Consider the following 66,052-nt stretch of genomic DNA (forward strand, 5'->3'; position numbering starts at 1 on the left):
TAAGATCTCCATTCTAGGACATATTATCACACCGCGGTGAATCTTTTCTACTTTAGGTGGACGACGAGAAGAGAAAGCACGCACGGATACAACATCCCATCATAAGCAAATGGAAGAATCGCAGGAAGGGTAATTATATCTTTATTAATTACTGATAACTTCAGGCTAGACTCTTGGTCTAGACCTGCATAGGTGTGAAAATATGTTCCTGGCATGTATATATTTTTTTCTTCACCTATTTTCCATGGACACTTAATATGTTAACACTGGACAGAGGGGGATAACAGGTTTACAGGTCTCAGTGGGGGCCGGGGGCTACAGGGTGACCAGTCTGCAGTTGGGAGGCAGGAGGATGCAGGGAAACCAATCTGGGGGTGGGGGCACAGGATTACATGGTGACCAGTCTGTGGTGTAAGTCGTGAGACACAGGGTGACCAGTTTAGGGTGGGGGCACTGGGATACAAGGTGACCAGTCTGGGCTTGGGTAAGGGGATAGAAGCAGACCTGTCTGGTGTTGGGTCAAAGGATATAGGGTTACCAGTCTTGGGTGGGAGCAGGGGGAAATATCTTCCATGAAACACTTTATATGGTTAACACTGACATTAGGGGGATACAGGGTGACCAGTCTCGGGTGGGGGCACCCCGTATTTTGCACAGCCGGGAGTGTACAGTGGAGCGGCTAATAAGGAGGAGGTGATGACGGGAATACGAGGCCTCATCCACACAGATGGCAGCAGCATCATCATCTCTGTAGTGTCACTCTATATGCGAAAGCTCTAGTCATCCTGGCTATATCCAGCCCGCACAACGCCTCACCATTAGTCTCCATGAGGTAGATTGTGGATTTTATTTCAATTTTTACATTGGTCCTGGTGCACAATGTAACAAGAAATCCACGTGAAATATAGTTAAGTGAACAATGAGAACAGGTTCCTCCTCGTTCGCTGATGTCAGACTATGGCCCTGTGCTCACCTACTTACAGTTGGTTTTACTTACTCTTCTCTTTATAATTCCTCCACAAGTATTGGATGTAGTGGAATTGCTGTTTTTTTGGGAGTTAGGGTGGGGGTGAGTTGAGTAAGGCGATGGGGGATGGGGGTTAAAGAAAAATGTACTGTTTGGTGTTTTTGTAAGTTACTTCCATTAAAAAAAAATCTCAAATCGTCCAGTACCTATCAGCTGCTGCATGTCCTGCAGGAATTGGTATATTCTTTCCAGTCTGAGACAGCGATTTCTCCTGCCACCTTTGTGCATGTGAGGAACTGTCCAGAGCAGTAGCAAATTCCCATAGAATAGCTCTCCTGCTCTGCACAATTCCTGACATGGACAGAGGTGGCAGCAGAGAGCACTGTCAGACTGGAAAGATACACCATGTCCTGCAGGACATACAGCAGCTGATAAGTACTGACAGACTTGAGATTTCAAATAGAAGTAAATTGGTCAACCACATTTTTTGTGTACTCTTAAAAAAAAACATTTGTTTTGATCCTTTTCTTTATTAGGAGGCTATGCATTTCTAACAAACTTTTTCCAAAGCATTTTCTTGTCTCAATTACTATGTCAGAGTAGAGTAGAAGTTGTTTACAGCTAGCAACCTAGAAAGGTGTTCTGTGATGTCATCAAAGCTGTGATGACATATATAACTGCTAGACAGGCAAGCGGTTTAGTTGCAACCAGGCAGCCAACTAGGTAGGAAAGCAGCTATCAAGGAAGGTGCAGGTAGGTATCGTTCCAAAGGTTATTGTGGATTTTTGGGGCGCCAGTTTATGCTTCTGCAAACCGCTAAAGTTGTAAGTTACTATACTTACTATAGTAATAGTTTTTTTTCAATACTTTCTATAATAGTTACTAATTTGTGATTTTTTTTTCTACTGTAGGGGGAACGATAAGAAAAAGAGACATGCACGGAGACGAACATTCCCATCAGGATCAATGGAAGAATCGCAGGAAGGTAATTAATATATTTATTAATTACTGATAACTATCAGGCTAGACTCTTGGTCTAGACCTGCATAGGTGTGATATGTTCCTGGGCCATGAGATATATGTTATTTATTGACCTATATCTACCATGGACACTTAATATGTTAACACTGACATTAGGGGGATACATGGTGACCAGTCTCAGGTGGGGGCCGGGGGATATAGGGGTGACCAGTCTGGAGTGGGAGCAGTAGGATACAGGGGAAACCGATCTGGGGGTGGGGGCACAGGATTACAGGGTGACCCGTCCTGTGGTGTGGGCCATGAGACACAGGTGACCAGTCTGGGCTGGGGTAGGGGGATAGAAGCAGACCAGTCTGGGGTTGGGGTCAAAGGAATATAGGGTGAGCAGTTTTTGGTGCGGAGCAGGGGGATACAGGGTGATCCGTACAGGTGTGGGGTAGGAGGATACAGGGTGACCAGTCTTGGGTGAAGGCAAAAGGAATTTAGGGAAACAAGTCTAGAATTGGGGCAGGGGAATATAGAATGACCAGTCTTGGGTGATTGCAAGGGGATATAGGTTGACTAGTCGGGGTGGGGCAGGAGCATAGGTGTGGTGATATGTTTTTGGGGCCATCTAAATATATTTTTTTTCTTGACCTATATCTCAATAGACTTTAATATGTTAACATTGACATTAGGGGCGTACAGGGTGACCAGTTTTGGGTGGGGGCAGGGGGATACAGGGTGGCCAGTCTGGAATGGGGGCAGGGAATACAGGGAAACCCAATTTGGGGGTGGCGGTACAGGATTACGGGTGACCAGTCTGTGGTGTGGGCCATGAGACACAGTGACGGTCTAGAGTGTGGGCACTGGGATACAAGGTGACAAGTCTGGGCTTCGGTAGGGGGATAGAAGCAGACCAGTCTGGGGTTGGGTCAAAGGGATATTGGGTGAGCAGTTTTTGGTGCTGGCAGGGGATACAGGGTGATCCGTACAGGTGTGGGGGTAGGAGGATACAGGTGACCAGTCTTGGGTGAAGGCAAGGAATTTAGGGAAACAGTCTAGAATTTGGGCAGGGGAAAATAGAATGACCAGTCTTGGGTGATTGCAGGGGAATACAGGTTGACTAGTCGGGGGTGGGGGCAGGAGCATAGTGTGGTGATATGTTTTTGGGCCATGTAGATATATTTTTTTCTTGACCTATATCTTCCATGGACACTTAATATGTTAACATTGACATTAGGGGCGTACAGGGTGAACCAGTTTTGGGTGGGGGCAGGGGGATACAGGGTGGCCAGTCTGGAATGGGGCAGGGGAATACAGGGACACCAATGTGGGGGGGGCGGTACAGGATTACAGGGTGACCAGTCTGTGGTGTGGGCCATGAGACACAGTGATGGGTCTAGGGATGTGGTCACTGGGGATACAAGGTGACCAAGTCTGAGCTTCGGTAGGGGGATAGAAGCAGACCAGTCTGGGGGTTGGGTCAAAGGGATATTGGGTGACTAGTCCAGGGTGTGTTGGGCAGGAGGATACAGGGTGACTTATCTAGGGTGAGGGCAGGAGCATACAGGATGACCCGTCTAGTTGAGGCTAGAGATATACAGGGTTACCAGTCAGGGGTGGCGGAAAGGCGATGAAGAGTGACCACTGCGGGTGTTGTTGGGGCGGGAGGATACAGGGTGACCAGTCTAGGGTGAAGGCACGAGGATACAGGGTGACCATTTTGGGTTTGGGGCAGAAGGATACAGGGTGACCAGTGGAGGCAAGGTGACTCACGGTGACAAGTCTAGGGTGGTGGCAGGGGGATACAGGTTGACCAGTTTTTGTTGGGGGCAGGAGGATACAGGGTGACCCTTCTAAGGTGGAGACCAGGGGGCTAGAGGGAGACCAGTCTGGGATGGGGGTAAGAGGATAAAGAGTGGCCACTCTGATGCAGGGTCAAAGGCATATAAGGTGACCGCGTCTAGGGTGAGGGCAGGGGAATAGAGAATGACCAGTCTGGGGTGGGGGGCAGGGGGATATAGGGTGTCCAGTCTTGGGTAAAGGTAGAGACAACAAGAGAGCAGGGTCATATGAGCAGTGTCCTTAGAGTATTACCTACATATTAAGATCTCCATTCTAGGAACATATTATCACCACCTATGATTTTTATTCTACTTTAGGTGGACGACGAAAAGAATAAACATGCAAAGGAGACGAACATTCCGATCAGAAGCAGAAATGGAAGAATCGCAGAACAGGTAATTAATATAATTATTAATTACTGATAACTATCAGGCTAGACTCTTGGTCTAGACCTGCATAGGTGTGATAATATGTACCTGGGCCATGTAGATAGATGTTTTTTATTGACCTATATCTTCCAGGGACACTTAATATGTTAACACTGACATTAGGGGGATATAGGGTGTCTAGTCTCGGGTGGGGGCAGGGGGGTACAGGGTGACCAGTCTGCAGTGGGGGCAGGGGGGTACAGGGTGACCAGTCTGCAGTGGGGGCAGGGGGTACAGGGTGACCAGTCTGCAGTGGGGAAAGGAGGATACAGGGTGACAAGTCTGAGGTGGGGGTACGAGATTACAAAAGTGACCAGTCTAAGTTATGGACGTTGGGAACACAGGGTGACCAGTCCGAGGGTGGGTGCAGAGGGATACAGGCAGGGGGATAGCTAATGTCTCCTATGCCCTACTGCAAGAGGTCACCTTGGCCCCCCCCCCATTCCTTTCACGACTAAGTGATGCTTTTGGTGTATGTATGTAGAGAAAATATTATCACCATACATATTACTGCCATACTGTTACTGACCAATCCTGTACACTGAGACCAATATTACCAGTAATACCAGTATATAGGAAGAAAATTTTACCGCCCACACCCCAACCACTACCATCTCTACCATATTGTTACTGACCAAATCCAGTATACCGAGACCAATAAAACACAATACCAGATAAAAGTAACAAATATTACCACCACATACTGACTAACACCGCCGCTGCTACTGAATACTCCACTGTACAAAGATCACTATCACCTCATACAGTCATATAGAGGTAGCCCTAGCTATACACTATATACATTACAGTGTAGTTACATCAAGTAACTTACAAGGGACATCTTCTCTGATCAGAGTCGTTTGCATTTTCTTCTCCATCTGCCATTATGAGAACTTCTCCGAGCCACAACTCCACAGAATCTGCCAGGCAAACATATTAGGCTCCTTACTCCTGGACCATCCTCATCTCTATACAAACTGCACATCTGTATTGGCCCCTTTATGCCACCATTTAGTGTGTAGGCTGACACGATGTGATCCCCCTATAGTATATGTCCCCTTCTATGTAGCCTCCTTATAGGCCCCCTCTCCCCCTATGTTGTCCCCTTATGGCCCCCTCTCCCCTATGTAGTCCCCCTCTCCCCCCTTACTTATACCCCATTATAGATGGCCCCCTCCCCCCTCCCTAATCGATGGCCCCTCCCCCTTCCTTATTGATGGCCCCTCCCTTATCGATTGCCCCCTCCCTTATCAATGGCCCCTTACCCCCCTCCCTTATCGATGCCCCCCCTTATCGATGGCCCCCTTCCCCCCTCCCTTATCGATGGCCCCCTCCCCCCCTTATCGATGGCCCCTCCCCCCTCCCTTATCAATGGCCCCCTTCCCCCTTCCTTATCGATGGCCCCCTCTCCCTTATCGTTGGCCCCCCTCCCCCCCTCCCTTATCGTTGACCCCCCTCCCCCCCTCCCTTGTCGATGGCCCCCTCCCCCCCTCCCTTGTCGATGGCCCCCTCCCTTGTTTATGGCCCCCTCCCCCTCCCTTATCGATGGCCCCCCTCCCTTATCGATGGCCCCCCCTCCCCCCTTCCTTATCGATGACTCCCTCCCTTATCGTTGGCCCCCCTCCCCTCCCTTATCGATGGCCCCACTCCCTTATCGATGGCCCCCCTCCCCCTCCCTTATCGATGGCCCCCCTCCCTTATTGATGGCCCCTCGCTTATTGATTGCCCCCTTCCCCCTCCCTTATCAATGGCCCCTTCCCCCTCCCTTATCGATGGCCCCCCCCTTATCGATGGCCTTCTCCCTCCCTTATCGATGGCCCCCTCCCTCCCTTATCGATGGCCCCCTCCCTCCCTTATCGATTGCCCCCTCCCCCCCCTTATTGATGGCCCCTCCCCCCTCCCTTATCGATGGCCCCCTTCCTCCCCCTTATCGATAGCCCCCTCCCTTGTTTATGGCCCCCTCCCTCTCCCTTATCGATGGCCCCCCTCCCTTATCGATGGCCCCCCGCCCTTTTAGATGACCCCCCTCATCCCGCTTATAGATGGCCCCCCCCCTCCCTTATAGGTGGCCCCCTCCCCCCCTCACTTATAGATGGCCCCCTCCCTTTTAGATGACCCACCTCCCCCCGCTTATAGATGGCCCCCTCTCCCCCATCGATGGCCCCCTCTCCCCCCTCCCTTATAGGTTGCCTCCCTATTCTCCCCCCCTCTCCTTATAGCTGGCCCCCTCTTCCCTCATTATAGCTGGCTCCCTCTTCCCTCATTATAGCTGGCCCCCTCTTCCCCCTTATTTCTGGCTCACTCTTCCCTCTTTCTCTCTTATATCTGGCCCCCTCTTCCCTCATTATATATGGTCCCCCTCCTCTCCCCCCTGTGCATAATAGATAACAAAAGAAAAAAAAACACAACTCACCTTCCATCTACTCCCCTGTCTCGCCTCTCACCTCCTGGTCTGTCCCTGGCTGATGTGCGGCTGCCGGGGGTGTCCCGTCCTATCCCCGGCAGCACACTCATCAGAGAGCTCAGGATATAGGGTGACAAATCTAGGGTGGGGGCAGGGGGGATACAGAATGACCAGTCTGGGGCAATGTCAAGGGGACATAGGGTGACTGGTCTAGGGTGAGGGCAGGGAAATAGAGAATGACCAGTCTGAGATGGGGCAGTGGGATATACGGTGACCAGTCTTGGGTAAGGGTAGGGACACAAGAGAGCAGGGTCATATGAGCAGTGTCCTTAGAGTATTACCTACATATTAAGATCTCCATTCTAGGAACATATTATCACACCTGTGAATATTTTTCTACTTTAGGTGGACGGCGAGAAGAAGAAGCACGCACAGAGACGAACATTCCCATCAGGATCAATGGAAGAATCGCAGGAAGGTAATTAATATATTTATTAATTACTGATAACTATCAGGCTACACTCTTGGTCTAGACCTGCATAGGTGTGATATGTTCCTGGGCCATGTAGATATATGTTATTTATTGACCTATATCTACCATGGACACTTAATATGTTAACACTGATATTAGGGGGATACATGGTGACCAGTCTCAGGTGGGGGCCGGGGGATATAGGGTGACCAGTCTGGAGTGGGAGCAGTAGGATACAGGGAAACCAATCTGGGGGTGGGGGCACAGGATTACAGGGTGACCAGTCTGTGGTGTGGGCCATGAGACACAGGGTGACCAGTCTGGGCTGGGGTAGGCGGATAGAAGCAGACCAGTCTGGGGTTGGGTCAAAGGAATATAGGGTGAGCAGTTTTTGGTGCGGGCAGGGGGATACAGGGTGATCCGTACAGGTGTGGGGTAGGAGGATACAGGGTGACCAGTCTTGGGTGAAGGCAAAGGAATTTAGGGAAACAAGTCTAGAATTGGGGCAGGGGAATATAGAATGACCAGTCTTGGGTGATTGCAGGGGGATATAGGTTGACTAGTCGGGGGGTGGGGGCAGGAGCATAGGTGTGGTGATATGTTTTTGGGCCATGTAGATACATTTTCTTTCTTGACCTATATCTTCCATGGACACTTAATATGTTAACATTGACATAAAGAGCGTACAGGGTGACCAGTTTTGGGTGGGGGCAGGGGGATACAGGGTGGCCAGTCTGGAATGGGGGCAGGGGGATACAGGGAAACCAATCTGGGGGTGGCGGTACAGGATTACAGGGTGACCGGTCTAGGGTGTGGGCACTGGGATACAAGGTGACAAGTCTGGGCTTCGGTAGGGGGATAGAAGCAGATCAGTCTGGGGTTGGGTTAAGGGATATTGGGTGATTAGTCCAGGGTGGGGGCAGGAGGATACAGGGTGTCTTATCTAGGGTGAGGGCAGGAGCATACAGGATGACCCGTCTTAGTTGAGGCTAGAGATATACAGGGTTACCAGTCAGGGGTGGCGGAAAGGCGATGCAGAGTGACCACTGCGGCGGGGGGGGGGGGGCTGGAGGATACAGGGTGACCAGTCTAGGGTGAAGGCACGAGGATACAGCGTGACCAGTTTGGGTTTGGGGCAGAAGGATACAGGGTGACCAGTGGAGGCAAGGTGACTCACGGTGACAAGTCTAGGGTGGTGGCAGGGGGATACAGGTTGACCAGTTTTTGTTGGGGGCAGGAGGATATAGGGTGTCCAGTCTTGGGTAAAGGTAGAGACACAAGAGAGCAGGGTCATATGAGCAGTGTCCTTAGAGTATTACCTACATATTAAGATCTCCATTCTAGGAACATATTATCACACCTATGATTTTTATTCTACTTTAGGTGGACGACGAAAAGAATAAACACGCAAGGAGACGAACATTCCGATCAGAAGCAGAAATGGAAGAATCGCAGAACAGGTAATTAATATAATTATTAATTACTGATAACTATCAGGCTAGACTTTTGGTCTAGACCTGCATAGGTGTGATAATATGTACCTGGGCCATGTAGATATACAGGTGGTCCTCGACTTACGACGTTGATCCGTTCTTGCGCGGCGTCGTAAACCGAATTTCGACGTAAGTCGGATCATACATTCATACAGTACTGTACCATAATAACAGTACTGTGCTGTAAACACTTAGCCTATCCTAACACCTACTGTATGCTAACACAGTACCTTACATAAGTATCAATAAACACATAGGTACAGTAAAATGTTGTGCAGTATGTTTAATAATGATAAACAGTATTAAAGAGTGTACAGTACTGTAATGAAAAAACAGTACATACGTACTGTACTGTAACAAAGAGAACAGTACTGTAAGTACTTTAACAGTAATAAACAGTGTACAGTACTGTACAGTAAGAAAAAAAAATTCTAAAGAGAAGAGGCTTATTAGGAGGAAGCTGCAGAAGGTGCAGGAGATACTGGGGCAGGTAAGTCAAGAGGGGCAGCTGAGGTAGAGGGTACAGGTACAGGATCTGTTGCAGGCCTCTCAGCCGTCTTGAAGTACTGCTGCAGGTTAGTCTGGAAGGAGACCATCTTCTTCTCCTCTAAGATCTCCTTGTAACATCTAAGGGAATCCATGACTCCTCTGGCAACACTACTGTACCTCTCCATGTTGGGATCCTCAGCCTCAAACTTAGACAACCCTTCTTTAATCAGGGCAAACCCTCTTGCCAAGCCCTGCCTTGTGAATCTCTTGGGTTCTGGGGTTGGCATGTCTTCCTCTTCCTCTATGATTTGCTTCTCCAGCTGTATAAGGTCCTCAGCAGATAACTCCTCTCCATGAGATGCCAGTAGCTCTGTGACATCCTCCTCCTCCACCTCCAGATTCATTGTCTTACTCATAGCAACAACGTTCTGTATGACACTAGTCACTGACTCTTGAACCTCTGTGACATCAGTCACAAACTGGGGACACAGTTTTTTCCACACACCATTCATACTGGTCTGCTTCACCTCATCCCAGGAATCAGCAATGTTCTGCACAGCATCAAGGATGTTGTATTTTTTCCAAAAGTCCTTTAGAGTTAAGTCCTTATTTTTTTCAGTTGCTTGTAAAGCATTGCCAATGACCCTTCGGAGGTAGTAGGCCTTGAATGTAGCAATGACTCCTTGGTCCATAGGCTGTATTAGAGCAGTGGTATTAGGTGGAAGGTAAACCACCTTGACATTAGGGTGAAAGTCATCCACATCAGCAGGGTGTCCAGGGGCATTGTCCAGAAGGAGCAACACCTTAAAGGGGATATCCTTGGAGGTACAGTAGCGCTCCACGCTTCCCACAAAATAGTTGTTGAACCAGTCCTCAAACACTGCAAGTGTCACCCATGCCTTCCTGTTAGACTTCCAGATGACTGGTAGTTGAGCCTTAGAAATGCCCTTGAGTGCCCTGGGATTCTCAGCCTGATACACCAGCATGGGCTTCAGTTTGTAGTCACCAGCAGCATTGCCTCCAAGAAGCAAAGTCAGTCTCTCCTTGCTGACTTTATGACCTGGTGCTGACTTCTCCTCCTTGGAGATGTACGTGCGGTTAGGCAAGCGTTTCCAGAACAAGCCTGTCTCATCCACATTAAACACTTGTTGGGCACAGTAATCCCCCTCCGCAATTATCTGAGCCAGTGCTTTAGGAAACTCTCTTGCGGCTTTGTCATCACCACTAGCAGCTTCACCTTGCACTTTAATGTTATGGAAATTGGCACACTCCTTAACCTCATAAACCAACCTCTACTCGCCACAAACTCCTCACTTTCACTTTCTTCTCCCCTTTCTCTTTTCAGCGCCTCAAACAATCGCCGAGCCTTCTCCTGAATGACCATAAGGCTCACAGGGATACGGCGTTGGTTTTGGTCTTCCAACCACAGCACCAGCAATCTTTCCATCTCAATGATAAGCCCACTGCGCTGCTTTGTTATCACTGTGGCTTTCATAGGAGCAGATCCTTTCACATGTTCAAGAATACGATCTTTATCCTTGATAATCGTAGCGACAGTCGAACGACTAAGTCCTAATGACCGACCAATGTCTGTCGCTGTTTCCCCCTTATCATATCTCTTTATGATATCTAATTTCACCTCCATGGTGATAGCCTTCCTTTTCTTTGATGCACTGGCATCAGCAGAGTCTGGCTTAGGTTTGGGAGCCATAATGCAGGGCGTTATAGCAGCCAGGAGACTCGTTTTTCTCAGTCTGGAACCTGTCACTGTATAGTATAGTACAGTACTGTACTGTATTCTTCCGCCACTGCACGTACTCGACTTACGACGGAACCGCGTAGGTCGGAACAAGGCGTCGGAACAAAGCGTCGTAACCACGAAACGTCGTAACTCGAGACCGTCGTAACTCGAGGACCACCTGTATGTTTTTTATTGACCTATATCTTCCATGGACACTTAATATGTTAACACTGACATTAGGGGGATATAGGGTGTCCAGTCTCGGGTGGGGGCAGGGGGGTACAGGGTGACCAGTCTGCAGTGGGGGCAGGGGGGTACAGAGTGACCAGTCTGCAGTGGGGACAGGAGGATACAGGGTGACAAGTCTGAGGTGGGGGTACGAGATTACAAAGTGACCAGTCTAAGTTATGGACGGTGGGACACAGGGTGACCAGTCGAGGGTGGGTGCAGAGGGATACAGGCAGGGGGATAGCTAATGTCTCCTATGCCCTGGTGCAAGAGCTCACCTTGCCTTCCCCCCATTCCTTTCACGACTATGTGATGCTTTGGTGTATGTATGTATATATATATATATATATATATATATATATATATATATATATATATATGAAGAGAAAATATTATCACCATACATATTACTGCCATACTGTTACTGACCAAATCCTGTACACTGAGACCAATATTACCAGTAATACCAGTATATAGGAAGAAAATTTTACCGCCACACCCCAACCACTACCATCTCCACCATATTGTACTGACCAAATCCAGTATACCGAGACCAATAAAACTCCAGATAAAAGTAACAAATATTACCACCACATACTGACTAACACCGCCGCTGCTACTGAATAATCCACTGTACAAAGATCACTATCACCTCATACAGTCATATAGAGGTAGCCCTAGCTCTACACAGGTTCTATACACTATATACATTACAGTGTAGTTACATCAAGTAACTTACAAGGGACATCTTCTCTGATCAGAGTCGTTTGCATTTTTCTTCTCCATCTGCCATTATGAGAACTTCTCCGAGCCACAACTCCACAGAATCTGCCAGGCAAACATATTAGGCTCCTTACTCCGGGACCATCCTCATCTCTATACAAACTGCACATCTGTATTGGCCCCTTTATGCCACCATTTAGTGTGTAGGCTGACACGATGTGATCCCCCTATAGTATATGTCCCCCTTCTATGTAGCCTCCTTATAGGCCCCCTCTCCCCCTATGTTGTCCCCTTATGGGCCCCCTCTCCCCCGAGGTAGTCCCCTTATAGATGGCCCTCTCCCCCCTTACCTATACCCCATTATAGGATGCCCCCCTCCCTTATCGATGGCCCTTCCCCCTCCCTTATCGATGGCCCCTCCCTTATCGATGGCCCCTCCCTTATCAATTGCCCCTTACCCCCCTCCCTTATCGATGCCCCCCTCCCCCCTCCCTTATCGATGGCCCCCTCCCCCCCCCCTCCCTTATCGATGGCCCCTCCCCCCTCCCTTATCGATGGCCCCCTCCCCCCCCTTATCGATGGCCCCTCCCCCCTCCCTTATCAATGGCCCCCTTCCCCCTCCCTTATCGATGGCCCCCTCCCCCCTCCCTTATCGATGGCCCCCCTCCCTTATCGTTGGCCCCCCTTTCCCCCCTCCCATATCGTTGGCCCCCCTCCCTTATCGATGGCCCCCTCCCTTGTTGATGGCCCCCTCCCCCTCCCTTATCGATGGCCCCCTCCCTTATCGATGGCCCCCCTCCCCCCTCCCTTATCGATGACCCCCTCCCTTATCGTTGGCCCCCCTCCCTTATCGATGGCCCCACTCCCTTATCGATGGCCCCCCTCCCCCTCCCTTATCGATGGCCCCCCCTCCCTTTTTGATGGCCCCTCGCTTATTGATTGCCCCCTTCCCCCTCCCTTATCAATGGCCCCTTCCCCCCCCCTTATCGACGCCCCCCCCTTATCGATGGCCCCCTCCCTCCCTCCCTTATCAATGGACCCCCTCCCTTATCGATGGCCCCCTCCCTCCCTTATCGATTGCCCCCTCCCCCCCACTTATCAATGGCCCCTCCCCCCTCCCTTATCGATGGCCCCCTTCCCCCTCCCTTATTGATGGCCCCCTCCCTTGTTTATGGCCCCCTCCCTTATCGATGGCCCCCCCCCTTCCCTTATCGATGGCCCCCCGCCCTTTTAGATGACCCCCCTCATCCCACTTATAGATGGCCCCCTCCCCCCCCTCCCTTATAGGTGGCCCCTCCCCCCCCTCACTTATAGATGGCCCCCTCCCTTTTAGATGACCCACCTCCCCCCGCTTATAGATGGCCCCCTCTCCCCCATCGATGGCCCCCTCTCCCCCCTCCCTTATAGGTTGCCTCCCTATTCTCCCCCCCTCTCCTTATAGCTGGCCCCCTCTTCCCTCATTATAGCTGGCTCCCTCTTCCCTCATTATAGCTGGCCCCCTCTTCCCCCTTATTGCTGGCTCACTCTTCCCTCTTTCCCTCTTATATCTGGCCCCCTCTTCCCTCATTATATATGGCCCCCCTCCTCTCCCCCCTGTGCATAAAAGATAACAAAAGAAAAAAAAAACACAACTCACCTTCCATCTACTCCCCTGTCGAGCCTCTCGCCTCCTGGTCTGTCCCTGGCTGATGTGCGGCTGTCGGGGGTGTCCCGTCCTATCCCCGGCAGCGCACTCATCAGAGAGCTCAGGATATAGGGTGACAAATCTAGGGTGGGGGCAGGGGGATACAGAATGACCAGTCTGGGGTGGTTGCCGAGGAAAATAGGGTAACTAATCTGCAGTGGAGGCAGAATCATACAGGGTGACCTGTCTGGGGGGGGTACATAGAGATACAAGGTGACCAATCTAGGGTGTACACAGTGAGATAGAGGGAGGCCATTCTGGCATGGGGCAGGAGGATACAGAGTGGCCAGTCTGGGGCAATGTCAAGGGGACATAGGGTGACTGGTCTAGGGTGAGGGCAAGGAAATAGAGAATGACCAGTCTGAGATGGGGCAGTGGGATATACGGTGACCAGTCTTGGGTAAGGGTAGGGACACAAGAGAGCAGGGTCATATGAGCAGTGTCCTTAGAGTATTACCTACATATTAAGATCTCCATTCTAGGAACATATTATCACACCTGTGAATATTTTTCTACTTTAGGTGGACGACGAGAAGAAGAAGCACGCACAGAGACTAACATTCCCATCAGAAGCAAGAATGGAAGAATCGCAGGAAGGTAATTAATATATTTATTAATTACTGATAACTATCAGGCTAGACTCTTGGTCTAGACCTGCATAGGTGTGATAATATGTACCTGGGCCATGTAGATATATGTTTTTTATTGACCTATATCTTCCATGGACACTTAATATGTTAACACTGACATTAGGGGGATACATGGTGACCAGTCTCAGGTGGGGGCCGGGGGATATAGGGTGACCAGTCTGGAGTGGGAGCAGTAGGATACAGGGAAACCAATCTGGGGGTGGGGGCACAGGATTACAGGGTGACCAGTCTGTGGCGTGGGCCATGAGACACAGGGTGACCAGTCTGGGCTGGGGTAGGGGGATAGAAGCAGACCAGTCTGGGATTGGGTCAAAGGAATATAGGGTGAGCAGTTTTTGGTGCGGGCAGGGGGATACAGAGTGATCCGTACAGGTGTGGGGTAGGAGGATACAGGGTGACCAGTCTTGGGTGAAGGCAAAGGAATTTAGGGAAACAAGTCTAGAATTTGGGCAGGGGAATATAGAATGACCAGTCTTGGGTGATTGCAGGGGGATACAGGTTGACTAGTCGGGGGCAGGAGCATAGGTGTGGTGATATGTTTTTGGGCCATGTATATATTTTTTTTCTTGACCTATATCTTCCATGGACACTTAATATGTTAATATTGACATTAGGGGCGTACAGGGTGATCAGTTTTGGGTGGGGGCCGGGGGATACAGGGTGGCCAGTCTGGAATGGGGGCAGGGGAATACAGGGAAACCAATCTGGGGTTGGCGGTACAGGATTACAGGGTGACCAGTCTGTGGTGTGGGCCATGAGACACAGTGACGGGTCTAGGGTGTGGGAACGAGGATACAGGGTGACCAGTTTGGGTTTGGGGCAGAAGGATACAGGGTGACCAGTGGAGGCAAGGTGACTCACGGTGACAAGTCTAGGGTGGTGGCAGGGGGATACAGGTTGACCAGTTTTTGTTGGGGGCAGGAGGATACAGGGTGACCCTTCTAAGGTGGAGACAGGGGGCTAGAGGGAGACCAGTCTGGGATGGGGGTAAGAGAATAAAGAGTGGCCACTCTGAGGCAGGATCAAAGGCATATAAGGTGACCGGTCTAGGGTGAGGGCAGGGGAATAGAGAATGACCAGTCTGGGGTGGGGGCAGGGGGATATAGGGTGTCCAGTCTTGGGTAAAGGTAGAGACACAAGAGAGCAGGGTCATATGAGCAGTGTCCTTAGAGTATTACCTACATATTAAGATCTCCATTCTAGGAACATATTATCACACCTATGATTTTTATTCTACTTTAGGTGGACGACGAAAAGAAGAAACACGCAATTAGACGAACATTCCCATCAGAAACAGAAATGGAAGAATCGCAGAACAGGTAATTAATATAATTATTAATTACTGATAACACTGCAGTGGGGAAAGGAGGATACAGGGTGACAAGTCTGAGGTGGGGGTACGAGATTACAAAGTGACCAGTCTAAGTTATGGACGGTGGGACACAGGGTGACCAGTCGAGGGTGGGTGCAGAGGGATACAGGCAGGGGGGTAGCTAATGTCTCCTATGCCCTGGTGCAAGAGGTCACCTTGGCCCCCCCCCCCCCATTTCTTTCACGACTAAGTGATGCTTTTGGTGTATGTATGTATGTATATATATATATATATATATATATATATATATATATATATATATATGAATAGAAAATATTATCACCATACATATTACTGCCATACTGTTACTGACCAAATCCTGTACACTGAGACCAATATTACCAGTAATACCAGTATATAGGAAGAAAATTTTACGGCCACACCCCAACCACTACCATCTCCACCATATTGTTACTGACCAAATCCAGTATACCGAGACCAATAAAACACAATACCAGATAAAAGTAACAAATATTACCACCACATACTGACTAACACCGTCGCTGCTACTGAATAATCCACTGTACAAAAATCACTATCACCTCATACAGTCATATAGAGGTAGCCCTAGCTCTACACAGGTTCTATACACTATATACATTACTGTGTAGTTACGACTGATCAGAGTCGTTTGCATTTTCTTCTCCATCTGCCATTATGAGAACTTCTCCGAGCCACAACTCCACAGAATCTGCCAGGCAAACATATTAGGCTCCTTACTCCGGGACCTTCCTCATCTCTATACAAACTGCACATCTGTATTGGCCCCTTTATGCCACCATTTAGTGTGTAGGCTGACACAATGTGATCTCCCTATACTATATGTCCCCTTCTATGTAGCCTCCTTATAGGCCCCCTCTCCCCCTATGTTGTCCCCTTATGGGCCCCCTCTCCCCCTATGTAGTCCCCTTATAGATGGCCCTCTCCCCCCTTACCTATACCCCATTATAGATGCCCCCCTACCTAATCGATGGCCCCTCCCCCTCCCTTATTGATGGCCCCTCCCTTATCGATTGCCCCCTCCCCCCTCCCTTATCAATTGCCCCTTACCCCCCTCCCTTATCGATGCCCCCTCTTATCGATTGCCCCCTCCCTCCCTCCCTTATCGATGGCCCCCTCCCCTCCCTTATCGATGGCCCCCCTCCCTCATCGATGGCCCCTCCCCCTCCCCTTATCGATGGCCCCCCTCCCTTATCGTTGGCCCCCCTCCCCCCCCCCTTATCGATGGCCCCCTCCCTTGTTGATGGCCCCCTCCCCCTCCCTTATCGATGGCCCCCCTCCCTTATCGATGGCCCCCCTCCCTTATCGATGACCCCCTCCCTTATCGTTGGCCCCCCTCCCTTATCGATGGCCCCACTCCCTTATCGATGGCCCCCCTCCCCCCATCGATGGCCCCCCTCCCCCTCCCTTATTGATGACCCCCCTCCCCCCCTCCCTTATTGATGGCCCCTCGCTTATTGATTGCCCCCTTCCCCCTCCCTTATCAATGGCCCTTTCCCCCCTCCCTTATCGATGGCCCCCCCTTATCGATGGCCCCCTCCCTCCCTCCCTTATCGATGGTCCCCCCCCTCCCTCCCTTATCGATGGTCCCCCCCCCTCCCTCCCTTATCGCTGCCCCCCCCCCCTCCCTTATCAATGGCCCCCTCCCTCACTTATTGATTGCCTCCCCCCCTTATCGATGGCCCCTCCCCCCTCCCTTATCGATGGCCCCCTTCCCCCTCCCTTATCGATGGCCCCCTCCCTTGTTTATGGCCCCCTCCCCCTCCCTTATCGATGGCCCCCCTCCCCCCCTCCCTTATCGATGGCCCCCCTCCCCCCTCCCTTATCGATGGCCCCCCGCCCTTTTAGATGACCCCCCTCATCCCGCTTATAGATGGCCCCCTCCCCCCCTCACTTATAGATGGCCCCCTCCCTTTTAGATGACCCGCCTCCCCCCGCTTATAGATGGCCCCCTCTCCCCCATCGATGGCCCCCTCTCCTTCCTCCCTTATAGGTTGCCTCCCTATTCTCCCCCCCTCTCCTTATAGCTGGCCCCCTCTTCCCTCATTATAGCTGGCTCCCTCTTCCCTCATTATAGCTGGCCCCCTCTTCCCCCTTATTGCTGGCTCACTCTTCCCTCTTTCCCTCTTATATCTGGCCCCCTCTTCCCTCATTATATATGGTCCCCCTCCTCTCCCCCCTGTGCATAAAAGATAACAAAAGAAAAAAAAACACAACTCACCTTCCATCTACTCCCCTGTCTCGCCTCTCGCCTCCTGGTCTGTCCCTGGCTGATGTGCGGCTGCCGGGGGTGTCCCGTCCTATCCCCGGCAGCACACTCATCAGAGAGCACAGGATATAGGGTGACAAATCTAGGGTGGGGGCAGCAGGATACAGAATGACCAGTCTGGGGTGGTTGCCGTGGAAAATAGGGTAACTAATCTGCAGTGGAGGCAGAATCATACAGGGTGACCTGTCTGGGGGGGGGGGGGTACATAGAGATACAAGGTGACCAATCTAGGGTGTACGCAGGGAGATAGAGGGAGGCCATTCTGGGATGGGGCAGGAGGATACAGAGTGGCCAGTCTGGGGCAATGTCAAGGGGACATAGGGTGACTGGTCTAGGGTGAGGGCAGGGAAATAGAGAATGACCAGTCTGAGATGGGGCAGTGGGATATACGGTGACCAGTCTTGGGTAAGGGTAGGGACACAAGAGAGCAGGGTCATATGAGCAGTGTCCTTAGAGTATTACCTACATATTAAGATCTCCATTCTAGGAACATATTATCACACCTGTGAATGTTTTTCTACTTTAGGTGGACGACGAGAAGAAGAAGCACGCACAGAGACGAACATTCCCATCAGAAGCAAGAATGGAAGAATCGCAGGAAGGTAATTAATATATTTATTAATTACTGATAACTATCAGGCTAGACTCTTGGTCTAGACCTGCATAGGTGTGATAATATGTACCTGGGCCATGTAGATATATGTTTTTTTATTGACCTATATCTTCCATGGACACTTAATATGTTAACACTGACATTAGGGGGATATAGGGTGTCCAGTCTCAGGTGGGGGCCGGGGGATATAGGGTGACCAGTCTGGAGAGGGAGCAGTAGGATACAGGGAAACAAATCTGGGGGTGGGGGCACAGGATTACAGGGTGACCCGTCTGTGGTGTGGGCCATGAGACACAGGGTGACCAGTCTGGGCTCTGGTAGGGGGATAGAAGCAGACCAGTCTGGGGTTGGGTCAAAGGAATATAGGGTGAGCAGTTTTTGGTGCGGGCAGGGGGATACAGGGTGAACCGTACAGGTGTGGGGTAGGAGGATACAGGGTGACCAGTCTTGGGTGAAGGCAAAGGAATTTAGGAAAACAAGTCTAGAATTGGGGCAGGGGAATATAGAATGACCAGTCTTGGGTGATTGCAGGGGGATACAGGTTGACTAGTCGGGGGTGGGGGCAGGAGCATAGGTGTGGTGATATGTTTTTGGGCCATGTAGATATATTTTTTTTCTTGACCTATATCTTCCATGGACACTTAATATGTTAACATTGACATTAGGGGCGTACAGGGTGACCAGTTTTGGGTGAAGGCAGGGGGATACAGGGTGGCCAGTCTGGAATGGGGGCAGGGGAATACAGGGAAACCAATTTGGGGTGGCGGTACAGGATTACAGGGTGACCAGTCTGTGGTGTGGGCCATGAGACACAGTGACGGGTCTAGGGTTTGGTCACTGGGATATAAGGTGACAAGTCTGGGCTTCGGTAGGGGGATAGAAGCAGACCAGTCTGGGGTTGGGTCAAAGGGATATTGGGTGACTAGTCCAGGGTGGGGGCAGGAGGATACAGGGTGACTTATCTAGGGTGAGGGCAGGAGCATACAGGATGACCCGTCTTAGTTGAGGCTAGAGATATACAGGGTTACCAGTCAGGGGTGGCGGAAAGGCGATGAAGAGTGACCACTGCGGGGTGGGGGTGGGGGGTGGGAGGATACAGGGTGACCAGTCTAGGGTGAAGGCACGAGGATACAGGGTGACCAGTTTGGGTTTGGGGCAGAAGGATACAGGGTGACCAGTGGAGGCAAGGTGACTCACGGTGACAAGTCTAGGGCAGGGCCGTTTTAATACATTGGTGGGCCCAGTGCACAGCCCTCAAGAGTGGGCCCCCCCTTACCTTTCTGCACATTGTATAATGTACTGAATTTGCCCCCACACTGTATCAAGAGCCCCAATACATACAGTAGTTACCTTATAACACTATTTCCACCATTCAGTGATTACATATTACATAAAAACTGCACTAAACAAAACAGAAAGATATCACCATTGATACCATTACATAATACCGCCACACCATGACCCCTATCAGTACAAGCCTATAACAGAGTGAAGTTACATCCAGTGACTCACCGGAGGCGTCTTCTCCGATCAGAGTCTGTCACCTTTTCTTTTTCTCTCCATCCAGCGTGGGCCACCTTGAAGTCTTCTCCTGGCTGTGAATCTTCTCTCCAGAATCTGCCAGACAAATATTTTAGGCTCCAACACATACAGTAGTTAGGTCCCTTGTACCCCTATACAGTAGTTACACCCCTCTGTACTCCTACATAGTTACACCCCTCTGTGCCTCCATAGTTTTAAGGTGTCCCTGTAGTATATAGACCCTCATGTGCTCCTCCAGTTATATACAGCCCTCCTGTGCGCTCCCCCATTAGTATATAGCCCCCCTGTGCACTCTCCCCAGTAGTATATAGCCCCCTGTGCTCACCCACAATAGTATATAGCCCCCCTGTGCTCTCCCCCCAATAGTATATAGCCCCCTATGCTCTCCCACAATAGTATATAGCCCCCCTGTGCTCTCCCACAATAGTATATAGCCCCCCTGTGCTCTCCCACAATAGTATATAGCCCCCTGTGCTCTCCCCCAATAGTATATAGCCCCCCTGTGCTCTCCCACAATAGTATATAGCCCCCCTGTGCTCTCCCCCAATAGTATATAGCCCCCCTGTGCTCCCCCTCAATAGTATATAGCCCCCCTGTGCTCTCCATAATATATAGCCCCCTGTGCTCTCCCCCATAGTATATAGACCCCTGTGCTCCCCAATAGTATATAGCTCCCCTGTGCTCCCCAATAGTATATAGCCCCTGTGCTCCCCAATAGTATATAGCTAACCTGTGCTCCCCAATAGTATATAACCCCCTGTGCTCCCCCATAGTATATAGCCCCCTGTGCTCCCCCATAGTATATAGCCCCCTGTGCTCCCCAGTAGTATATAGCCCCCTGTGCTCCCCATAGTATATAGCTCCCCTGTGCTCCCCCATAGTATATAGCTCCCCTGTGCTCCCCCATAGTATATAGCCCCCTGTGCTCCCCCAAAGTATATAGCTCCCCTGTGCTCCCCCATAGTATATAGCTCCCCTGTGCTCCCCAATAGTATATAGCCCCCTGTGCTTCCCAATAGTATATAGCTCCCCTGTGCTCCCCAATAGTATATAGCTCCCCTGTGCTCCCACATAGTGTATAGCCCCCTGTGCTCCCCCATAGTATATAGCTCCCCTGTGCTCCCCCATAGTATATAGCCCCCTGTGCTCCCCCATAGTATATAGCCCCCTGTGCTCCCCAATAGTATATAGCCCCCTGTGCTCCCCAATAGTATATAGCCCCCGTTCTCCCCCATAGTGTATAGCCCCCTGTGCTCCCCCATAGTATATAGCTCCCCTGTGCTCCCCCATAGTATATAGCCCCCTGTGCTCCCCCATAGTATATAGCCCCCTGTGCTCCCCCATAGTATATAGCCCCCTGTGCTCCCCCAAAGTATATAGCTCCCCTGTGCTCCCTCATAGTATATAACTCCCCTGTGCTCCCCAATAGTATATAGCCCCCTGTGCTTCCCAATAGTATATAGCTCCCCTGTGCTCCCCAATAGTATATAGCTCCCCTGTGCTCCCCCATAGTATATAGCTCCCCTGTGCTCCCCCATAGTATATAGCCCCCTGTGCTCCCCCATAGTATATAGCCCCCTGTGCTCCCCAATAGTATATAGCTCCCCTGTGCTCCCCCATAGTGTATAGCCCCCTGTGCTCCCCCATAGTATATAGCTCCCCTGTGCTCCCCCATAGTATATAGCTCCCCTGTGCTCCCCGATAGTATATAGCTCCCCTGTGCTCCCCGATAGTATATAGCTCCCCTGTGCTCCCCCATAGTATATAGCCCCCTGTGCTCCCCCATAGTATATAGCCCCCTGTGCTCCCCAATAGTATATAGCCCCCGTTCTCCCCCATAGTATATAGCCCCCTGTGCTCCCCAATAGTATATAGCCCCCGTTCTCCCCCATAGTATATAGCCCCCCTGTGCTCCCCAATAGTATATAGCCCCCGTTCTCCCCCATAGTATATAGCCCCCCTGTGCTCCCCAATAGTATATAGCCCCCGTTCTCCCCCATAGTATATAGCCCCCTGTTCTCCCCCATAGTATATAGCCCCCTGTGCTCCCCCATAGTATATAGCCCCCTGTTCTCCCCCATAGTATATAGCCCCCTGTGCTCCCCAATAGTATATAGCTCCCCCTCCCATATAACATTGAAAAAAACAAACACTGTTACTCACCTGGGTCCACGCGTTCCTCTTCTCTTCCCTCTTGTGGCCGCACTTCCTGTGGTCACAAGAGGCTGCACTCCCCTCACCCTCGCGCCGACGCTCCAGTGACGTCGGGCGCTAGAGGGAGAGTGCGGCCTCTTGTGACCACAGGAAGTGCGGCCACAAGAGTGAGTGACTGACAGGGAGGGAGCCAATGGCGGGGGCAGCGGCGGACGGGGGGGCCCTGCAGGGGGCGCCATGGAGGGGTAAGTAGATTACCCATCCATGGCGCTCCCCCCTGACAGGCTGGTGGCCGGAGCCCTGTGCGACCGCACTGGTCGCACATAGCAACGGCCGGCCTGCTCGGGGGGGCCCCTTTAACCAGTGGGCCCGGTGCACGTGCACCATGTGCCCTCTGGTTAAAGCGGCCCTGGTCTAGGGTGGTGGCAGGGGGATACAGGTTGACCAGTTTTTGTTGGGGGCAGGAGGATACAGGGTGACCCTTCTAAGGTGGAGACAGGGGGCTAGAGGGAGACCAGTCTGGGATGGGGGTAAGAGGATAAAGAGTGGCCACTCTGGGGGGGCGTGGTTTAAGCATGGCCGAGTGAAGACGCGCCGTCTCTCAGCTCCGGGCACTGCTTATCATTACCGGGACATTGACCGATCATAGCCTGGCACAGGGATGCCCACCAGAGCTAGGAAGACCCCTGCTACTCCGCTGGCGACCCCTCGGGCATCTATTTCCCGTTTTGTTCACCCGCTGTCCCCCTCTTCCACGACAGCCGCGGGCGGCTCCAAAATGGCCGCTACAGCTACCGCTAGGACAGCGACGGCGAGGCCGAACTCGCCTTTTCCTGAGCTCAGCCAGCCGCATCCAACAATCCTGAGGGATGGAGGGACTCCCGGCTCACCCTCACGGATGGAATCCGACACCCCAGTGGGAGACCCGCTAACGGCCGCAGCCCCGGTGACTTTGCTGTCGGAGGTAAGGGCCCTGCTGCAAGCCCTCCCCACACGTACCGAGCTGACAGGGCAGCTGTCTCACATGGAGGAGCGCCATGGGAAGGACATGGCTGACCTGAAGTCCGCAGTTGCCGCCATCACGACTTCCATCTCCTCCCTTGAATCCCGGCACACCGAACTAGATAAGGCCATCACTGCCGTGGCCCCCCGGGTAGACGCTCACGAGGCGGTCTTGCGCGACCTCATAACGCATGTGGATGACCTAGAGAACAGGGGCCGCCGTAACAATGTTAAGGTACGCGGCCTCCCCGAAGATATAGGACCAGAGCGTCTGGTGGATACTGTGCGCAGCATCTTTAATCAGTACTTGGGGGACCCAGAAGGCACTCACATTGAGTTGGACAGAACACATCGGGTGGCCGGACTCCGTTCCCAGGACCGCAACCGTCCACGGGACATCCTTTGCCGCGTCCATTATTACCAGCAAAAGGAGGCACTACTGCAGCGCGCCTGGGAGCTGGGCCCCCTGGACTACCACGGCGCTGAAGTTACGCTGCTGCCAGACCTGTCCCGCCGAACCCTAGCTATGCGGCGCCTCCTGCGCCCCCTCCTGGACGCCTCATATCGCTGGGGATACCCCTTCCACCTTATTGTACGGCGCGGAGGGATCTCCTGCATAGTGCGTACGCCGGGAGACCTGCCCGAAGTGTTTAAGCTTCTGGACATCCCTGACTTACCGATATCGGACTGGACCACTCCCATCCTCCCTATGCCTGCGGCTAGACCAGCACCCGGACGTCGATCGCCTCCTGCCGAACAACGACGTTCCCGCTCCCCTCGTCGAGAGGACCCTCGTCCGACTCCTCTCCCCCAGCGCTTCCCAACGGTTCGGGGAAGACCGGCAGAAGACTGAATGGGGCACTGCAGGGAGCCTCATCCCCGTGCACTCGGCAGTCCGGGTCCATCAGCGGGATGCCCACGACTCTCTCCTATTCTCCGGTTCAGGACTCCGGGACACGTGAGCCGCCCCCCTGTGGGGGCCAGATCTGACCGCATAGTGTTCTGTTCTGTCCTCATACCTTAGATGCCCTTACCTCGAGACTGCTGTAGGGCTCGCTGCCTCACGAGACATAAGCGCCCTTGCACCACACCTGTTCATCTCCCTCCTCTCACCTGGGTCCCCCACCCTTGTTCCCCTCCCCCCCCCTCCCCTTGTCTTTCCCCTGTCTCCCTCCGTTTTTGGGGGCCTTATCCCCCCCCCCCCCCCCCCTCACCTTTGTTTCCCTACCCCATTCCCTCCCCATCCACGTACCGCTCCCCCCTCGCCCTCCCTTAAGTCTGCTCCTCGGTGTGGTGCTATACAGGTACAAAGCGATACTCTGGAATACCCTCCAGGTTGTGCTGTCACAGCATATCCACAACTACACTGCGGTTCTCTCATTGTGCTTCATATAACTATGTGGGACTGTTCAAGACTTTGCAAATGCTCCCGATACCACATTGTCACCTGTGTTTATGGACCGTCCTTGGGAGGGATCACTGATCTGACTTTTGGGGGTCCTCTTGCATACTAGTGGTCCCCATCACTGTTCACTGTTCCCCTCTCCCTTACTCCCCCTTCCCCCCCCCCTTTTTTTCCTCCCCTCCACTTCCCCTCCTTTTCCCTCTCCCCCCCTTCCCCCTCCCCTTCCACTCCCACCTCCCTCCCCCCTCCCCTTCCCCTTCTTCCCTTCTTCCGCCCCCATCCCCCTTCCCCCTGTTCCATACTAATACGTGGGTATTTCTAAGATCTAGTTGTTGTTGTTTTTATTGTTTAAATGGTTTTTCTTTGTGGTTTTATCCACATAACTATGGTTCTCACATATAGTGCCGGTTAAGCACCAGAGCTGTGTCACCCTTTCCTTATCCTTTTGCCCCCCTGTCCTACCTCGCCACTCTCCCCCTTTACCCCCTGTTAGGCGCCTCTACCTCTTTTTAGGGGCCTCTCTCGCTGGCATCACCCCCCCCCCCTCTCCCCCCTGTCTCTTATCCCCCCTGCCTCTTATCCCCCCCTCCTCTGGTGGGACCCTTTGCTGCCCTATGCCCTCCCCGAACCTCCCCAGCTAGTTACCTGAGGGACGTATGGCCACTCATAGGTCATGTCTCTGTCTCTCCCGTATATAGTGTGCCCGGATAGCTGAGTTCTCCGGTTAAGCCTATACGAACGCCCTTGTGTTCGAGTCAGGACCCTTGGTCTGTTTTTCCACGCTCCCCCGTGTGGTCTACTCCTCACAGGCTCTGGGCGGGCCACGTTAGTGGTCCCTGCCCATCCTAGTGTCTGGGTCTTTGTTACCCAACTCCCCCCCCGCCCCTTCACCTGTTTCCCTTTGATTTGTTGTCCCAGTCCCTCTCCTGGTGTGTGTGTGGGTGTGTGTGTGCGTGTGTCCGTCCACCTCCCTGAGAGATGTCGTCTATCCTTTGTGTTTCCCTCAATGCACAGGGGCTGAACGTTCCGGAGAAGCGATCTTCCCTGTTACGACTCCTGTGGGCTAAGCGGGCCGGTGTGGCCTTCCTGCAGGAGACTCATTTTCGTGCTGATAGCCTGCAAAAACTGTCAGATCGTAACTTCCCTGATGTGTACTACAGTTGTTTTCCCGACTCCAAAACCAAAGGAGTCGCCATTTTGATATCTCGGTCAGCCTCGTGGGAATACATAGACCACAGGGCGGATAAGGAGGGACGCTACCTCTTTGTGAAAGGCACGATGGCGGGTACGTTATGTACCTTCGGTACAGTGTACCTCCCTAACAGCAGCCAGTCAACCTTTCTGGATCAGTGTCTTCTGGCGGTAGAGGATTTCTTGGAGGGTCTGTTGGTTTTTGGGGGGGACCTCAATATGGCGTTGGACCCTGTTCTGGACTCTTCGTCCGGACACTCCTCTCTCCCCTTTTCTTCCCTGCGCCGCACCAAAAGGTCTCTTTACTCCTTCCAGTTGATGGATGCATGGCGCATCCTGCACCCGCAGGACAAAGATTTCACTTTCTTCTCTCACCCTCATAATTCTTACTCTCGTATCGATTATCTTTTTGTTTCCCACTCTCATCTGGACCGTGTGGTCGCCGCCTCTATAGACCCGATCTCCTTTTCGGATCACGCTCTCATCTCCCTCTCTCTCTCTTTTCCCCTACCGCACCCTAGATCGTGGCGCTGGCGCCTTAATGAGACCTTACTGAAGGACCCGGGGGTCCTCGCCGAAGTGCGAACTGAACTAACTAATTACTTTTCCACCAACGTCACCTCCGACGTGTCCCCATCAGTGATCTGGGAAGCTCACAAATGTTACATCAGAGGCACCCTTATTAAGCTCGCATCCCGGCTTAAGAAGGAACGCTCAGCGAAGATAAAATCACTGGTCTCCTAGATCGCTGATCTGGATAAAAGTCATAAGCGGACTCTTACCCCGACCGTGGGTGCGGAGCTGGCCGCCCTCCGTAGCAAGCTCCGGGACCTTACCTTCTCCTCTGCCAGGGCCTCGCTGGCGCGTTGCCGCCGCCACTATTTTGAATTCGGCAACAAGCCGGGCAAGACTCTGGCTCGTGCGCTCCGGGTCCAAAGGTCTCGCTCCTTTATACCTTTCATATCCTCTCCGTCTGGCTCTAAACTCTCTTTAACCTCGCACATAGCAGACGCTTTCCGTTCATATTATCATGAACTGTATAACCTTCCACCCTCGATGTCCTCTTCGGTTGCTTTGCGCTCAGCGATTTCCGATTACCTGTCGAGCTCAGGCCTCCCCTCCCTGCCGGAGGAGAGCATATCCCTATTGGAGGCCCCCATCACATCCACGGAGTGGAACTGGGCTATCAAATCCTCCCCGTCGGGAAAGGCCCCTGGCCCTGATGGGCTTACACTTCCGTACTACAAAATCTTCTCTCCCCTGCTCCGTGATCACTTTCTAGCGGCCTATAATTCCCTTACTGCCGATTCTCATCTTCCCCTCGACTCCCTGCGCGCCCACATTACCGTTATCCCCAAGGACGGAAAAGACCCCTCCCTTTGTCAGAACTATCGCCCTATCTCCCTCCTGAACCTCGACCTAAAACTCTTTTCCAAGATCCTGGCCTCCCGTCTCACTCCACTTCTACAACCTATCATTCACCTAGACCAAGTGGGCTTTATGCCCACCCGGGAGGCCAGGGATAACACCACTAGGGCCCTCAATCTCATACACTATGCCCACTCTGGCACCCCACCCACGACGCGGAGAAGGCCTTTGACAGAGTCGGCTGGCCCTTCCTGACCGCCACCCTCCAACATTTGGGACTAGGTCCCCGCATGTTGGCCTGGATCGGTTCTCTCTATTCACGTCCTTCGGCTCAGGTCTCTGTCAACGGCCTTCTCTCGTCTCCTTTCCCTATACACAACGGCACCAGTCAGGGATGCCCACTCTCCCCCTTAATCTTCATACTGACATTGGAGCCCTTCCTACGTCATGTCAGACAGAACGTAAATATATCGGGGGTACGAGTGGGGTCGGTCACCCACAAGGTAGCGGCCTACGCGGACGATCTGCTCTTTTTTCTCACCCACCCTACGGTTTCTCTCCCCAATCTTCTCTCTGAGCTTACCAGATTTCAAACCTTATCCAACTATAAAATTAACCTTCATAAGTCCGAGGCGCTGAACCTCTCTCTTTCCCCCTCGCTGGCCTCCACTCTCGCAGAATCTTTCCCTTTTCGCTGGTCGAGATCCTCTCTATCCTATCTAGGAGTCCAGCTTACCCCCTCTATCTCCGATCTATTCAGGGTTAATTTCCCTCCCATGCTGAAAAAGATTGAAGCGGACTTGTCTGGGTGGCACCGGGGCACCTTCACTTGGTTCGGCCGTTGTTCCATCTTCAAGATGAACATCCTTCCTAGACTTCTGTACCTCTTTCAAGCCCTGCCGGTGTCGGTGCCCCTGAGCTTCTTCAGACAACTTTCCTCTTTGCTGACCAAGTTCATCTGGGCCCACAAACAGCCCAGAATAGCGAAATCAGTCTTGTATCGGCCAAAGACGCGTGGTGGGCTGGGCCTCCCCAACATTCTTCACTACTATGTAGCCAGCCACCTCGTCAGGGTGATAGACTGGCACCGACACTGTTCATCAAAACTGTGGGTCGGCCTTGAAATGTCTCTCGTCCCCCTCTCCCTGTTGGCGGCTTCTTGGCTTCCCAACTCCAGCAGATTGGTCGGGTCTCACCCGACAGTCGTCCCGACTCTTAAGATCTGCCAGAAATACTTCTCCTCGGCCTCTCTAGCTCCTCACCCATCCCCCTTGTTTCCGGTCATCGGCTCCCCCTCGTTTTCGGCTGGATCCGCTGACCCTGTTTTCCGGGAATGGCTCCAAGCTGGCTCCTTCCGTGCACGTAACTTTCTGCGGGGGTCAGCCTGGGTGTCCCTTACTGAACTCCGTGATCTCCCCGACCCTGCCCCTTTAGGGTTCTGGAGAGCCCTACAGTTGCACCACTTCCTACTCTCCTTACCTGCTCCATCCTCTTTTTCTCGCACGCTCACTCAGCTAGAAACGTTATGCCTTGGTGTGGGCCCTCTCCGACACTCTCTCTCCCTTCTATACGCCGTGCTGGGCTCCCCCCCGGAACAGCCGCCTCCTCCATTCCTTACCGCCTGGGAACAAGACTTACACATCTCATTTACGGGCCCACAAGTGGACCGTATTTATACTTGTACTCTGTCACGGCCGCGGCGGCGTCCCGTGCTCCGGGCCGCCGCCGCGACTCCCCACTGCCCCATGCAGCAGCCGGTGTCCGTAGGCAGGGACCCGGCGCTGCTGTCACTTCGGCCCCGGGGGGCGCCTTACCTCTCCACGCTCCTGTCCGTCGCTGTGTCGGCCGGCGCGCGCGTCCCCGCCACCGAGGGCGCGCGCGCGCCGGCTGTCTCAGATTTAAAGGGGCAGTGCTCTCCTAATTGGTCCATGTGCACAATCACTCCCTATAAATTCCAGCCCTGCCCCACTACAGGTGTTGGAGCCTCTACATGCTTCCCATAGCGTTTGGCCCAGCTCCCTGTTGTTCCTGATTCCTGTCCGCTACCTGGTCCCTAGTCCTTGTTCCTGATTCCTGTCCACTACCCGGTCCCTAGTCCTTGTTCCTGGTTCCTGTTTCCCCGTTACTCTATTGCTCCTGTCTTCAGCCTGTCTCCTGCGGTCACGACTACAGACCTCTGCCACTACCATCTCCTGCCTACTGCTCCTGCCACGCCTCGCCTGCCATCACCAGCAACCAAGCCAGGGGTAGCGACCTGGGGGTCGCCTGCCGCAGCAAGTCCATCCCGCCTTGCGGCGGGCTCTGGTGAAAACCAGCGGCCCCTTAGACTCCGCTCCCTGGTGAGGTTAGTGCCATCGCTGGTGACGGTCCAGTGGATCCACTACTCCAGGCGTTACAGTAGGCTCCAACCATGGATCCCGGCGAGGTGCCTGATCTCCGTGACGTCGCCAGAGTGGTCGCGCAACAGGCTCAACAAATCCAGCAATTGACTGCCGCCCTACAGCAGCATGCTACAGCCCAGCGCTCACCACCACCAGCAGCCACCTCGAGACTTCGACTGGCCCTCCCGACTAAATATGGAGGCGATCCCAAGTTGTGCAGGGGATTCCTGGCTCAGTGCACCATGCATATTGAACTTTTAAGTAGTCAGTTTCCCACCGAGCGCTCTAAAGTGGCTTTCATCATCAGCCTATTGGAGGGTAGAGCTCTGGCCTGGGCTACGCCGCTGTGGGACCGAGATTACCCTGTTGCTGCCAATCTCCGAACCTTCCTGGCCGAGTTTCGCTCCGTCTTTGAGGAACCTGCCCGTGCTACTTCAGCTGAGACAGCTCTCCTCAACCTCTCTCAAGGGAGCTCCTCTGTTGGTGACTATGCCATCCAGTTCCGCACCCTGGCAGCTGAATTGGACTGGAACGAGGCCGCCCTATTAGCCACCTTCAAGAAGGGCCTTTCCACTCGAGTGAAAGATGTGCTCGCTGCCCGAGACCTTCCTACCTCCTTGAACGAACTCATTCTACTGGCTACCAGAGTCGACACCAGGTTTTCAGAGAGAGAGGAGGAGGTCCGACAAGAACGGCGTCTGAGTCTGCCCCGTCGCCATCCTCGGTTGGCACCAGTATTCCAAAATCCCGTTGCTCCTATGCCCCAGTTGTCTCCAGAAGTTCCTATGCAGGTGGATCGAGCTCGCTTGACGACTGAAGAAAGGGCCCGTCGACTAGAGCTGAATCTCTGCCTATACTGCGGTGGCGCTGATCACTTTCGGCAGAGATGTCCCCAACGTCCTCAGCGTCCGGGAAACGCTCGCAGCTAGGTCCAGTGGGAGAGGTCTCCCTAGGTGTGAATGCCACCTCTCCAAGATTGACTATGCCAGTCTCCATCCAGACACCCTCAGGGCAAGTTCTCCAGACTACGGCCCTCATCGACTCTGGCGCTGCTGGCAGTTTCATTTCTGCTTCGTTGGTCCAAAGATGGCGGCTACCCGTGATACAGCTAGCCCAACCCCGGTCTATCTCTTCGATCACGGGCGAGATTCTTACCGAAGCTGTGCACTGCCAGACTGAACCCCTAGTCCTCCAGGTGGGCGCCTTACATCAGGAGAGGATCTCCTTCTACGTCTTGCGCCATTCCTCCTCCGCCATCTTGCTGGGTCTTCCTTGGCTGCAATTACATACCCCTAAGCTGGACTGGAGAACTGGGGAGGTTCTCAGCTGGGGCCAGGACTGTCCTAATAGGTGTCTGAGACCTCCTCAACCCAAGTGCTCTACGAGGTCACCTGCTAATGCCAAGCCTTTGTCTGGTCTACCGCACGAATACCAAGACTTTACTGATGTCTTCTCGGCCAAGGAGGCAGATTCTCTACCACCTCATCGGTCCTATGATTGCCCTATAGACCTTCTTCCTGGAACTTCTCCCCCACGTGGTCGAGTATACCCTCTCTCTGTGCCTGAGACGGAAGCCATGTCCTCCTACATCCGGGAGAACTTACAGAAGGGCTTCATCCGTAAATCCACGTCTCCCGCTGGCGCTGGATTTTTCTTTGTGCAGAAGAAGGACGGTTCCCTCCGCCCATGCATAGACTACCGGGGCTTAAATAAGGTGACTGTCAAGAACCGCTATCCTCTTCCGCTAATCCCAGAACTATTCGACCGTCTCCGTGGAGCTAGGATCTTCTCCAAGTTGGATCTCAGGGGAGCGTATAACCTGATCCGTATTCGTGAAGGAGACGAATGGAAGACCGCTTTCAACACCAGAGATGGGCACTACGAATATCTGGTCATGCCATTCGGCCTATGCAACGCCCCAGCGGTCTTCCAGGAATTCGTGAATGATTTATTCCGCGATCTCCTCTACGTCTGCGTCATTGTCTATCTTGACGACATCCTGGTCTTCTCCCACGACCAGCAGACCCACGTGTCCCATGTACGACAGGTTCTACGGAGACTACGGGCCAACCGTTTGTATGCCAAGCTGGAGAAGTGCGTTTTCCATCAGCGCAGCCTGCCGTTTCTTGGATACATTGTCTCCGACCGGGGCCTACAGATGGATCCTGCCAAGCTCTCAGCTGTTCTCCAGTGGCCTCGTCCTGAGGGACTTAGAGCTATCCAACGATTCCTTGGATTTGCCAACTACTATCGGCAATTCATCCCTCACTTCTCTACCCTGGTTGCACCCATAGTGGCTCTCACAAAGAAGAGGGCGGATCCTAGACGCTGGCCTCCCGAGGCCGAACATGCCTTCAATAGCCTAAAGTCCGCCTTTGCCTCCGCTCCTGCTCTAGTCCGCCCGGATGTCTCCAAGCCGTTTTCTCTTGAAGTTGATGCTTCCTCTGTGGGCGCCGGAGCAGTCCTCTCGCAAAGGGACACATCAGGCAAGACCAGAACCTGCGGGTTCTTTTCTAAGACTTTTTCCCCTGCCGAGAGGAACTATACTATAGGAGATCGGGAACTCCTGGCTATTAAGCTGGCACTGGAGGAGTGGCGTCATCTCCTAGAGGGGGCTAAACATCCCGTTAACAACTACACGGAGCACAAGAACCTCCTCTACCTCCAATCGGCTCAACGCCTCAATCCCCGGCAGGCCAGGTGGTCCCTCTTCTTCTCTCGGTTCAACTTCACCATTCATTTCCGTCCAGCCGAGAAGAATATCAAGGCCGATGCGTTATCCCGAGCATCCGATGTTATGGGGCAAGAGGAATCTCCTCGACACATAATACCTCCCGATCGCCTAGTACCAGTTGCCACTTCTACTCTGCAGCAGTTGCCTCCCGGTAAGACTTATGTGCGCCCCGCACTCCGTAAACGCATCTTGAAATGGGGTCATTCCTCTATGGTGGCCGGGCATCCGGGAGTTCTAAAGACCGGGCAACTGATCTCCCGCCACTACTGGTGGCCTAGCCTACTCCAGGATGTCAAAGACTTTGTGGCGTCCTGTACCATCTGTGCCAGAAACAAGTCCTCTCATCAAAGACCTGCCGGCCTACTTCAGCCCTTGCCAGTTCCAGACCGCCCCTGGTGTCATATAGGCATGGACTTTGTCACAGACTTACCTCCATCTGCGGGTAACACAGTCATCTGGGTTGTCACGGACCGCTTCTCCAAGATGTCCCACTTCGTGGCTCTTCCTGGATTACCATCATCCCCTCGCCTGGCCCAGCTGTTCTTTCAGCATATCTTCCGCCTCCATGGTCTTCCTCTTCATATAGTCTCTGACAGAGGCTCACAATTTGTCTCCAGATTCTGGCGTGCTCTCTGCTCTCTACTCCAAGTGAAGCTGGACTTCTCTTCGGCCTATCATCCCCAGACCAATGGGCAAGTGGAGAGGGTCAATCAGGTCCTTGGCAATTATCTTCGACATTTCGTCTCCGCACGCCAGGACAACTGGTCCAGTCTGCTTCCTTGGGCAGAGTTTTCCTACAATCATCTGGACTCGAGCTCCACAGGCAAGTCACCCTTCTATGTGGTCTATGGACGTAACCCTCGTCCTCCTCTGCCTCTCTCTCCATCCTCTGAGGTCCCAGCCGTGGAGGAGTTGTTATCTGACCTGCAGTCAATCTGGGAACAGACTCGACAATCTCTGCTCAAGGCATCTGCCCGCATGAAGGACCAGGCGGATAAGAGAAGAAGACCCGCCATGAATTTTCTCCCTGGTGACAAAGTCTGGCTCTCGGCCAAATATGTCCGACTCAAGATCCCCAGCTACAAGTTGGGTCCTCGATTCCTCGGTCCTTTCTCGGTGCTAAAACGCCTCAACCCTGTCACCTACAAACTCCGCCTACCCCCTACGATGCGGATTCCAAACGCCTTCCATGTCTCCCTCTTAAAGCCAGTGGTCCTCAACCGGTTCTCCGATAAGACTTCGCTCTCTGCTCCACAAGCCATCTCTGATGACGTTTACATTGTCAAAGACATTCTGGCTATGAAAACTGTCAGAGGGAGACGATCCTTCCTAGTGGACTGGAAAGGATTTGGTCCTGAGGAGAGGTCCTGGGAACCCGAGGCTAACATCCTGGACCAAGACCTCATCAAGAGGTTCCTACAGGCCAGAAAGAGGGGGAGGCCAAAGGGGGGGGGTACTGTCACGGCCGCGGCGGCGTCCCGTGCTCCGGGCCGCCGCCGCGACTCCCCACTGCCCATGCAGCAGCCGGTGTCCGTAGGCAGGGACCCGGCGCTGCTGTCACTTCGGCCCCGGGGGGCGCCTTACCTCTCCACGCTCCTGTCCGTCGCTGTGTCGGCCGGCGCGCGCGTCCCCGCCTCCTAGGGCGCGCGCGCGCGCCGGCTGTCTCAGATTTAAAGGGGCAGTGCTCTCCTAATTGGTCCATGTGCACAATCACTCCCTATAAATTCCAGCCCTGCCCCACTACAGGTGTTGGAGCCTCTACATGCTTCCCATAGCGTTTGGCCCAGCTCCCTGTTGTTCCTGATTCCTGTCCGCTACCTGGTCCCTAGTCCTTGTTCCTGATTCCTGTCCACTACCCGGTCCCTAGTCCTTGTTCCTGGTTCCTGTTTCCCCGTTACTCTATTGCTCCTGTCTTCAGCCTGTCTCCTGCGGTCACGACTACAGACCTCTGCCACTACCATCTCCTGCCTACTGCTCCTGCCACGCCTCGCCTGCCATCACCAGCAACCAAGCCAGGGGTAGCGACCTGGGGGTCGCCTGCCGCAGCAAGTCCATCCCGCCTTGCGGCGGGCTCTGGTGAAAACCAGCGGCCCCTTAGACTCCGCTCCCTGGTGAGGTTAGTGCCATCGCTGGTGACGGTCCAGTGGATCCACTACTCCAGGCGTTACATACTCATACCTCCTCCATCTCCTCCCGCTTACAGGAGGCGGGTTATAAGATTCTCTCTAGATGGTACCGGGTTCCGGTCCGCCTTCACAGAATCTTTCCTGATGTGTCCCCCCTGTGCTGGAGAAACTGCGGTGAGGAAGGGACCCTCCTCCATACCTTCTGGAGTTGCCCCAAACTGGTCCCCTTTTGGAGAGAGGTTTGGCGTATTGCCTCGACCTTTACTGACTCTCCTTTACCTTTCTCTCCGTCACTGTTTCTCTTGCACCTGTCGGACATCCCGCTGAGAGGCTATCGCCGCTCCCTTCTCCGCCATCTGGTCAATGCCGCCAGGGCCTGTATCCCTGCCCTCTGGAGGCAACAGGCTCCCCCCACCGTTGCTATGTGGTTACGGAAGGTGGAGGACCTGAAATATATGGAGGACCTTACCGCCCAATTGCATGACCGGAACTCCAGGTTCTTTCAAACCTGGTACTACTGGGAACAGTTCGCTGATTCCGACGAATATAAGACCTTCATCTCTCAGTGAGGTGCCTCGCTCCCCCCCCCCCCCCCCCACCTCCCCTGTTTTGTTTCTTCCAATGTTGATGTGTATGCAGATTGTCATCACCCTTGCCCTTCGTGTGCTCCTTGGTTTTGTAGCTTCCCCCCTTTACCCTTCCCTCCCCCCTCTCCGGTTGTTACTGCCTCTCGCTCCTCTCTACTCCTGAGCGACAGCTCTTTTTTCTCTCACATGATGAGTCGCCCCCCATTTTCACAGATGGCCTCCCCGTTGTGGGAGTTACTCGGTTTAAACTCTGTTGGTAATGTTGAGCCATGTTGGCTCTTTGTCTTATAGTTCGCGCACCCGACGGTGCAGTGTTCTTACTCTGAAGTGTACAGCTGATGGTATACTTGTATCTTTTTGGAAAATTTTGAAAATGAATAAAATTTAGAATTAAAAAAAAAAAAAAATCTGCTGCAGATCTGCTTGATTTGATGGTGCAGATTTGATGCTGTGCTCATTCATTTAGTCAAATCTGCTGCGGATCTGCAGCAGAAAATCCACTGCGATACAGTACGTGTGACGCTACCCTTAGGGTGCGTTCACGCGTACAGAATCTACAGCAAATCTGCAGCAAATTCGATGGCACAGATTTGAAGTTGCAGATTCAAGGCAAATCCAATCTGCAGCATGAAATCTGCTGTGGATCTGAGATCTGGCATGTGAAAACTATGTGCCTGCCAACAAAATATTATCTCATACCGCATGGGAATTAGGTTTACTGTCCACCAATATTTTCTTGGCGTATGTGTAGCGCTACTACTAATCTTTATCTATAGTGACAACTTATGCCACTACTTAACCCTTTCCCCTGACCGATTCATTACACATTTTTAACTCACCTTCTAAGAGCCTTAACTTTTATTTTTCCATATATAAGTATGGTGAAAACTAAATAAAAATATTTGTGGGCTAATAAAATAAAAATGCTGCGACATTTTAAAGGATTTTATTTTTATGCTTTTCACTTTGCAGTTAAAAAAAATGCCATACAGTATTTTGACCTTTTATTTTTGCCATGATCTACTTTTTGTTAATATTATTTTAGGGTAGATGAAACTTTAATTGCTTTTAATCTATTTTCTGGAATGTAATATGAAAAATTAGTATTTTATGCATTTTCCTTTTTTTTTTTTTTGTTTAAGCCATTCATCAAGCTAATTGTCCATATTGTTAGTTCTTTTTGCCCTTTTTTTGGGGTGGGGGAGCATTTAAACGCCTTTATTTAAAAAAAGACAATTGAGGGCAATTAAAGTTACTGTATTATTAAAAAAAAAAAAAAAAAAAAAAAAAAGTGGCCACTCTGAGGCAGGGTCAAAGGCATATAAGGTGACCGGTCTAGGGTGAGGGCAGGGGAATAGAGAATGACCAGTCTGGGGTGGGGGCAGGGGGATATAGGGTGTCCAGTCTTGGGTAAAGGTAGAGACACAAGAGAGCAGGGTCATATGAGCAGTGTCCTTAGAGTATTACCTACATATTAAGATCTCCATTCTAGGAACATATTATCACACCTATGATTTTTATTCTACTTTAGGTAGACGACGAAAAAAATAAACACGCAAGGAGACGAACATTCCGATCAGAAGCAGAAATGGAAGAATCGCAGAATAGGTAATTAATATAATTATTAATTACTGATAACTATCAGGCTAGACTTTTGGTCTAGACCTGCATAGGTGTGATAATATGTACCTGGGCCATGTAGATATATGTTTTTTATTGACCTATATCTTCCATGGACACTTAATATGTTAACACTGACATTAGGGGGATATAGGGTGTCCAGTCTCGGGTGGGGGCAGGGGGGTACAGGGTGACCAGTCTGCAGTGGGGCAGGGGGGTACAGAGTGACCAGTCTGCAGTGGGGACAGGAGGATACAGGGTGACAAGTCTGAGGTGGGGGTACGAGATTACAAAGTGACCAGTCTAAGTTATGGACGGTGGGGCACAGGGTGACCAGTCGAGGGTGGGTGCAGAGGGATACAGGCAGGGGGTAGCTAATGTCTCCTATGCCCAGGTGCAAGAGGTCACCTTGGCCCCCCCCCCCCCAAATCGTTTCACGACTAAGTGATGCTTTTGGTGTATGTAAGTATATATATATATATATGAAGAGAAAATATTATCACCATATATATTACTGCCATACTGTTACTGACCAAATCCTGTACACTGAGACCAATATTACCAGTAATACCAGTATATAGGAAGAAAATTTTACCGCCACACCCCAACCACTACCATCTCCACCATATTGTTACTGACCAAATCCAGTATACCGAGACCAATAAAACACAATACCAGATAAAAGTAACAAATATTACCACCACATACTGACTAACACCGCCGCTGCTACTGAATAATCCACTGTACAAAGATCACTATCACCTCATACAGTCATATAGAGGTAGCCCTAGCTCTACACAGGTTCTATACACTATATACATTACAGTGTAGTTACATCAAGTAACTTACAAGGGACATCTTCTCTGATCAGAGTCGTTTGCATTTTCTTCTCCATCTGCCATTATGAGAACTTCTCCGAGCCACAACTCCACAGAATCTGCCAGGCAAACATATTAGGCTCCTTACTCCGGGACCATCCTCATCTCTATACAAACTGCACATCTGTATTGGCCCCTTTATGCCACCATTTAGTGTGTAGGCTGACACGATGTGATCCCCCTATAGTATATGTCCCCTTCTATGTAGCCTCCTTATAGGCCCCCTCTCCCCCTATGTTGTCCCCTTATGGGCCCCCTCTCCCCCTATGTAGTCCCCTTATAGATGGCCCCCTCTCCCCCCTTACTTATACCCCATTATAGATGGCCCTCTCCCCCCTCCCTAATCGATGGCCCCTTCCCCCTCCCTTATTGATGGCCCCTCCCTTATCGATTGCCCCCTCCCCCCTCCCTTATCGATGGCCCCCTCCCTTATCGATGGCCCCCTCCCCCCTCCCTTATCGATGGCCCCACTCCCTTATCGATGGCCCCACTCCCTTATCGATGGCCCCCCTTCCCCTCCCCCCCTCCCTTATTGATGGCCCCTCCCTTATTTATTGCCCCCTTCCCCCTCCCTTATCAATGGCCCCTCCCCCCCTCCCTTATCGATGGCCCCCTCCCCCCCTCCCTTATCGATGGCCCCCTCCCCCCCTCCCTTATCGATGGCCCCTTCCCCCCCTCCCTTATCGATGGCCCCCTCCCCCCCTCCCTTATCGATGGCCCCCTCCCCCCTCCCTTATCGATGGCCCCACTCCCTTATCGATGGCCCCACTCCCTTATCGATGGCCCCCCTTCCCCTCCCCCCCTCCCTTATTGATGGCCCCTCCCTTATTTATTGCCCCCTTCCCCCTCCCTTATCAATGGCCCCTCCCCCCCTCCCTTATCGATGGCCCCCTCCCCCCCTCCCTTATCGATGGCCCCCTCCCCCCCTCCCTTATCGATGGCCCCCTCCCCCCCTCCCTTATCGATGGCCCCTTCCCCCCCTCCCTTATCGATGGCCCCCTCCCCCCCTCCCTTATCGATGGCCCCCTCCCCCCCTCCCTTATCGATGGCCCCCTCCCTTATCGATGGCCCCCTCCCCCCTCCCTTATCGATGGCCCCCTCCCCTCTCCCTTATCGATGGCCCCCCTCCCCCTTCTTATCGATGGCCCCTTCCTTATCACGAACTGGAGAGAATGGAACGGCTGCACATCCCATCTATGGCTGATACTAATGCCGCCAGGCCTATATTAAAAATCAACACCAGAGTGTCTGTATATGAATTGATCAAACCATATTGCCCCGTGTACCACCGCGCAGGTCCTCTGGTCCACACGGGTCCCTACGCTAACTCCACACCGTGTCGGTCAGCGAACGCCAACCCCGCAAAGCGTGCACGTGCAGGGAAGGGAGGCCATGGAACGGCCCTGCAACCCCAATGTCACAGGACCAGACCCAAAAAGCCCCACCAAAACCCAGCCAGCACCACCGGCGGGGAAGGCTGCCCCCAAACGACACAAGTATGGATATGGTATTACACTTACCATTGCTGCTCTCACAGAATGGGGAAGACATAGGGTCCAGACATGTGAGCACAGGCATCTCCTGCTAATTTTGGTCATGTGGGTCTTATAAAGGAGTGCTAGCTGTTCAGAGAGGGAGAATTGCAAAACACGAACTGGAGAGAATGGAACGGCTGCACATCCCATCTATGGCTGATACTAATGCCGCCAGGCCTATATTAAAAATCAACACCAGAGTGTCTGTATATGAATTGATCAAACCATATTGCCCCGTGTACCACCGCGCAGGTCCTCTGGTCCACACGGGTCCCTACGCTAACTCCACACCGTGTCGGTCAGCGACCGCCAACCCCGCAAAGCGTGCACGTGCAGGGAAGGGAGGCCATGGAACGGCCCTGCAACCCCAATGTCACAGGACCAGACCCAAAAAGCCCCACCAAAACCCAGCCAGCACCACCGGCGGGGAAGGCTGCCCCCAAACGACACAAGTATGGATATGGTATTACACTTACCATTGCTGCTCTCACAGAATGGGGAAGACATAGGGTCCAGACATGTGAGCACAGGCATCTCCTGCTAATTTTGGTCATGTGGGTCTTATAAAGGAGTGCTAGCTGTTCAGAGAGGGAGAATTGCAAAACACGAACTGGAGAGAATGGAACGGCTGCACATCCCATCTATGGCTGATACTAATGCCGCCAGGCCTATATTAAAAATCAACACCAGAGTGTCTGTATATGAATTGATCAAACCATATTGCCCCGTGTACCACCGCGAAGGTCCTCTGGTCCACACGGGTCCCTACGCTAACTCCACACCGTGTCGGTCAGCGACCGCCAACCCCGCAAAGCGTGCACGTGCAGGGAAGGGAGGCCATGGAACGGCCCTGCAACCCCAATGTCACAGGACCAGACCCAAAAAGCCCCACCAAAACCCAGCCAGCACCACCGGCGGGGAAGGCTGCCCCCAAACGACACAAGTATGGATATGGTATTACACTTACCATTGCTGCTCTCACAGAATGGGGAAGACATAGGGTCCAGACATGTGAGCACAGGCATCTCCTGCTAATTTTGGTCATGTGGGTCTTATAAAGGAGTGCTAGCTGTTCAGAGAGGGAGAATTGCAAAACACGAACTGGAGAGAATGGAACGGCTGCACATCCCATCTATGGCTGATACTAATGCCGCCAGGCCTATATTAAAAATCAACACCAGAGTGTCTGTATATGAATTGATCAAACCATATTGCCCCGTGTACCACCGCGCAGGTCCTCTGGTCCACACGGGTCCCTACGCTAACTCCACACCGTGTCGGTCAGCGACCGCCAACCCCGCAAAGCGTGCACGTGCAGGGAAGGGAGGCCATGGAACGGCCCTGCAACCCCAATGTCACAGGACCAGACCCAAAAAGCCCCACCAAAACCCAGCCAGCACCACCGGCGGGGAAGGCTGCCCCCAAACGACACAAGTATGGATATGGTATTACACTTACCATTGCTGCTCTCACAGAATGGGGAAGACATAGGGTCCAGACATGTGAGCACAGGCATCTCCTGCTAATTTGGTCATGTGGGTCTTATAAAGGAGTGCTAGCTGTTCAGAGAGGGAGAATTGCAAAACACGAACTGGAGAGAATGGAACGGCTGCACATCCCATCTATGGCTGATACTAATGCCGCCAGGCCTATATTAAAAATCAACACCAGAGTGTCTGTATATGAATTGATCAAACCATATTGCCCCGTGTACCACCGCGCAGGTCCTCTGGTCCACACGGGTCCCTACGCTAACTCCACACCGTGTCGGTCAGCGACCGCCAACCCCGCAAAGCGTGCACGTGCAGGGAAGGGAGGCCATGCAACCCCAATGTCACAGGACCAGACCCAAAAAGCCCCACCAAAACCCAGCCAGCACCACCGGCGGGGAAGGCTGCCCCCAAACGACACAAGTATGGATATGGTATTACACTTACCATTGCTGCTCTCACAGAATGGGGAAGACATAGGGTCCAGACATGTGAGCACAGGCATCTCCTGCTAATTTTGGTCATGTGGGTCTTATAAAGGAGTGCTAGCTGTTCAGAGAGGGAGAATTGCAAAACACGAACTGGAGAGAATGGAACGGCTGCACATCCCATCTATGGCTGATACTAATGCCGCCAGGCCTATATTAAAAATCAACACCAGAGTGTCTGTATATGAATTGATCAAACCATATTGCCCCGTGTACCACCGCGCAGGTCCTCTGGTCCACACGGGTCCCTACGCTAACTCCACACCGTGTCGGTCAGCGACCGCCAACCCCGCAAAGCGTGCACGTGCAGGGAAGGGAGGCCATGGAACGGCCCTGCAACCCCAATGTCACAGGACCAGACCCAAAAAGCCCCACCAAAACCCAGCCAGCACCACCGGCGGGGAAGGCTGCCCCCAAACGACACAAGTATGGATATGGTATTACACTTACCATTGCTGCTCTCACAGAATGGGGAAGACATAGGGTCCAGACATGTGAGCACAGGCATCTCCTGCTAATTTTGGTCATGTGGGTCTTATAAAGGAGTGCTAGCTGTTCAGAGAGGGAGAATTGCAAAACACGAACTGGAGAGAATGGAACGGCTGCACATCCCATCTATGGCTGATACTAATGCCGCCAGGCCTATATTAAAAATCAACACCAGCTATGGTGAGCGCAATACCTTATCCAGACTTGTGCTGCTTGGGGGCGACCTTCTCCGCCGGCGGTGCTGGCCGGGTTCTGGTGTGGTGTTTTTGGGTCTGGTCCTGTGGCATGGGGGTCGCAGGGCCGTCCCATGGCCCCCGTTCCCTGGCTGTGCGCGCCTGCGGGGTTGGTGGCCACTGACTGGCACGGTGTGGACTTAGTGTAGGGACCCATGTGTATCAGATACCGGCACGAGGTACATGGGGCAGTATGGCTTGATCAATTCATACACAAAATTCTGATGTGTTTTTTATTTAGCCAAGCGGCACTAGTATCAGCCATAGGTGTGAGGTGCAGCACTCTGTTTCTTCCCTGAACCGCATTTTGTTTCTCTCTTTTCTCCGTGTTTTGCACTCCTCCTGGTGAGACCCACATGACCGCAATTAGCAGGAGACACCTGAGTGCACATGGTTTTAATCCCTCCTGTTTTTTCCCATTCTGTTTGCTGCAGCTATGGTGAGCGCAATACCTTATCCAGACTTGTGCTGCTTGGGGGCGACCTTCTCCGCCGGCGGTGCTGGCCGGGTTCTGGTGTGGTGTTTTTGGGTCTGGTCCTGTGGCATGGGGGTCGCAGGGCCGTCCCATGGCCCCCGTTCCCTGGCTGTGCGCGCCTGCGGGGTTGGTGGCCACTGACTGGCACGGTGTGGACTTAGTGTAGGGACCCATGTGTATCAGATACCGGCACGAGGTACATGGGGCAGTATGGCTTGATCAATTCATACACAAAATTCTGATGTGTTTTTTATTTAGCCAAGCGGCACTAGTATCAGCCATAGGTGTGAGGTGCAGCACTCTGTTTCTTCCCTGAACCGCATTTTGTTTCTCTCTTTTCTCCGTGTTTTGCACTCCTCCTGGTGAGACCCACATGACCGCAATTAGCAGGAGACACCTGAGTGCACATGGTTTTAATCCCTCCTGTTTTTTCCCATTCTGTTTGCTGCAGCTATGGTGAGCGCAATACCTTATCCAGACTTGTGCTGCTTGGGGGCGACCTTCTCCGCCGGCGGTGCTGGCCGGGTTCTGGTGTGGTGTTTTTGGGTCTGGTCCTGTGGCATGGGGGTCGCAGGGCCGTCCCATGGCCCCCGTTCCCTGGCTGTGCGCGCCTGCGGGGTTGGTGGCCACTGACTGGCACGGTGTGGACTTAGTGTAGGGACCCATGTGTATCAGATACCGGCACGAGGTACATGGGGCAGTATGGCTTGATCAATTCATACACAAAATTCTGATGTGTTTTTTATTTAGCCAAGCGGCACTAGTATCAGCCATAGGTGTGAGGTGCAGCACTCTGTTTCTTCCCTGAACCGCATTTTGTTTCTCTCTTTTCTCCGTGTTTTGCACTCCTCCTGGTGAGACCCACATGACCGCAATTAGCAGGAGACACCTGAGTGCACATGGTTTTAATCCCTCCTGTTTTTTCCCATTCTGTTTGCTGCAGCTATGGTGAGCGCAATACCTTATCCAGACTTGTGCTGCTTGGGGGCGACCTTCTCCGCCGGCGGTGCTGGCCGGGTTCTGGTGTGGTGTTTTTGGGTCTGGTCCTGTGGCATGGGGGTCGCAGGGCCGTCCCATGGCCCCCGTTCCCTGGCTGTGCGCGCCTGCGGGGTTGGTGGCCACTGACTGGCACGGTGTGGACTTAGTGTAGGGACCCATGTGTATCAGATACCGGCACGAGGTACATGGGGCAGTATGGCTTGATCAATTCATACACAAAATTCTGATGTGTTTTTTATTTAGCCAAGCGGCACTAGTATCAGCCATAGGTGTGAGGTGCAGCACTCTGTTTCTTCCCTGAACCGCATTTTGTTTCTCTCTTTTCTCCGTGTTTTGCACTCCTCCTGGTGAGACCCACATGACCGCAATTAGCAGGAGACACCTGAGTGCACATGGTTTTAATCCCTCCTGTTTTTTCCCATTCTGTTTGCTGCAGCTATGGTGAGCGCAATACCTTATCCAGACTTGTGCTGCTTGGGGGCGACCTTCTCCGCCGGCGGTGCTGGCCGGGTTCTGGTGTGGTGTTTTTGGGTCTGGTCCTGTGGCATGGGGGTCGCAGGGCCGTCCCATGGCCCCCGTTCCCTGGCTGTGCGCGCCTGCGGGGTTGGTGGCCACTGACTGGCACGGTGTGGACTTAGTGTAGGGACCCATGTGTATCAGATACCGGCACGAGGTACATGGGGCAGTATGGCTTGATCAATTCATACACAAAATTCTGATGTGTTTTTTATTTAGCCAAGCGGCACTAGTATCAGCCATAGGTGTGAGGTGCAGCACTCTGTTTCTTCCCTGAACCGCATTTTGTTTCTCTCTTTTCTCCGTGTTTTGCACTCCTCCTGGTGAGACCCACATGACCGCAATTAGCAGGAGACACCTGAGTGCACATGGTTTTAATCCCTCCTGTTTTTTCCCATTCTGTTTGCTGCAGCTATGGTGAGCGCAATACCTTATCCAGACTTGTGCTGCTTGGGGGCGACCTTCTCCGCCGGCGGTGCTGGCCGGGTTCTGGTGTGGTGTTTTTGGGTCTGGTCCTGTGGCATGGGGGTCGCAGGGCCGTCCCATGGCCCCCGTTCCCTGGCTGTGCGCGCCTGCGGGGTTGGTGGCCACTGACTGGCACGGTGTGGACTTAGTGTAGGGACCCATGTGTATCAGATACCGGCACGAGGTACATGGGGCAGTATGGCTTGATCAATTCATACACAAAATTCTGATGTGTTTTTTATTTAGCCAAGCGGCACTAGTATCAGCCATAGGTGTGAGGTGCAGCACTCTGTTTCTTCCCTGAACCCCTTCCTTATCAATTGCCCCCTTCCCACTCCCTTATCGATGGCCCCCCTCTCTTATCGATGGCCTCCTCCGCCCTCCCTTATCGATGGCCCCCTCCCTTATCGTTGGCCCCCCTCCCCCCCTCCCTTATCGTTGGCCCCCCTCCCCCCCTCCCTTATCGTTGGCCCCCCTCCCCCCCTCCCTTATCGTTGGCCCCCCTCCCCCCTCCCTTATCGTTGGCCCCCCTCCCCCCCTCCCTTATCGATGGCCCACTCCCTTGTTGATGGCCCCCTCCCACTCCCTTATCGATGGCCCCCCTCCCTTATCGATGGCCCCTTCCCCCCCCTCCCTTATTGATGGCCACTCGCTTATTGATTGCCCCCTTCCCCCTCCCTTATCAATGGCCCCTTCCCCCCTCCCTTATCTATGGCCCCCCCCTTATCGATGGCCCCTCCCCCCTCCCTTATCGATGGCCCCCTTCCCCCTCCCTTATCGATGGCCCCCTCCCTTATCGATGGCCCCCTCCCCCTCCCTTATCGATGGCCCCCCTCCCCCCCTCCCTTATCGATGGCCCCTCTCCCCCCTCCCTTATCGATAGCCCCACGCCCTTTTAGATGACCCCCCTCATCCCGCTTATAGATGGCCCCCTCTCCCCCTCCCTTATTGGTGGCCCCCTCCCCCTCTCACTTATAGATGGCCCCCTCCCTTTTAGATGACCCACCTCCCCCCGCTTATAGATGGCCCCCTCTCCCCCATCGATGGCCCCCTCTCCCCCCTCCTTTATAGGTTGCCTCCCTATTCTCCCCCCCTCTCCTTATAGCTGGCCCCCTCTTCCCTCATTATAGCTGGCTCCCTCTTCCCTCATTATAGCTGTCCCCCTCTTCCCCCTTATTGCTGGCTCACTCTTCCCTCTTTCCCTCTTATATCTGGCCCCCTCTTCCCTCATTATATATGGCCCCCCTCCTCTCCCCCCTGTGCATAAAAGATAACAAAAGAAAAAAAAACACAGCTCACCTTCCATCTACTCCCCTGTCGAGCCTCTCGCCTCCTGGTCTGTCCCTGGCTGATGTGCGGCTGCCGGGGGTGTCCCGTCCTATCCCCGGCAGCACACTCATCAGAGAGCTCAGGATATAGGGTGACAAATCTAGGGTGGGGGCAGGGGGATACAGAATGACCAGTCTGGGGTGGTTGCCGGGGAAAATAGGGTAACTAATCTGCAGTGGAGGCAGAATCATACAGGGTGACCTGTCTGGGGGGGGGGGGGGCAGGAGCATAGGTGTGGTGATATGTTTTTGGGCCATGTAGATATATTTTTTTTCTTGACCTATATCTTCCATGGACACTTAATATGTTAACATTGACATTAGGGGCGTACAGGGTGACCAGTTTTGGGGGGGGGCAGGGGGATACAGGGTGGCCAGTCTGGAATGGGGGCAGGGGAATACAGGGAAACCAATTTGGGGGTGGCGGTACAGGATTACAGGGTGACCAGTCTGTGGTGTGGGCCATGAGACACAGTGACGGGTCTAGGGTGTGGTCACTGGGATACAAGGTGACAAGTCTGGGCTTCGGTAGGGGGATAGAAGCAGACCAGTCTGGGGTTGGGTCAAAGGGATATTGGGTGAAAAGTCCAGGATGGGGGCAGGAGGATACAGGGTGACTTATCTAGGGTGAGGGCAGGAGCATACAGGATGACCCGTCTTAGTTGAGGCTAGAGATATACAGGGTTACCAGGCAGGGGTGGCGGAAAGGCGATGAAGAGTGACCACTGCGGGGTGTTGGTTTGGGGCGGGAGGATACAGGGTGACCAGTCTAGGGTGAAGGCACGAGGATACAGGGTGACCAGTTTGGGTTTGGGGCAGAAGGATACAGGGTGACCAGTGGAGGCAAGGTGACTCACGGTGACAAGTCTAGGGTGGTGGCAGGGGGATACAGGTTGACCAGTTTTTGTTGGGGGCAGGAGGATACAGGGTGACCCTTCTAAGGTGGAGACAGGGGGCTAGAGGGAGACCAGTCTGGGATGGGGGTAAGAGGATAAAGAGTGGCCACTCTGAGGCAGGGTCAAAGGCATATAAGGTGACCGGTCTAGGGTGAGGGCAGGGGAATAGAGAATGACCAGTCTGGGGTGGGGGCAGGGGGATATAGGGTGTCCAGTCTTGGGTAAAGGTAAAGACACAAGAGAGCAGGGTCATATGAGCAGTGTCCTTAGAGTATTACCTACATATTAAGATCTCCATTCTAGGAACATATTATCACACCTATGATTTTTATTCTACTTTAGGTGGACGACGAAAAGAATAAACACGCAAGGAAACGAACATTCCGATCAGAAGCAGAAATAGAAGAATCGCAGAACAGGTAATTAATATAATTATTAATTACTGATAACTATCAGGCTAGACTTTTGGTCTAGACCTGCATAGGTGTGATAATATGTACCTGGGCCATGTAGATATATGTTTTTTATTGACCTATATCTTCCATGGACACTTAATATGTTAACACTGACATTAGGGGGATATAGGGTGTCCAGTCTCGGGTGGGGGCAGGGGGGTACAGGGTGACCAGTCTGCAGTGGGGGCAGGAGGATACAGGGTGACAAGTCTGAGGTGGGGGTACGAGATTACAAAGTGACCAGTCTAAGTTGTGGACGGTGGGACACAGGGTGACCAGTCGAGGGTGGGTGCAGAGGGATACAGGCAGGGGGTAGCTGATGTCTCCTATGCCCTGGTGCAAGAGGTCACCTTGGGACCCCCCCCCCCATTCCTTTCACGACTAAGTGATGCTTTTGGTGTATGTATGTATATATATATATATATATATATATATATATATATATGAAGAGAAAATATTATCACCATACATATTACTGCCATAGTGTTACTGACCAAATCCTGTACACTGAGACCAATATTACCAGTAATACCAGTATATAGGAAGAAAATTTTACCGCCACACCCCAACCACTACCATCTCCACCATATTGTTACTGACCAAATCCAGTATACCGAGACCAATAAAACACAATACCAGATAAAAGTAACAAATATTACCACTACATACTGACTAACACTGCTGCTGCTACTGAATAATCCACTGTACAAAGATCACTATCACCTCATACAGTCATATAGAGGTAGCCCTAGCTCTACACAGGTTCTATACACTATATACATTACAGTGTAGTTACATCAAGTAACTTACAAGGGACATCTTCTCTGATCAGATTCGTTTGCATTTTCTTCTCCATCTGCCATTATGAGAACTTCTCCGAGCCACAACTCCACAGAATCTGCCAGGCAAACATATTAGGCTCCTTACTCCGGGACCATCCTCATCTCTATACAAACTGCACATCTGTATTGGCCCCTTTATGCCACCATTTAGTGTGTAGGCTGACACGATGTGATCCCCCTATAGTATAAGTCCCCTTCTATGTAGCCTCCTTATAGGCCCCCTCTCCCCCTATGTTGTCCCCTTATGGGCCCCCTCTCCCCCTATGTAGTCCCCTTATAGATGGCCCCCTCTCCCCCCTTACTTATACCCCATTATAGATGCCCCCCTCCCCCCTCCCTAATTGATGTCCCCTCCCCCTCCCTTATTGATGGCCCCTCCCTTATCGATTGCCCCCTCCACCATCCCTTATCAATGGCCCCTTACCCCCCTCCCTTATCGATGGCCCCCTTCCCCCTCCCTTATCGATGGCCCCCCTACCCCCCTCCCTTATCGATGGCCCCCTCCCTCCCTTATCGATTGCCCCCTCCCCCCCTTATCGATGGCCCCTCCCTTATCAATGGCCCCCTTCCCCCTCCCTTATCGATGGCCCCCCTCCCTTATCGATGGCCCCCTCCCTTATCGATGGCCCCCTTTCTTATGGTTGGCCCCCCTCCCCCACTCCCTTATCGATGGCCCCCTCCCTTGTTGATGGCCCCCTCCCCCTCCCTTATCGATGGCCCCCCTCCCTTATCGATGGCCCCCATCCCTTATCGATGACCCCCTCCCTTATCGTTGGCCCCCCTCCCTTATCGATGGCCCCCCTCCCCCTCCCTTATCAATGGCCCCCCTCCCCTCCTCCCTTATTGATGGCCCCTCCCTTATTGATTGCCCCCTTCCCCCTCCCTTATCAATGGCCCCTCCCCCCCTCCCTTATCGATGCCCCCCCCTTATCGATGGCCTCCTCCCCCCCTCCCTTATCGATGGCCCCCTCCCTCCCTTATCGATTGCCCCCCCCCTTATCGATGGCCCCTCCCCCCTCCCTTATCGATGGCCCCCTTCCCCCTCCCTTATCGATGGCCCCTTCCCTTGTTTATGGCCCCCTCCCCCTCCCTTATCGATGGCCCCCCTCCCCCCTCCCTTATCGATGGCCCCCCTCCCCCCCTCCCTTATCGATGGCCCCCGCCCTTTTAGATGACCCCCCTCATCCCGCTTATAGATGGCCCCCTACCCCCTCCCTTATAGGTGGCCCCCTCCCCCCCCCTCACTTATGGATGGCCCCCTCCCTTTTCGATGACCCACCTGCCCCCGCTTATAGATGGTCCCCTCTCCCCCATCGATGGCCCCCTCTCCCCCCTCCCTTATAGGTTGCCTCCCTATTCTCCCCCCCTCTCCTTATAGCTGGCCCCCTCTTCCCTCATTATAGCTGGCTCCCTCTTCCCTTATTATAGCTGGCCCCCTCTTCCCCCTTATTGCTGGCTCACTCTTCCCTCTTTCCCTCTTTTATCTGGCCCCCTCTTCCCTCATTATATATGGTCCCCCTCCTCTCCCCCCTGTGCATAAAAGATAACAAAAGAAAAAAAAAACACAACTCACCTTCCATCTACTCCCCTGTCGAGCCTCTCGCCTCCTGGTCTGTCCCTGGCTGATGTGCAGTTGCCGGGGGTGTCCCGTCCTATCCCCGGCAGTGCACTCATCAGAGAGCTCAGGATATAGGGTGACAAATCTAGGGTGGGGACAGGGGGATACAGAATGACCAGTCTGGGGTGGTTGCCGGGGAAAATAGGGTAACTAATCTGCAGTGGAGGCAGAATCATACAGGGTGACCTGTCTGGAGGGGGAGGGTACATAGAAATACAAGGTGAGCAATCTAGGGTGTACGCAGGGAGATAGAGGGAGGCCATTCTGGGATGGGGCAGGAGGATACAGAGTGGCCAGTCTGGGGCAATGTCAAGGGGACATAGGGTGACTGGTCTAGGGTGAGGGCAGGGAAATAGAGAATGACCAGTCTGAGATGGGGCAGTGGGATATACGGTGACCAGTCTTGGGTAAGGGTAGGGACACAAGAGAGCAGGGTCATATGAGCAGTGTCCTTAGAGTATTACCTACATATTAAGATCTCCATTCTAGGAACATATTATCACACCTGTGAATCTTTTTCTACTTTAGGTGGACGACGAGAAGAAGAAGCACGCACAGAGACGAACATTCCCATCAGAAGCAAGAATGGAAGAATCGCAGGAAGGTAATTAATATATTTATTAATTACTGATAACTATCAGGCTAGACTCTTGGTCTAGACCTGCATAGGTGAGATAATATGTACCTGGGCCATGTAGATATATGTTTTTTATTGACCTATATCTTCCATGGACACTTAATATGTTAACACTGACATTAGGGGGATACATGGTGACCAGTCTCAGGTGGGGGCCGGGGGATATAGGGTGACCAGTCTGGAGTGGGAGCAGTAGGATACAGGGAAACCAATCTGGGGGTGGGGGCACAGGATTACAGGGTGACCAGTCTGTGGCGTGGGCCATGAGACACAGGGTGACCAGTCTGGGCTGGGGTAGGGGGATAGAAGCAGACCAGTCTGGGGTTGGGTCAAAGGAATATAGGGTGAGCAGTTTTTGGTGCGGGCAGGGGGATACAGGGTGAACCGTACAGGTGTGGGGTAGGAGGATACAGGGTGACCAGTCTTGGGTGAAGGCAAAGGAATTTAGGGAAACAAGTCTAGAATTGGGGCAGGGGAATATAGAATGACCAGTCTTGGGTGATTGCAGGGGGATATAGGTTGACTAGTCGGGGGGTGGGGGCAGGAGCATAGGTGTGGTGATATGTTTTTGGGCCATGTAGATACATTTTCTTTCTTGGCCTAAATCTTCCATGGACACTTAATATGTTAACATTGACATAAGGGGCGTACAGGGTGACCAGTTTTGGGTGGGGGCAGGGGGATACAGGGTGGCCAGTCTGGAATGGGGGCAGGGGGATACAGGGAAACCAATCTGGGGGTGGCGGTACAGGATTACAGGGTGACCGGTCTAGGGTGTGGGCACTGGGATACAAGGTGACAAGTCTGGGCTTCGGTAGGGGGATAGAAGCAGACCAGTCTGGGGTTGGGTCAAAGGGATATTGGGTGACTAGTCCAGGGTGGGGGCAGGAGGATACAGGGTGACTTATCTAGGGTGAGGGCAGGAGCATACAGGATGACCCGTCTTAGTTGAGGCTAGAGATATACAGGGTTACCAGTCAGGGGTGGCGGAAAGGCGATGAAGAGTGACCACTGCGGAGTGGGGGTGGGGGGCTGGAGGATACAGGGTGACCAGTCTAGGGTGAAGGCACGAGGATACAGGGTGACCAGTTTGGGTTTGGGACAGAAGGATACAGGGTGACCAGTGGAGGCAAGGTGACTCACGGTGACAAGTCTAGGGTGGTGGCAGGGGGATACAGGTTGACCAGTTTTTGTTGGGGGCAGGAGGATATAGGGTGTCCAGTCTTGGGTAAAGGTAGAGACACAAGAGAGCAGGGTCATATGAGCAGTGTCCTTAGAGTATTACCTACATATTAAGATCTCCATTCTAGGAACATATTATCACACCTGTGAATATTTTTCTACTTTAGGTGGACGACGAGAAGAAGAAGCACGCACAGAGACGAACATTCCCATCAGAAGCAAGAATAGAAGAATCGCAGGAAGGTAATTAATAAGATCTCCATTCTAGGAACATATTATCACACCTATGATTTTTATTCTACTTTAGGTGGACGACGAAAAGAATAAACACGCAAGGAGACGAACATTCCGATCAGAAGCAGAAATGGAAGAATCGCAGAACAGGTAATTAATATAATTATTAATTACTGATAACTATCAGGCTAGACTTTTGGTCTAGACCTGCATAGGTGTGATAGTATGTACCTGGGCCATGTAGATATATGTTTTTTATTGACCTATATCTTCCATGGACACTTAATATGTTAACACTGACATTAGGGGGATATAGGGTGTCCAGTCTCGGGTGGGGGCAGGGGGGTACAGGGTGACCAGTCTGCAGTGGGGGCTGGGGGGTACAGAGTGACCAGTCTGCAGTGGGGACAGGAGGATACAGGGTGACAAGTCTGAGGTGGGGGTACGAGATTACAAAGTGACCAGTCTAAGTTATGGACGGTGGGACACAGGGTGACCAGTCGAGGGTGGGTGCAGAGGGATACAGGCAGGGGGATAGCTAATGTCTCCTATGCCCTGGTGCAAGAGGTCACCTTGCCTCCCCCCCATTCCTTTCACGACTAAGTGATGCTTTTGGTGTATGTATATATATATATATATATATATATATATATATATATATATATAAAATATTATCACCATACATATTACTGCCATACTGTTACTGACCAAATCCTGTACACTGAGACCAATATTACCAGTAATACCAGTATATAGGACGAAAATTTTACCGCCACACCCCAACCACTACCATCTCCACCATATTGTTACTGACCAAATCCAGTATACCGAGACCAATAAAACACAATACCAGATAAAAGTAACAAATATTACCACCACATACTGACTAACACCGCCGCTGCTACTGAATAATCCACTGTACAAAGATCACTATCACCTCATACAGTCATATAGAGGTAGCCCTAGCTCTACAGAGGTTCTATACACTATATACATTACAGTGTAGTTACGTCAAGTAACTTACAAGGGACATCTTCTCTGATCAGAGTCGTTTGCATTTTCTTCTCCATCTGCCATTATGAGAACTTCTCCGAGCCACAACTCCACAGAATCTGCCAGGCAAACATATTAGGCTCCTTACTCCGGGACCTTCCTCATCTCTATACAAACTGCACATCTGTATTGGCCCCTTTATGCCACCATTTAGTGTGTAGGCTGACACGATGTGATCCCGCTATAGTATATGTCCCCTTCTATGTAGCCTCCTTATAGGCCCCCTCTCCCCCTATGTAGTCCCCTTATAGATGGCCCCCTCTCCCCCCTTACTTATACCCCATTATAGATAGCCCCCTCCCCCCTCCCTAATCGATGGCCCCTCCCCCTCCCTTATTGATGGCCCCTCCCTTATCAATTGCCCCCTCCCCCTTCCCTTATCAATTGCCCCTTACCCCCCTCCCTTATCGATGCCCCCCCTTATCGATGGCCCCCTCCTCCCCTCCCTTATCGATGGCCCCCTCCCCCCTCCCTTATCGATGGCCCCTCCCCCCTCCCTTATCAATGGCCGCCTTCCCACTCCCTTATCGATGGCCCCCTCCCTTATCGATGGCCCCCTTCCCTTATCAATGGCCCCCCCTCCCCCCTCCCTTATCGATGGCCCCCCTTCCTTATCGTTGGCCCCCCTCCCTTATCGTTGGCCCCCCTCCCCCCTCCCTTATCGATGGCCCCCTCCCTTATCGATGGCCCCCTCCCTTGTTGATGGCCCCCTCCCCCTCCCTTATCGATGGCCCCCCTCCCTTATCGTTGGCCCCCCTCCCCCTCCCTTATCGATGACCCCCTCCCCCCTCCCTTATTGATGGCCCCTCCCCCCCTCCCTTATTGATGGCCCCCCTCCCCCCTCCCTTATCGATGGCCCCCTCCCTTGTTGATTGCCCCCTTCCCCCTCCCTTATCAATGGCCCCTTCCCCCCTCCCTTATCGATGGCCCCCCCTTATCGATGGCCCCCTCCCCCCTCCCTTATCGATGGCCCCCTCCCTTATCGATTGCCCCCTCCCTCCCTTATCGATGGCCCCTCCCCCCTCCCTTATCGATGGCCCCCTCCCTTGTTTATGGCCCCCTCCCCCTCCCTTATCGATGGCCCCCCTCCCTTATCGATGGCCCCCCTCCCCCCTCCCTTATCGATGGCCCCCCGCCCTTTTAGATGACCCCCCTCATCCCGCTTATAGATGGCCCCCTCCCCCCCTCCCTTATAGGTGGCCCCCTCCCCCCCTCACTTATAGATGGCCCCCTCCCTTATAGATGACCCACCTCCCCCCGCTTATAGATGGCCCGCTCTCCCCCATCGATGGCCCGCTCTCCCCCCCTCCCTTATAGGTTGCCTCCCTATTCTCCCCCCCTCTCCTTATAGCTGGCCCCCTCTTCCCTCATTATAGCTGTCTCCCTCTTCCCTCATTATAGCTGGCCCCCTCTTCCCCCTTATTGCTGGCTCACTCTTCCCTCTTTCCTTCTCATATCTGGCCCCCTCTTCCCTCATTATATATGGTCCCCCTCCTCTCCCCCCTGTGCATAAAAGATAACAAAAGAAAAAAAAAAAAAACTCACCTTCCATCTACTCCCCTGTCGAGCCTCTCGCCTCCTGGTCTGTCCCTGGCTGATGTGCGGCTGCCGGGGGTGTCCCGTCCTATCCCCGGCAGCACACTCATCAGAGAGCTCAGGATATAGGGTGACAAATCTAGGGTGGGGGCAGGGGGATACAGAATGACCAGTCTGGGGTGGTTGCAGGGGAAAATAGTGTAACTAATCTGCAGTGGAGGCAGAATCATACAGGGTGACCTGTCTGGGGGGGGGGTACATAGAGATACAAGGTGACCAATCTAGGATGTACGCAGGGAGATAGAGGGAGGCCATTCTGGGATGGGGCAGGAGGATACAGAGTGGCCAGTCTGGGGCAATGTCAAGGGGACATAGGGTGACTGGTCTAGGGTGAGGGCAGGGAAATAGAGAATGACCAGTCTGAGATGGGGCAGTGGGATGTACGGTGACCAGTCTTGGGTAAGGGTAGGGACACAAGAGAGCAGGGTCATATGAGCAGTGTCCTTAGAGTATTACCTACATATTAAGATCTCCATTCTAGGAACATATTATCACACCTGTGAATATTTTTCTACTTTAGGTGGACGACGAGAAGAAGAAGCACGCACAGAGACGAACATTCCCATCAGAAGCAAGAATAGAAGAATCGCAGGAAGGTAATTAATATATTTATTAATTACTGATAACTATCAGGCTAGACTCTTGGTCTAGACCTGCATAGGTGAGATAATATGTACCTGGGCCATGTAGATATATGTTTTTTATTGACCTATATCTTCCATGGACACTTAATATGTTAACACTGACATTAGGGGGATACATGGTGACCAGTCTCAGGTGGGGGCCGGGGGATATAGGGTGACCAGCAGTTGCGAAAATAGGCGGGGGCCAAGGGGGCGGTCGCCCCCGGGCCCACTCAGGCAGGGGCCCACTGAGGTCTCAGACAGTTAACGCTGTCTGCAAAAGCTATTGCTTTTGCAGACAGCCTTAACACATGTCTGTAGTGGCCCCCAAGAGGGCAACTGCACCTGGGAATAGCGGGCCCCTGCTCCTGAGGGGCCCGCTCAGCTGTCGGATGCCGAGCTTCTGGATGCTGGATCTTCTTCCTGCTTCTTCCTCCTACACGCTGCTGCTGCTGCTGGCCCCTCCCCATCCTCTCCCTCACTGGCTGCAAAACGTATGAGGAGGGAGGATGGCAGCTGGAGGGATCCTCACCGTCTATGGCTGCCAGGCGGGACTGTGAAGACGTCCAGCAGCAGCTCTGGAAGTTGTCAGGTACAGAATGAGGACTGTGTGAGGGGAGTGAAGTCTGTGAGAGGGGAGTGAGGACTGTGAGAGGAGTGATGACTGTGTGAGGACTGAGAGGACTGTGAGAGGGGAGTGATGACTGTGTGAGGGGAGTGAGGTCTGTGAGAGGGGAGTAAGGACTGTGAGAGGGGAGTGAGGACTGTGAGAGGGGAGTGAGGACTGTGAGAGGGGAGTGAGGACTGTGAGAGGGGAGTGAGGACTGTGAGAGGGGAGTGAGGACTGTGAGAGGGGAGTGAGGACTGTGAGAGGGGAGTGAGGACTGTGAGAGGAGTGATGACTGTGTGAGGACTGTGAGAGGAGTGAGGACTGAGAGGAGTGAGGACTGTGAGAGGGAAGTGGGGACTGTGAGAGGGGAGTGAGGACTGTGAGAGGAGTGAGGACTGTGAGAGGAGTGAGGACTGTGAGAGGAGTGAGGACTGTGAGAGGAGTGAGGACTGTGAGAGGAGTGAGGACTGTGAGAGGAGTGAGGACTGTGAGAGGAGTGAGGACTGTGAGAGGAGTGAGGACTGTGAGAGGAGTGAGGACTGTGAGAGGAGTGAGGACTGTGAGAGGAGTGAGGACTGTGAGAGGAGTGAGGACTGTGAGAGGAGTGAGGACTGTGAGAGGAGTGAGGACTGTGAGAGGAGTGAGGACTGTGAGAGGAGTGAGGACTGTGAGAGGAGTGAGGACTGTGAGAGGAGTGAGGACTGTGAGAGGAGTGAGGACTGTGAGAGGAGTGAGGACTGTGAGAGGAGTGAGGACTGTGAGAGGAGTGAGGACTGTGAGAGGAGTGAGGACTGTGAGAGGAGTGAGGACTGTGAGAGGAGTGAGGACTGTGAGAGGAGTGAGGACTGTGAGGACTGTGAGAGGAGTGAGGACTGAGGGGAGTGAGGACTGTGAGGGGAGTGAGGACTGAGGGGAGTGAGGACTGAGGGGAGTGAGGACTGTGAGAGGAGTGAGGACTGTGTGAGAGAGGAGTGAGGACTGTGAGAGGGGTGAGGACTGTGAGAGGAGTGAGAGGAGTGAGGACTGTGAGAGGAGTGAGGACTGTGAGGACTGTGAGGGGAGTGAGGACTGAGGGGAGTGAGGACTGAGGGGAGTGAGGACTGTGTGAGAGAGGAGTGAGGACTGTGTGAGAGAGGAGTGAGGACTGTGAGAGGGGTGAGGACTGTGAGAGGAGTGAGGGGAGTGAGGAGTGAGAGGAGTGAGGACTGTGAGAGGGGTGAGGACTGTGAGAGGAGTGAGGGGAGTGAGGAGTGAGGGGAGTGAGGAGTGAGAAAGGTGAGGACAGTGAGGGGAGTGAGGACTGTGAGAGGGGTGAGGACTGTGAGGGGAGTGAGGAGTGAGAGGGGTGAGGACAGTGAGGGGGGTGAGGACAGTGAGGGGGGTGAGGACAGTGAGGGGGGTGAGGACTGTGAGAGGAGTGAGGACTGTGAGAGGAGTGAGGACTGTGAGAGGAGTGAGGGGAGTGAGGACTGTGAGAGGAGTGACAACACACACACACACACACAACCACCCACACCACTGACCAGTCACAGCAGCCAGATATATATATCCATATATATATAGAGGAATGGTCTGTATAGAGTGGTGGTCATCTATGAAGAGGTGGTCTATATAGATATAAAAAATAGATAGATAGATAGATAGATAATAGATAGATAGATAGTGAGAGATAGATAGTAGATAGATAGATAGATAGATAGGAGATAGATAGATAGATAGGAGATAGATAGATAGATAGATAGATATGAGATAGATAGGAGATAGATAGATAGATAGATAGATATACAATCAATATCCAGCCGCACCTCCTAGAGCACGGGTGCCAGGGAATGTCCAGACCACGGACACAATAGATTCCAGTTCAAAAGATATCCCGGCACTACAACAGATCAAATTAGTGTTTTTATTGAAAAACTTCATTCGTGCACAGCACACCAAATCGGTTAGGATGCAACGTTTCGGCGGTCAGTTCCCGTCAAACAGAGTCAAAAAACAAACGAAGAAAATGAGGTTTTTTTAGACACACCTGGCAGAGCAAACGAAAGACCAGACGAGGAGGAAAGAAAAGACACAGATACAACAAAGAGCAAGACCCAACGAGGCAGCAGAACCACACCGCGGACGATGCCACGCAAAAAAATGTGGTAAATATATCATCTATTTCATTATCTGATGCACATTTAGAACTGTTGGGCAAGGGTCTTAATTTCTGCCCTAGCCATCCTGTTGACTGGTTCGAGTTGGATTTGGACTTGGCACAATTTATCAGAAGGTTGAATTTAAAAGTATGGTTTGAAAAAAATCCTGTACCTAATACTAGCAGTAATGTTATAAAAAAACGTTTTTCATGTGAACATTTAGACATAAGAGTGGATAGTGATTTTTCACCCCCCACAATGTCGTCAGCCATTGATACATTTGCTCAGATGGTACGTAGTGATTTGAAATCCTTACAGAATCATATGAATGAAGGGGAGGTACGGTATCCCAATTTAACATCTACAAATGTCCAAGCTCTGAATTCTCTTGTCCATGACCACAATTTGGTTATTAAACCTGCTGATAAAGGAGGTGCCATTGTGGTCATGGACAAGGAGTTATATCTAAAGGAAGCATATAGACAACTGTGTGAAAAAGATGTATACACTCCTTTAACACAAGATCCCAAGTTTAAAGTACAAAAACTCATTGATAATATCTTACAGGAAGGTCTGTCACACGATATCATTGATTCCAAACTACATGAATTTTTGGTGGTGAGGTATCCGAGAATGCCGCTCCTTTACTTCCTACCAAAGATCCATAAAAATCTGAGTCTTCCACCTGGTCGCCCGATTGTATCGGGTAGAGAGTCTATATTGAGTCATATATCTGTTTTTTTAGATAAAGTACTTAGACCAATTGTGAATAACACCAGATCGTATCTGAGAGATACCACACATTTCCTGAGAGAGGTGAGGGGGCTGACTGTGCCGGAGGGAGCCATTTTGGTGACTCTTGACATAGTCAGTCTGTACACCTCGATCGGACAGGAGATGGGACTACAAGCCATTAATGTAATGATGCGACAGTTAAACCTTACACCCAAGGAACATGACTTTATCCTGCGATTATTAGAACTGGCTCTCTCTAACAACTATTTTATGTTTGATAACCAGGTATACCTACAGACGAGAGGCGTAGCAATGGGTGCGAATTACGCACCAACTTACGCTAATATCGTGATGGCCTTTCTAGAGGAGTCATATATCTATGTGTCGTCCCACTTTAAGAATGCTCTTATGTGGAAACGTTACATAGATGACGCCTTTATGATATGGAATGGTGATGAAAAGGAACTAGCAGACTTTATTGTGTTTCTTAATACAATTGATGCAACAATCAAATTTACTGTAAATTCGAGTAGAGAGACTATACACTATTTGGACGTAAATATAAAAAAACAAGGACAAACACTTACTACTGACCTGTATGTTAAGAAGACAGACTGCAATAATGTATTGCAATTTAGGAGTTGCCATCCGTCTAAAACCATCAGAGCATTACCCAAGAGCCAGATGATGAGGGCAAGAAGAATCATAGATGACCCAAAAGACCTAGACAGAGCCCTAGAAAAAATGTCAGTACAATTTAAAGAGAGAGGATATCCAGGTAAACTTCTACAGGAATGTAAAACAGAAATTAAAACAGTGGATAGAGAATCCCTCTTACGAGACAAGGTTAGAGACAATAAACTGTCACGCATTCCTTTTGTGACGACATACTCACATTTCTCACCACAAATCAATAAGATTGTCAACAGACATTGGTCAATCATAACAAAAGGACACAAAAATACAAAAGAGTTTCAAGTCCCACCCCTTATGTCTTACAGAAGGGGTGGTAACTTGAAGGATATGTTAGTAAAAGCAGAAGTGAACACAAATACTACACTGACACAAACCTTTATGAGCACTCCTAAAACTGGTTCATTCCCTTGTCTCAATTGCATTAATTGCAAATATATGCACAAAGGATCAGAATTTAAACATCCTTTGACAGGAGAAACGTATAAAATAAAACAGTACCTTACCTGTGTCACGGATTATGTAATATATGCCTTGTGGTGTCCTTGTGGAAAAATCTATATTGGGGAGACAACATTAGAGTTAAAAACTAGGATCACACAACATAGATACTCAATTAGAAAACAAAAATTAGATCTCCCTGTATCGAAACATTTTTACGAACAGAGACATGTAGAAAGAGACTTACATTTTATGGCTATTGACAGAGTGGGACCTCTCAAGAGAGGAGGTGATCGGCAGCGAATATTAAAGAAAAAAGAGTTGGAATGGATCTTTAAAACAGAAGCCCTAGGTGAGAACGGGCTGAACATAGAATATAAAACATCTAAATATACCCAGAGTTGAGGTGCACCTGGAACTTGATGTGTCCCTACATATGTCCTTGTTTTTGTGCTTGTCACATCGATGTGAATTGTGAGACAACAATTTCTCTATCTTCTATTATGTTGATTTACTAACATATACTTTCTCTTTATCTATTAGATGTTACTACTATGAAATACCGGGAGAACTACTCACTGTTGGGAAGTTGGAGCTAAGTATGTATTTGTTAAACCCTGATCAGACCATGCGGTTTTTCTACTCAATAACGTACGACATACCTGGGATGTGGCCAATCACAAATTTTGACCTGGAGAGGTCTAGTTGAACGAGCTGGAGAGTACACTATACTTACAGGTATTTACCTGGAAAAAGTGGATTTCCGGCGAGTCAATAGATAAAAAGTTTTTGCTATGATGTTAGCTAATTGCCTAGATTCCCGTATGGGTCCCTGCCGTTACGTGTATACCACAAACACAAAAGGAAGTCTCCCGCAGTGGAGTGAAGCAATCCTATCATGCCTATCTGAGTTGTTCCTGCTAACTCCAACAAGTAGTACCACAGTGAGTGGATCCCGATATGTTTCATGTATGATTATATCATCTTTTGTTTCAAGTATCAAGTCTTTTCACATCACCAAGCACACGCTACATTGGACTGGGTTCACATTCACGTTACAGGCGTGTTGCGATACGCCCAGAAAAACCTGAAAAAAATCACGGACACTAAACACACCTTGCAAGTGTGTCTGAATGGACACTATACACACCCTTTGGGTGTGTCCGAATGGACACGTCACGCTGTTCTTGATTGACATGTATTTGCACCTATGAACTACCACTGTTTTAATGAATGCACATGTATTTAATGGAGATTGTTGTCACTACGGTTATGCTTGAAAATGGCGGTAACTGACCGCCGAAACGTTGCATCCTAACCGATTTGCTGTGCTGTGCACGAATGAAGTTTTTCAATAAAAAACACTAATTTGATCTGTTGGAGTGCCGGGATATCTTTTGAACTAGATAGATAGATAGATAGATAGATAGATAGATAGATAGATAGATAGATAGGAGATAGAGAGATAGATAGGAGAGAGATAGATAGGAGATAGATAGATAGGAGATAGATAGATAGATAGATAGGAGATAGATAGGAGATAGATAGATAGGAGATAGATAGATAGGAGATAGATAGATAGATAGATAGATAGATAGATAGATAGATAGATAGGAGATAGAGAGATAGATAGGAGAGAGATAGATAGGAGATAGATAGATAGGAGATAGATAGATAGATAGGAGATAGATAGGAGATAGATAGATAGGAGATAGATAGATAGGAGATAGATAGATAGATAGATAGGAGATAGATAGATAGATAGATAGATAGATAGATAGATAGATAGATAGGAGATAGATAGATAGGAGATAGATAGATAGGAGATAGATAGATAGATAGGAGATAGATAGATAGATAGGAGATAGATAGATAGATAGGAGATAGATAGATAGATAGGAGATAGATAGATAGATAGGAGATAGATAGATAGATAGGAGATAGATAGATAGATAGATAGATAATGTCCACAATAGAGCGCACTCCCAGTTCCAGTGCTGGAGTGCCAAGCAACGGAGATTGGATAAAAATCTCCACTAAATAAATCCAAGAATTTTGCGGCACATCCGTATAGTGAAAAAAAGTTGTGGTATTTATTGGTACATCAAAAAGCAAGTGCAACGTTTCAGTCTCATCTCGAGACCTTTCTCAAGCCTTGGCTTGAGAAAGGTCTCGAGATGAGACTGAAACGTTGCACTTGCTTTTTGATGTACCAATAAATACCACAACTTTTTTTCACTATACGGATGTGCCGCAAAATTCTTGGATTTAGATAGATAGATAGATAGATAGATAGATAGATAGGAGATGGATATCTAGCAGCTCATCACATATCTTGGATTGTACATACCAGCTCACCCCTTTTAATGTCTAAAAGCCTATTACCTATACCACTATTATTTTTAGGCAAAGATAATCTGGTTAAAAGGGTTCTCCAGAATTAAAAAAAAAACATAATTGTTTTGTTCCAAAAACAGCGCCACCCCTGCTCTTAGGTTGTGTGTGGTATCACAACTTGGCTCTATTCACTTTAGTCGAATACCACACACACAAACTGAGGACAAGAGTGGTGCTGTCTGTGGAAGAAGGCAGCTATATTTTTCTAATGTTAAGCCCTTTTACTTTTTTTGTGGTTCTATATTCCAGATGTAGAAACCTCTTACACGGCTCTGTATCCTTATTCACTATAAGAAATGTAAAAGAATATTCCCTATATTATTATTATTATTATTATTATTATTATTATTATTATTATTCAGAAATCCTTGTCACCTGCTGAGGTTCCCCATGGGTAACAATGGTTGGGGGCCCACTCAGACTCACTCGCCCCCCCTAGGCTGAACCCCTAGCTACACCCCTGGTGACCAGTCTGGAGTGGGAGCCGTAGGATACAGGGAAACCAATCTGGGGGTGGGGGCACAGTATAACAGGGTGACCAGTCTGTGGTGTGGGCCATGAGACACAGGGTGACCAGTCTGGGCTGGGGTAGGGGGATAGAAGCAGACCAGTCTGGGGTTGGGTCAAAGGAATATAGGGTGAGCAGTTTTTGGTGCGGGCAGGGGGATACAGGGTGATCCGTACAGGTGTGGGGTAGGAGGATACAGGGTGACCAGTCTTGGGTGAAGGCAAAGGAATTTAGGGAAACAAGTCTAGAATTTGGGCAGGGGAATATAGAATGACCAGTCTTGGGTGATTGCAGGGGGATACAGGTTGACTAGTTGGGGGTGGGGGCAGGAGCATAGGTGTGGTGATATGTTTTTGGGCCATGTAGATATATTTTTTTTCTTGACCTATATCTTCCATGGACACTTAATATGTTAACATTGACATTAGGGGCGTACAGGGTGATCAGTTTTGGGTGGGGGCCGGGGGATACAGGGTGGCCAGTCTGGAATGGGGGCAGGGGAATACAGGGAAACCAATCTTGGGTTGGCGGTACAGGATTACAGGGTGACCAGTCTGTGGTGTGGGCCATGAGACACAGTGACGGGTCTAGGGTGTGGGCACTGGGATACAAGGTGACAAATCTGGACTTCGGTAGGGGGATAGAAGAAGACCAGTCTGGGGTTGGATCAAAGGGATATTGGGAGACTAGTCCAGGGTGGGGGCAGGAGGATACAGGGTGACTTATCTAGGGTGAGGGCAGGAGCATACAGGATGACCCGTCTTAGTTGAGGCTAGAGATATACAGGGTTACCAGTCAGGGGTGGCGGAAAGGTGATAAAGAGTGACCACTGCGGGGTGGGGGTGGGGGGCGGGAGGATACAGGGTGACCAGTCTAGGGTGAAGGCACGAGGATACAGGGTGACCAGTTTGGGTTTGGGGCAGAAGGATACAGGTTGACCAGTTTTTGTTGGGGGCAGGAGGATACAGGGTGACCCTTCTAAGGTGGAGACAGGGGGCTAGAGGGAGACCAGTCTGGGATGGGGGTAAGAGGATAAAGAGTGGCCACTCTGAGGCAGGGTCAAAGGCATATAAGGTGACCGGACTAGGGTGAGGGCAGGGGAATAGAGAATGACCAGTCTGGGGTGGGGGCAGGGGGATATAGGGTGTCCAGTCTTGGGTAAAGGTAGAGACACAAGAGAGCAGGGTCATATGAGCAGTGTCCTTAGAGTATTACCTACATATTAAGATCTCCATTCTAGGAACATATTATCACACCTATGATTTTTATTCTACTTTAGGTGGACAACGAAAAGAATAAACACACAAGGAGACGAACATTCCGATCAGAAGCAGAAATGGAAGAATCGCAGAACAGGTAATTAATATAATTATTAATTACTGATAACTATCAGGCTAGACTCTTGGTCTAGACCTGCATAGGTGTGATAATATGTACCTGGGCCATGTAGATATATGTTTTTTTTATTGACCTATATCTTCCATGGACACTTAATATGTTAACACTGACATTAGGGGGATATAGGGTGTCCAGTCTCGGGTGGGGGGCAGGGGGGTACAGGGTGACCAGTCCTGCAGTGGGGGCAGGGGGGTACAGAGTGACCAGTCTGCAGTGGGGACAGGAGGATACAGGGTGACAAGTCTGAGGTGGGGGTACGAGATTACAAAGTGACCAGTCTAAGTTATGGACGGTGGGACACAGGGTGACCAGTCGAGGGTGGGTGCAGAGGGATACAGGCAGGGGGATAGCTAATGTCTCCTATGCCCTGGTGCAAGAGGTCACCTTGCCTCCCCCCCATTCCTTTCACGACTAAGTGATGCTTTTGGTGTATGTATGTATGTATATATATATATATATATATATATATATATATATATATATATATATGAAGAGAAAATATTATCACCATACATATTACTGCCATACTGTTACTGACCAAATCCTGTACACTGAGACCAATATTACCAGTAATACCAGTATATAGGAAGAAAATTTTACCGCCACACCCCAACCACTACCATCTCCACCATATTGTTACTGACCAAATCCAGTATACCGAGACCAATAAAACACAATACCAGATAAAAGTAACAAATATTACCACCACATACTGACTAACACCGCCGCTGCTACTGAATAATCCACTGTACAAAGATCACTATCACCTCATACAGTCATATAGAGGTAGCCCTAGCTCTACACAGGTTCTATACACTATATACATTACAGTGTAGTTACATCAAGTAACTTACAAGGGACATCTTCTCTGATCAGAGTCGTTTGCATTTTCTTCTCCATCTGCCATTATGAGAACTTCTCCGAGCCACAACTCCACAGAATCTGCCAGGCAAACATATTAGGCTCCTTACTCCGGGACCATCCTCATCTCTATACAAACTGCACATCTGTATTGGCCCCTTTATGCCACCATTTAGTGTGTAGGCTGACACGATGTGATCCCCCTATAGTATATGTCCCCTTCTATGTAGCCTCCTTATAGGCCCCCTCTCCCCCTATGTTGTCCCCTTATGGGCCCCCTCTCCCCCTATGTAGTCCCCTTATAGATGGCCCTCTCCCCCCTTACCTATACCCCATTATAGATGCCCCCCTCCCTAATCGATGGCCCTTCCCCCCTCCCTTATTGATGGCCCCTCCCTTATCGATTACCCCCTCCCTTATCAATTGCCCTTTACCCCCCTCCCTTATCGATGGCCCCCTCCCCCCCTCCCTTATCGATGGCCCCCTCCCCCCCTCCCTTATCGATGGCCCCCTCCCCCCCTCCCTTATCGATGGCCTCCTCCCCCCCTCCCTTATCGATGGCCTCCTCCCCCCCTCCCTTATCGATGGCCTCCTCCCCCCTCCCTTATCGATGGCCCCCTCCCCCCCTCCCTTATCGATGGCCCCCTCCCCCCTCCCTTATCGATGGTCCCCCTCTCCCCCCCCCCTTATCGATGGCCCCTCCCCCCTCCCCTATCAATGGCCCCCTTCCCCCTCCCTTATCGATGGCCCCCCTCCCTTATCGATGGCCCCCTCCCCCCTCCCTTATCGATGGCCCCCTTCCCTTATCGTAGGCCCCCCTCCCTTATCGTAGGCCCCCCCTCCCCCCCTCCCATATCGTTGGCCCCCCTCCCTTATCGATGGCCCCCTCCCTTGTTGATGGCCCCCTCCCCCTCCCTTATCGATGGCCCCCCTCCCTTATCGATGGCCCCCCCTCCCCCTCCCTTATCGATGACCCCCTCCCTTATCGTTGGCCCCCCTCCCTTATCGATGGCCCCACTCCCTTATCGATGGCCCCCCTCCCCCTCCCTTATCGATGGCCCCCCTCCCCCCCTCCCTTTTTGATGGCCCCTCGCTTAATGATTGCCCCCTTCCCCCTCCCTTATCAATGGCCCCTTCCCCCCTCCCTTATCGACACCCCCCCCCTTATCGATGGCCCCCTTCCTCCCTTATCAATGGACCCCTCCCTCCCTTATCGATGGCCCCCTCCCTCCCTTATCGATTGCCCCCTCCCCCCCACTTATCAATGGCCCCTCCCCCCTTCGTTATCGATGGCCCCCTTCCCCCTCCCTTATTGATGGCCCCCTCCCTTGTTTATGGCCCCCTCCCTTATCGATGGCCCCCCCCTTCCCTTATCGATGGCCCCCCGCCCTTTTAGATGACCCCCCTCATCCCACTTATAGATGGCCCCCTCCCCCCCTCCCTTATAGGTGGCCCCCTCCCCCCCTCACTTATAGATGGCCCCCTCCCTTTTAGATGACCCACCTCCCCCCGCTTATAGATGGCCCCCTCTCCCCCATCGATGGCCCCCTCTCCCTTCTCCCTTATAGGTTGCCTCCCTATTCTCCCCCCCTCTCCTTTTAGCTGGCCCCCTCTTCCCTCATTATAGCTGGCTCCCTCTTCCCTCATTATAGCTGGCCCCCTCTTCCCCCTTATTGCTGGCTCACTCTTCCCTCTTTCCCTCTTATATCTGGCCCCCTCTTCCCTCATTATATATGGCCCCCCTCCTCTCCCCCCTGTGCATAAAAGATAACAAAAGAAAAAAAAAAA

At 51.7% G+C, this 66,052-nt stretch overlaps 2 protein-coding genes across 2 annotated transcripts; one reads left to right on the forward strand and one right to left on the reverse strand.

Moving 5' to 3' along the window:
- Window positions 1-9,021: 9,021 nt before the first annotated feature.
- LOC138781134 (tigger transposable element-derived protein 1-like) lies at window positions 9,022-10,772 on the reverse strand. Its single transcript, XM_069956763.1, has 2 exons — window positions 10,352-10,772; window positions 9,022-10,304 (listed from the first exon to the last, which is right to left on the reverse strand). Exons 1-2 carry the CDS (start codon window positions 10,770-10,772, stop codon window positions 9,022-9,024), a joined length of 1,704 nt encoding a protein of 567 aa, XP_069812864.1.
- A 7,515-nt stretch (window positions 10,773-18,287) lies between these two features.
- LOC138781135 (uncharacterized) lies at window positions 18,288-23,892 on the forward strand. The gene is made up of 2 exons (XM_069956764.1): window positions 18,288-18,330; window positions 22,799-23,892. Exons 1-2 carry the CDS (start codon window positions 18,312-18,314, stop codon window positions 23,890-23,892), a joined length of 1,113 nt encoding a protein of 370 aa, XP_069812865.1. The 5' UTR covers window positions 18,288-18,311.
- Window positions 23,893-66,052: the final 42,160 nt, after the last annotated feature.

This window comes from Dendropsophus ebraccatus, unplaced genomic scaffold (genome assembly GCF_027789765.1).
Source record: "Dendropsophus ebraccatus isolate aDenEbr1 unplaced genomic scaffold, aDenEbr1.pat pat_scaffold_931_ctg1, whole genome shotgun sequence".
Lineage (NCBI taxonomy): Eukaryota > Metazoa > Chordata > Amphibia > Anura > Hylidae > Dendropsophus > Dendropsophus ebraccatus.

Excerpts from the sequence above, each read along its gene's own strand:
- LOC138781134 (XM_069956763.1), bottom strand. The coding sequence starts at position 10,772 with ATGGCTCCCAAACCTAAGCCAGACTCTGCTGATGCCAGTGCATCAAAG. Across the intron at positions 10,305-10,351 it reads GGAGTTTGTGGCGAGTAGAG|TGCAAGGTGAAGCTGCTAGT; the intron begins GTTGGTTTATGA and ends ATAACATTAAAG.